General features: G+C 42.8%; 3 protein-coding genes across 4 annotated transcripts in view; 1 reads left to right on the top strand and 2 right to left on the bottom strand.

Annotated features, from left to right (window-relative positions):
- Positions 1 to 6,627, bottom strand: part of LOC139474727 (uncharacterized) — a 10,929-nt gene extending 4,302 nt beyond the window's left edge. The window contains exon 1 of the mRNA XM_071257840.1: positions 6,304 to 6,627. Coding sequence (XP_071113941.1) covers positions 6,304 to 6,382 — 79 coding nt within the window. The 5' untranslated portion in view covers positions 6,383 to 6,627. The remainder of the gene's footprint in view (positions 1 to 6,303) is intronic.
- Positions 6,628 to 22,713: 16,086 nt separating this feature from the next.
- LOC139473649 (uncharacterized) lies at positions 22,714 to 41,114 on the bottom strand. The gene is made up of 7 exons (XM_071256328.1): positions 40,889 to 41,114; positions 28,089 to 28,979; positions 27,389 to 27,778; positions 26,321 to 26,426; positions 25,643 to 25,782; positions 23,416 to 23,500; positions 22,714 to 23,089 (listed from the first exon to the last, which is right to left on the bottom strand). The coding sequence occupies exons 1-7, from the start codon at positions 41,112 to 41,114 to the stop codon at positions 22,714 to 22,716; spliced, it is 2,214 nt and encodes a 737-aa protein (XP_071112429.1).
- Positions 41,115 to 68,948: 27,834 nt separating this feature from the next.
- The window catches only part of LOC139474630 (mucin-2-like), a 23,556-nt gene continuing 20,415 nt past the window's right edge, over positions 68,949 to 72,089 (top strand). The window contains exon 1 of one of the 2 annotated variants that reach the window (XM_071257713.1): positions 68,949 to 69,426. The gene's annotated coding sequence lies outside the window, so the exon portion shown is untranslated. The remainder of the gene's footprint in view (positions 69,427 to 72,089) is intronic. The other variant, XM_071257714.1, reaches the window with a different exon arrangement.

The following is a 72,089-nucleotide window of genomic DNA, read 5'->3' as shown; positions in this document are numbered from 1 at the left end:
AAAACTTTGACTACAATGAAACGGAAATGGTATTTCAGTTAAACATATTATAAAAATTCCTTTAATAGTGTTTCCATGGCAACAGCTCGTGCCCGGAGAGGTCACATTACCAGAAGGCCTGCTGGCCGACCCTTGAAACGTAACACCTGTCGCCGACAGCACGTGCTGCACGCGCCGGTACAGAAACCACATGGCGACTTGAAATATGCTAAAACAATGTATTGGTTTTTTTTTGTTTTGTCGTAAACAGTTATGTTGGGATGTAGACGCCGTTGCCTTGAGATAACGGTAATCGATACATCAATACGTCAAGGTGTCACCTCGGGCAGATCGGGAAATACGATTGTTCTTGTCTATTGTTCAAACCTTGCATTGTTGTGAGGATTAACTTTTCATGACAAGAACATTCGTGAAGGGTGAAGCAAAGTGCAGTCAATTCACAACGTGTGGCCTGTACACTATTATCATGATTGTAGGTTTATATTTGGCGAAGTTAAAGGGGGGGAGCCCAATATGATTGTACGCCAGTCAGACATACCATGAGGCTTTATCACGGCTATTCGATTCCCGACATGGGTACAATGTGTGAAGCCCATTTCTGGTGTCCCCCGCGGTGATATTGCTGGAATATTGCTAAAAGCGGCGTAAAACCATACTCACTCACTCACTCACTGCTAATCAAGTTCGACCCAGACATTTCAGTGGTTGAAAGCATGAGCAACGACCCAAGCCATCAGAATACGACGCCACACGGTAAGCCACACCTCTCAAACCTACGTTTAGTCACTTCTGGCACATATTGGTTGATGGAGATAAGTCTGCCCCGGAATCCCCATGTGGTGGAGTTCCAATCGATATACTTCACTAGACTCGTGAAGATCCGGGGTCGAGTATATCTTCAGCAACCCATGCTTGCCATAAAAGGCGACTATGTTTGTCGTAAGAGGCGACTAACGGGATCGGGTGGTCAGGCTCGCTGACTTGGTTGATACATGTCATTGTATCCCAATTGCGTGGATCGATGCTAACGAAGTCAATCACTGGATTATCTGGTCCAGACTTATTTTTTTACAGACCACTGTTATATAGCTGGAATATTGCTGAGTGCGGCGTTAAACAACAAACAAATATATACTTCACTACCTTAAATACATACATATACTGCTCGGCCCCGTTCCACAAAGTGATCTTACGGTTGAGTTGATCGTAACTCCCATACTTTAACACAGGCTTACGATAACTGTTGGGCTCAGATCGCTTTGTGAAACAGGGTTCTGGGCCCTATTCCACAAAGCGACTTTTCTAAGTGCTAAGATGGCTTTGTGAGACGGGATCCAGCACATCTAAATTCTGAACTTGCACATCAGAACATTCCCTGTGGGTTTTTTCACCCAAATGCTGATAAATCATTAAAGTGAATTTTTCATAGTTTTCGACAAAGCACGTTTCTATGCGAAAACGTGTGACATGGCGGTCAGCACCTTCGTGTGACCCTAGGGGTGAGGAAATTAATGAGAGGGTCGGGTCATGGGGGTGGGAACATAAACAGACGGTAATTGAAAACATGTTAGAAACACCGCCGTGTGTAGAGGGGTGTAGCGTTATAGACCGCATCAGGCTATGAATGGAGACAAGGGCCCTAATCCACCTTCAACTTCCTCGGACTCTCCCCCGGAACCCGAGGGTCAATGGTCTCGCCAGATGGCGTGCCCCACAGCCCGGTATGGGATGCAACAAGCACAACACCTGGTCTCATCGCATTTCCTCAGCGCTGGACTATTGTTTGTACATTTGATCTGGAAACAACATCCATGTTGCCGGCCCGAAGCTGCATGACACATTGGGCAGTAGGCTGAGACCGATTCTCAACTAACCAGGCAGAGGCAAGCATCGGCTTCCTGCAATTAGGGAAGTGTGGCGGCTCGAGGATGATCCAGGGGGAGGACGGGGAGAGGGGGAGGTTATCCTCCGGTGCCTGATAACTGGAGACGCTGGGGCTCGTTGGAAGGGGCGTAGATCATGGGGAGACGAGCTATATTTAGGTTTTATGAAACCATGCAGGAAGTAAAAGGACAGTCATGTATGTTTTGCTCTGAACCATATACCATGTACGCGGTCCAGGTTCTTCAGTTCACACGAGACGTTTTTATCAAGGATATCTAAATTATATATATATATATATATTTTTTTTTTTTTTGGGGGGGGCTTATGTGATCAATGTACATAAGCAAATCCATACATTAGCAGAGTTAAACCACTGTATAGTGTATACTGCATGTATACTAACGTAATGTCTGGTTATAGTGTACAATTGATATCACCTAACAGACAGGAGGTACCCTGGTCACTGTGAATGACACACTGGGTTCGTTCTTGGTACCAGCAGACAGGAGGTACCCTTGTGACTGTGAATGACACACTGGGTTCGTTCTTGGTACCTGCAGACAGGAGGTACCCTTGTGACTGTGAATGACACAATTGGTTCGTTCTTGGTACCAGCAGACACGAGGTACCCCAGTCACTGTGAATGACACAATGGGTTCGTTCTTGGTACCAGCAGACAGGAGGCACCATGGTGACTGTGAATGACACAATGGGTTCGTTCTTGGTACCAGCAGACAGGAGGCACCCTGGTGACTGTGAATGACACATTGTGCCCGTTCTTGGTGCCAGCAGACAGGAGGTACTCTAGTGACTGTGAATGACACATTGTGCCCGTTCTTGGTACCAGCAGACAGGAGGCACCCTGGTGACTGTGAATGACACATTGTGCCCGTTCGTGTTACCAGCAGACAGGAGGTACCCTGGTGACTGTGAATGACACATTGTGCCCGTTCGTGTTACCAGCAGACAGGAGGTACCCTGGTGACTGTGAATGACACATTGTGCCCGTTCTTGGTACCAGCAGACAGGAGGTACCCTGGTGACTGTGAATGACACATTGTGCCCGTTCTTGGTACCAGCAGACAGGAGGCACCCTGGTGACTGTGAATGACACATTGTGCCCGCTCTTGGTACCAGCAGACAGGAGGTACCCTGGTGACTGTGAATGACACATTGTGCCCGTTCTTGGTACCAGCAGACAGGAGGTACCCTGGTGACTGTGAATGACACATTGTGCCCGTTCGTGCTACCAGCAGACAGGAGGCACCCTGGTGACTGTGAATGACACATTGTGCCCGCTCTTGGTACCAGCAGACAGGAGGCACCCTGGTGACTGTGAATGACACATTGTGCCCGTTCTTGGTACCAGCAGACAGGAGGCACCCTGGTGACTGTGAATGACACATTGTGCCCGTTCGTGTTACCAGCAGACAGGAGGCACCCTGGTGACTGTGAATGACACATTGTGCCCGTTCGTGCTACCAGCAGACAGGAGGCACCCTGGAGACTGTGAATGACACATTGTGCCCGCTCTTGGTACCAGCAGACAGGAGGTACCCTGGTGACTGTGAATGACACATTGTGCCCGTTCTTGGTACCAGCAGACAGGAGGCACCCTGGTGACTGTGAATGACACATTGTGCCCGTTCGTGTTACCAGCAGACAGGAGGCACCCTGGTGACTGTGAATGACACATTGTGCCCGTCCTTGGCACCAGCAGATATAAGGCCCTTCTGTGGTACCAATAGACATGTGGTTACCCTGGTCAGTGAATGATGGTCCTTATTATCAGCTGCCATCGAGACAAGTGCTGGCGACATAGGCAGACAATGTAAACACTATCCTAAGGATGTTGCCGACCATGTCCTGTCTCGGTTTGACATTGTATCCATTTGGGGAATGGAACCAGTGCCTTCGGCATGACGAGCGAACACTTTGCCACTCGGCTGTCCCAATGCCCCAAGCAGAGATGACTATGTATGTCGAGTTAACTTGGTAAGTAGAGACGGGCGACACAACAAGCACAATAGGATAATCTCTTGATCCCTAACAGGCGACACGGGTTACATCAGATCATTTGGATGTCCCCGGGGGTGAGAGTCTGACCCCTAGGATGATGGTATGTCAGATACTGGATATCCAGCCCCGAGGATGTGGGCCAGACAAAAGGTCAAGTCATTACCCAGCTTATTAATTATAAATGTCATAGATATACATCTGTACGTTCGATACTCTCCACGCTTGTTCCGTGGCACGCTGTACGGAGCATTTGCAGTGTTCTAAATTCAGCATGTAAATTAAAGGGTTCCTGGCATGGCCTTACGTTAATCAGGGGGTACTTTGATTCAAATAACATAGGAGAAGACCCTAAGTGAGTGAGTGAATATTTATCACATCGACAATATTTCAGCCATATCGTGACTAAATCAAGTTAAACAGTAATAATACATACAGTTTGATTATAAAACCTGTCGACTAAGGACAGTTAACAACTAGATTATCACAGATGTATCGATAAATAACAATACATTATAAAAAACGGACAAGGGATGGCCAGCAACCAAAGGTAGGCCACCATACCGTGGGGACTTACAATACTTCTGCTACCTGCACGGTTCCCGAGCAGGATTTACACCATCCCTTAGCTGCTGGAGATGATCCTCATGTTTAGCCAAAATTAAAACAAACAAGTATACTACGATAAAAAGGTAGTAGGAATAACCTTACTTCGAATAATGTGGTCTTACATACCCTCTCGGGGGACAATAATTTTACAGTTCTTCAACCCCCTTTGAGGATACAGCAACAGAAGACCATAAGAATCGGAGTGCCACTCCCTTTCCTAAGTTTTGAACACTTAGTGACTTTTTTAAATGAAAGTGACTTTAACCATATATTGGATATAGATACCGATATATAACTACGGGAATATTGGATACATAATATAAATGCATGGTTCGAACAACAAAATCACAGTGACGTCAGTATCGAATACCTCAGTTTGTTCATTTTATGTTATGGTTTGATCTATCAGCATTATTTTGGAAAAACTCTGGTTTGAGTTGTTTGTACAGCCGTGCCCCCGTGTGGCCCAACCTCGAGGCTGGTAATATCCTGCCCTGGCCTCCGCAACGCAGTTCTCACAGTCCTCCAACATGGGAACCATTCGCCCTTTACGTCATGCCTGTGTGTGATCTGTCACCACGTGTGGAGTGTCGGTTCGTCCCTGTGATGCAGTAAAGTAGACCCATATCTGTGTATATATCCCAGGCTTGGGCTATGTGTCAACGTACAAGAATGACATATTCTGTAACATCGTGTACGTTATCATGGATATTGCAGGGTACCCGAATGTCGTATCCTCTGGGGATGTACGCTGGAGCAAAGTATACCATTCGTACAATCTATACGTACTCTGTAACACGGGTGTATACGTGCTCCTCTATAAATAGGCGGTACGTACAGTTATGTAATACATTAATACCTATGTACGTGCTTTAATCGGGTGTGATATGCAGCAAGGTACGCGACAATACCTATTCGTTACGGGTGTACGTACTCTGTATGTTCGTAACTGATATTCGCGGTAAGATCGACGGATGACATGCACTGATGTCACGGAACTATGTAAACGAATAATACACGGATATACACTACGTACTCTTTAACGGGCGGAATATATAGAAAACGTACATAAGTCACGCGTACGAATAAACATACAATTCATTATCGGATTTTTTTTTTGTTTAAATGTAGTTGATTAGTATCGGAAGAAAACAATGTGTAAGCATTTATTATGGATACCATTTTCTTACACATATATTTGGGATAGTATTAAGCTGTTTCATTATGCCAAATGGCTAGACACGACCACTGTCACCAAACAAAATGTCACGACAACTAATTCTAACCCGGACATTAGAAATATTAAACCTAAAAATAGTCAAAATACGTTTTGTCTAGTGACGTTTCATGCATGTCCTCTTCTGAACAACACACTGGGGTCCGTGAGGTCATGTTGGGCAGATGGAATCCCCTGCCAGACGCTACTACTACAAAGGATCATAGCGTAGGTGAATTATGATACATACTGGTATTATATGGTGACATATAGGCTTTATATCAGGCAGTCTGTAGGGTTGACCATAAATAAAATAGTTTCGGAAAAGACAGGTTTCTACACACTATGCCAGTGTGCACGTGTGGGGCTAGTTAAATATATTACACGTGCGTTTTATATGCCACTTTCTGTACACGTGTCGCATATTTTCATCAGGCGGAGTGCAATAGTGATGTTGCTTTCAGCAGCATCCTTGTCAGGTTACACGCTAAAGTCCATAAACTGACATTTAACATTTACAAGAGACCATGAATTAATAATGTACATTGTTCACAACTGCTAGATATATTGATATTTACCTTGAGACATCACTGTAGAAATTGACGCAAGCAAAAGCAGCATCCGAACACACGGGGCCATCCTATCTGTTGTAAACATCGTTGACTAGGAGATCTCTCTCTGCATCAGTATCCAATATGCCTCACCGTCAAGTTGAACCGTGTCGTCTGCTTCACCGCCGGATATCGTCTGCTACAACTGATACAGCTCACTTCTTCACGACAACACTTTAGCGCACTCGTAGGATAAAATACTTTTACTGTCGTAGAAAGCTCAAGAAAGACCCCTAAACCTTTCTAACGTCGTATACCTGTGAGTTTTTCAAGAAGGTGTTTTGCTATGAATTCTGCAAGACATCTGCCGTTGTAACCTAATCTCTCCCGCTGCAGGGAAGACGGGTCACGGTTGGCTAGTCTTCAGAGTGATCGACCAATCAGCGCTGAGCAGAGTCGCAGCTGCACAGCGCACGGAGCACAAAGACGAATTTGCCCCGGGCTGACAACAATTGTAGGGTGGAGCGTGCGAGGCTTTCACAACACAACCGCTCGTCAGCGGCGGGTCATCCCCTATTCACGACTTCATTCAGCTGAAAATGTTAGCACCTAAATTTATTGACAAGAAAGGAAATTGTATCTGTGAACTTTAACACAGGAGTTCGTGGATTGGCTGAACTATGAATGGGAATCAACAGAGCATATCGCGAGATGGAAGATAACACAGACATAGTAGTGTAGAATGGGGGAACAGGGAAAGATAGTGCCTGGGGAATAGGGGATGGGGGAGGGTTGGGTCCTGAAGGAGATGGCTTAAGGGATGAATAGCAAAAGAAAGGTACGCTGAAAATGGCGGGGTTTTAGAGCAGGTGTAGAAAGCGCGCTCTCCGATGAAGCGTAAGCTAGCTCTGAGTTTGATATGGTAATAAATCTCTACAGTGACAAAATGAAGCCCATATTAAACTGACTATAATAGCTACATGTTATTACACTGGACTTTGTACTTCATCCATTATACGTTATACATTGTCATTTTACGTTTAACATTTTGAATTTTACATTACACTGAAAAAAATGTACATTGCGCATTACACATTGTACTTAACACATTGCACATTATATAACACTAGATTCTTGCACATTAGTGGTGAGGTGAGGTGAAATGGGGTTTAACGTCGCGTCCAAGATTATTGCACTTATATAGCGACGTGCATGTACGTGTGTGTGTGTTTGTGTGGCTGCTTGTACTAGTCCGGACTGATGCCGATTTATAGTGCTAGCTCACTGAGATACCATGCCGCAGTTTAACATGAATATCCCACTCAGACACAGTATACTGACTCCGAGCCGACCAGTCCTTGTTTTTAGCCCCTTAATGCCGAGCGCCAGACAGGGTAACAACAAGTACCATCTTTTAACGTCTTTCGGTATGACGCGGTCGGGGATGGAACCCCGGGCCTTCCGCTCTCCAGGCGGACGCTCTACCACTAGACCACGGAGGCGGTCTTGCACATTAGAGACTGAGAAGAAGAAACTATACTTCTCAGGTGATTTATTTATGTGGGTTTTTTTAGTTGAAAATATCTTAAGTTAGCAATATTATATCTCCAAATGGACTCTACTGGCGCTTAGTCTGCACTCCAAGAATACTTCTGCATGCCTTTATGTTTTACTCTATTATTTGAAAAATAACTTTGATTAAAAAAAAAAATAATTCGCATATATAGTGTGATTTTAGTTCTATTTTCAACAGTGTTGATCTTTATGGAAGCTGGGGTGGCTCGTTCGTAGCTAGGAGCCGCTATTCCCTGTGCGTCTCTGAGTTGCGTCCCTTGGACTCGCCAAAAACCTATGATGTTTTAAGGTTTGTCAGCACCATACCGTGCTCGTGGGTTTCATCAAAGTGGTAAACGGTTTAAGACCTGCATCTCTTCGGGCTTTTCTCCCACATTAAGCTGACATGCCGTGCCTGAACTGGAACACTGTTAAAAGCTGTGTTAAACCCACCTTGGAAGCTCCGTCGAAAGGAGAGAGGAATGTCTAATTTGTATGGTCATTAGTGAAGTAATTCCGATGTAATTCTTGATTTTATCGGGCCCCTTTCACAAGGCTATGATTATAGGCGCTCTACGATTGTATACATTATCCGTCGTAGCACGGTCACTGCCCTGTCATCCGGGGACTCGGTCCCAGTCCATGCGCACATTGGGTGTGGTGAAGTGAAGATGCGTTCTTCATGTTGTGTTAGATTTGTTTAATTAGAAAGTCAGCAATACGAGGGTTTCTGAAAACGGGGCTTTGTATGATCCCATCTGTGGGACATGGGGGGCTAGGGTGGCCCAGTCGTCTAAGGCGCCGCGATTCGCTGTGCAGAGTTGCGTCCCTTGGCCACGCCAGAAACCTATGGTTATGGGTTCGAATCCCGGTTCGCCCCGATTATGTTTCTAGGTTTGTCAGCACCATACCCTTGCTCGTGGGTTTCACCGAAGTGGTAAACGTCTGAGACCTGCATTATTTCGGGCTTTCCTCCCACATTCAGCTGACACGCCGTGATATAACTGGAATACTGTTAAAATCGGCGTTAAAACAAACTCACTCATTCTGTGGGATATGACGTATTGTCGGCATATCAACGGAAAGGCTTTACCACATCGTCAGAGCATGTAACCGAACTTTACCACATCGTCTGAGCATGTAACTGAACTTTGCCACAACGTCGAAGCAAACTTTGCTACTTGACCACAGTGTCTGGGCATAAACCGAACTTTGCCACAGTGTCTTAGCATTAACTGAACTTCGCCACAACGTCGAAGCAAACTTTGTCACTTGACCACAGTGTCTGAGCATAAACCGAACTTTGTCACTTGACCACAGTGTCTGTGACTAAACCGAGCTTTTGGCACAATATCTGAGAATACACTGAACTGTTTCTTTGAAAGCAGAATTCTAGAATAGAAAAATCCTCCCAGTTGCTCACTTGTCTTGAGGATGTGATGGATACTATAGATGTGGAAAGTGCATAGACAAATTCACCACAGTTACACGATAGACCCGATCCCGTGAAGATCTGGGTTAGAATAGGTCTTCAGCAACCCATGCTTGTCGCAAAAGGCGACTATGCTTGTCGTAAGAGGCGACCAACGGGATCGGGTGCTCAGGCTCGCTGGCATGGTTGATACATGTCATCGTATCCCAATTGTGTGGATCGATGCTCATGATTGTCGCTGGATTGTCTGGTCCAGAATCGATTAATGACAGACTGCCGTCATATAGATGGAATATTGCTGAATGCGGCGTTAAACAACAAACAAACAAACAAACAGATTAGACCCACAAAAGGGACTGTGTGGGTTGTTATTCAGTGCCTCCGCCCGGAGTCACGTGATGCAACATCATCTGTATTGTACTATTCACACATCTTATAACAATAGCCCTCAAACTATTTTTATGTCAGGTTGGTGCATCAGCGCTCTTCCTCTTGAAGTTAATTTAGACTGCTAAATTGAGAGCTGTTTGTTTAATTAACGCCTTGCCCCTTCTTGCCCTGAGGCAAGCGGCAGGCATTGCTTCTAAGAAAAACTAGTCGGCCAATCTGTGATCACACGTATTGCCGGAGATTATCTAATTCACTACGACACATTGCTCCTCATTAAGCTTGTAATGAAGCAAAGGCGCCTGTGAGTCGACCCCGTCCCTCGACTGCCAGTTGGATAGTTCTCCCTCCCACCAGCGTTACCTTACCCCTCCGTACCCCTCTGCCACCTGTAGGCACAAATCCCTCATCTCTCTTCCCCGCCCCACCCCACCCCACCCAACCCCGCCCCATCTCCCCCACACCGTGAAACAATCTGTGCAGAAGGTAAACACAAAAGAACATGTTTAGATCTAAACATGTTTAGGAATTATCTAAATCCTAAACGGAATACACATTTGGTGTGTTCCCATTAATCACGTTTCGAGTCTAAACACACGAAGTGAGCGATCGTCTCGCATCCTAAACACATCCCGTAATCTAATCATGATAATAATTTAAGTTCAGCTACAAAATGCAAATGTTTGTGTATTGTCCTAATAATTTAAACATGTTTAGAATTTAAAAGAAAGGCACAGGTAGTAGGTAGTTCATTGAACCTGAATACATAAAATATCCGGTAATAAATTAGATATATGTTTTTGGAAAATGTTGGTGGCCTGATATTCGTCAAACGGTGCGTCCAAACGCAGCCATTGTCGATTTGCCATGTTTTAAATGGCATTGTTTTCACACTTTAGTTATGGTATTCGTAACTCGTGGTAGTGGCTATGAAAAGGCAAGGATAAGCCAATAATTTGTCATTCAATTGTAAACATTTTTCAAGTTCGAAAATGCCGAGACTCAGCGCTGCCGATCGGAACATCGCCATAGGACGTATCGAAAGAGGGGAATCGCAGTCTTCTGTTGCACGCGTCTTCAAAGTCAACCACAGCACCATTTGCCGCCTATGTGGCCGATACACACAGTTCAATTCCACTGCAGACCGTCCTAGAATCGGCCGACCAAGAGTTACCACCCCTGCACAGGGTCGCTACATTCGACTGTTCCATCTAGCTACAGAGACTGCAGGACGCATCCCTGGTTTGAGTAGGATATCGGACCAGACTGTCAGGAATCATCTTCGCGAGACTCCGACCCAGAAGACCAGTTATCGTCCCTGGAATTTGAGAAACTGGAGACGAGTGTGGTTAGCGATGGTAAGCGATGTGTGTGTGTGTGTGCGTGCGTGCGTGCGTGCGTGTGTGCGTGTGTGTGTATGTGTGGGTGTGGGTGTGGGGGGGGGGGGGGGGGGGGTGTCCTACACCACGAGATCTAACTTGGTTGTGGTTCAGGGAAATTTGACAGCAAATCGCTACATGAATCAAATTCTTCAACCTCACCTTCTTTCAATCATTGACCACCAGAGGGAGCTGTTTCAACAGGACAACGCTCCACCGCACACAGCTCGTGTCACGGTAGACTACCTTCATAATGCCAACATCAACGGCTTGCCCTGACCGTCGAAATCTCCAGATCTCAACCCAATCGAACACCTCTGGGATGAACTTGATCGACGTGTACGTCAACGTCAGAACACGCCGCAGACACTCCCAAAACTGGCCAACGCGTTACAAGCAGAATGGCGCAGAATTCCGCAGGGCAGAATTCGTACACTTATCCAGTCACTGCCGAGGAGATGCAGAGCCGTGATTACTGCCCGGAGTTCAACGCAACCTGGTGGCCTTATGTGACATGACAACGAACAGTTTTCAATGCCTTTGTACAATGACATTATGTGACTATCGAGCTCCAAAATGTTCCTATTTGTATATATGATATGTAATGAAATATATCGACTTTATTAGGTACAATAAATTTACTAAAAATCTACCTGTGCGTTTCTTTTTTTGAAGATTGAAAATTAAAATTGGGGACCGGTCATTAATCATAACGGGGTCGGGTCATATGGAATAAGGGGAGAGTCACGTAAAAATATGACAGTCACAAGGAAAGGCAATAAAACATCATACACATATTGTGGGGGGTCATGAAAAAATGAACATTATATTTAAAAAATATAGTAATGATGCGAATCGAGAGTTCAAGTGAGGAAGGAAGAACACTTTTAATACATGTTTAGAAAAGAAAACAAAAAGATCCTGAAAAGTTGAGATTTGAATTAGCTAAAGAAACAATGGAACATTTGAAGTCCACTTTAAAAAATATGCTTTGATTCTGAACTCAAACCTTAACACATACCCTTTGACATGCGAGATAAGTTCTATTATAAGCACATACTAAAAAAGATAAATTTCGGAGGGGGAATACTATAAACGTTAAGGAACTGTCGTAGTAATCAGATATACTTTAATTATCAGCCTCCTGTATGAGATAAATACCATTAGTCACGCAGCAGCACTATGAACTCAAATATTTTCAAACCTCGACTGAAAACGAACCTGCAACATTTTGATTTGTAGTCCTTCACACTACCACCTGCGCCGAGGAGACTGTTGTCGCCACAAGTGTCAATTTTCCCAGTCACCATTAACCAGCTTGGCTTATTTGTACATTTTTATGTTTTAATATTTTACCCAGTTCGTTTTAAATCCCGGTGCTTTAAGTGTTATACAAATGCCTGTGAATCTAATTTCAATATATATTATACATTTTATCCATATTAGAAATGTTGTCTAATAATATGCACTTTATTTAAGCATGTTTAAATTCTAAACATGTTTAAACGTTTAAACATGTTTAGAATATGGGGATGTGTTAAGGTGGTATTTAGGCTGTGAGACGATAGCGTATTCATGTGTTTAGACCCTAAACGTGTTAAGAAAGTACACGCCAAATGTGTTTTGGATTTGAACATAGTGACAAACATGTTTAGATCTAAACATGTCTTGCATGTGTTTACATTCTAAACACATTTTGCAGTATATTTTTCGCAATTCTCTACCATTCAAGAAAAGTTCTGTAACATCTGCATATTGTCCTGATCTACATTCTTCATTTTTAAGTTCATTTTTAAGTTCTAACCCTTTAATTTCTATATTGCCTTCTTACAATCCCAAGCATTCAGGATGAAAAGATAGGGCGATATTGGGTCACCCCGTCTACAGCCACTTTCGTTATAAAAACACGACAAATGGCAGGATGTAGCATTATTAGTTAATATATGGTTCCGTCTTAGTAAATGTGGGCAAAAGAATATGTTCAAGTACTTTTTTTATAAATACATTTGGAGTCTGTCCAAAGCTTTTTCATATGATACGTTTCAAATATGATATCTTACAGAAGTCTTATGTTATCACTGACCCGTGAAGATCCGGGGTAGAATAGGTCTTCATCAACCCATGCTTGCCGTTAAAGGCGACTACGCTTATCGTAGGACGCGACTGACGGGATCGAGTTGTTAGGATCGCTGACTTGGTTGATGCATGTCATCGCATCCCACTTGTGTGGATCGATGCTCATGATGTCAATCACTGGATTGTCTGGTCCAAACTCGAATATTTACAGACCGCCGTCATATAGCTGGAATATTGCTGAGTGCGGCGTTAAACAACAAACAAAACAGGCACTCAGTTCCAATTAGCTATCTTTATCATGAGGCAAAATCTTATAAACGGCTTTCATTTGAGATAACATCGAGCAGAAGGCCTTGTCATTTCTTTGCTTAAACTACGTCCACACAATGCAGAGCGAGAAGTGCCAGTCATAACCCACAAACGATAATGAAAAAAATGAATAATTTATCGACCCGATTTTAAAGACGACTAATTCCTTTGATAAACGGAACAGAGGCACGAATGATTTTTGTGCGGGTAATAACTCCATCCCAACTCCATCCTCAGCCCCCCAACCCCCCCCCCCCCCCCCCCATCCCCCCCTATTACTTACCCCCTTCTCCTACCTTATTACATGTCCTCGCACAAACCCTCAGCCCACGCCATAACTATCTGCAGTTAATATTCATCTTTGTTTTATTCTAGTTCTGTGAGTAAGAGCAGATGCTTAAAATAGGCAAGATAGGTTGAATCAGCATTAGGGTAAATGCACTCATGGAATGATTTCGTATGTTTAAAACAAGGGAATTCATACCGATACATGACAGTCAAGCGTGCATTTGGTATTACGGACGGGCAAAAGCAGCAGAGAGCATATCGGTGATACACCCAGTCGTGGGGCTTCATAGCCTTGCTCCAAGGCTGTACTGGAAGAAAAGTCAACGGATGGGTAATAATTCTATCCTCCTAATAGGCAAGTCTAGATATGTGAACAGTAGGACTCCAGTCTCTTATAGGGACAACTTGTTATTATTTACATAAACTAGAACTTATGATTTGAACTAATGATTATTGCTTTAGAGGCTTGTGCAAGTCTAGGGGCTTCACTCCTGACCCGGGACCCCAAGAGTCAGCTCAAACCATGCCGCATCATACAGATTTCGCGTGCTCGTCACTCAAAGACAAAAACCACAGCAATCAGTCGATAAATGGATTTTCCCATTGTTCACATTAAAATTTCATGGTGTTGGCTACTAATACAAAGGGGAAGGCAGAACGCCAGCAATCAGGGTGATTAAAGATGGCACGACAGCGAGCTGGCGGTGTGCAGGTGTCGGGCAACACGTCCAACATGCGAGGGAAACACCTTCACAGAGCATATGGTTGTGGTAAGGCTATTTAGCTGACCGTGGCTGAAGACGTCACTTCACAACAAAGGCAGAGGCCCGTGCCTGGAACATATCAAAAGTGTCCCAATATGCAGCCTTACAGGCGTCGGTCTGGAGTAACCACGACTGGGGTTCTAGACCTTGCACATTCTTGTACACATCCTAGACGAAAATAAATAGCGTGACCACATATAAGGTACTATACTTGTACTGTAAACACCTGGGCAATAATAACACATCTTACCATATATTTCCATATAAAATGACAATTACATGTATATATTTTCTGATGAAACACCTTTCTTTTTGTTATGGGATTTTCCCTCGTTAGAGGTTTTACATTTTCAACCAAACCCGAGGTGGAGTGTTTTAAATAACTTATGAACCGTCTAAAATACCAGAAAGAATATTAAGAAAACAGCGGATATCAGCGGACAGTGAAACAACATAATAGTCGCGGTATAAAACGAACGGTCGAGGTGAGGTGAGGTGAGGTGAGGTGAGGTGAGGTGAGGTGAGGTGAAATGGGGTTTAACGTCGCGTCCAAGATTATTGCACTTATATAGTGACGTGCATGTACGTGTGTGTGTTTGTGTGGCTGCTTGTACTAGTCCGTAGTGATGCCGATTTATGGTGCTAGCTCACTGAGATACCATGCCGCAGTTTAACATGAATATCCCACTCAGACACAGTATACTGACTCCGAGCCGACCAGTCCTTGTTTTTAGCCCCTTAATGCCGAGCGCCAGACAGGGTAACAACAAGTACCATCTTTTAACGACTTTTGGTATGACGCGGCCGGGGATCAAACCCCGGACCTTCCGCTCTCCAGGCGGACGCTCTACCACTAGACCACGGAGGCGGTCGAAGAACGGTCGAGAGGAAGACTACGTGCAGCATGCATGCAACTGAAGACATGACATGTAACACTCTGTCATTACCTTCCCCGGTGAATCCGTAGCCTAACAGTTGATTACAATGCTAACATGTGTACGAAAGCTCAATGGTGCCAATTTGGTAACATAAATTTATATCTTAATTCGAAATTTCTTTGAATTTCAATTAATTGTTCATTTTTTTTAAATTTCGATTTTTACTTCGAGCATTTTCTAGTTAAACACTGCAAAACAAAAGAAACGCAAAAGTGATTTTAGATATATATTTAATAGATCATATAGATAATCAACAGATGGTAATCGATTGTTCAAACATGGCACACTTAATTGGCACACTAAGAACACACTATGAACAGTAGGTTTTCAAGATGAAGGGGGGCGGTCGGGTAGTCTAGTAGTTAAAGCGTTTGCTCGTCACGCCGAAGGCCCGGATTCGATTCCCGACATGGGCACAACGTGTGAAGCCCATTGCTGGTGTCCCCCGCCGTGATATTGCTGGAATATTGCTAAAAGCGGCGTAAAACCATACTCACTCACTCACTCATCTGTTCTCAATATCTTTTATAGCCACCATCAGGGTCCAAAACTGACTGGCATCGCCGACCCATGGAAGCAAGGGGATCCCAAATTGTGGCTTTGGGAATGTTCACCCTCTGAAAGTTCTCAACGCCGTTGATCCAGTGCATCCCGTAAATGTACGATGGGGTTTAAATCTGGAGACCTTGAGGCCTATGGCAGGATCTGAATGTTGTCATTCCTAAAAACAACTGTTTTTAGTCTTGGTGTGAGGCCGGGCGTTGTCTTCGTTGGAAAATGACGTTCGCTTGTTGCATAATTGGAAGGACGTGTGGCTGAAGAATCTCATGAGTGAAAGGCTGTACCGTTAAATTCCCCAGAACTTGTACCAAGTCTGTTCTACCAGTGTTGGAGATGGCTGTCCACATCATCACACTACCACCACCAAATCTGTCCACTTCCTGTCTGCAGTTTCGTGCATACCGCTCTCCGAGACCCCTGTAAACACGACGTCTACCACCGGCACGGCGAATCATAAAATGTGTCTCGTCACTGTCTGGGCTGATATCCTACGCAATCATGGTATTGCCGTAGTTGTGGAGGTGGCCGTAGCCGTATGAATCTGTCCTGTGCGTTAATAGCGATACGTGGTCACCCGGATCTGGGAAGAACACGTGTTGTCCCGTGTGTCTGATAAAGGTTCCACAGTTCTTGTAATGGGTCTTGTTGCTACGTGGAAAAAAAATGCTACAGCTGAAGTTGATTCTCCTGTTTGCAGTCGGCCAATGGCGTTGTTGCGTTGGGCATTAGTCAGTCGTGGCATGTTGTCGCTGTTCACTTGATTGTGATGGCATGCAAATGAAAACCCAGCGTTCTAATAGCCCAACAAGTGACGTTGCACATCCATGTCACCTTAGTGTGTTTCGGTGCAAGGATCTCACGTGGTTGTGTTTTTTAGGTGTTTCCATCTTTTCACTGAAACCAATCCCAATCCATGCAGAAATGACCAATTCATTTTGGGTATCAAGTTTGTGTGAACACACTCTGTCAGATACTTAAGATGTACTACTTTTGCGTTTCTTTTTTGCAGAGTATATTGCAAGTTAAACATTCGAAATTTCGATTTAACAAAAAACACATTGAAATAACGAGAGAAAATTCAAAAGTTCGATTTTTGGAAATAAATATGAAGAAAACACGAAAACGCTTGTCCTACCATGTGTGTTTATGTTCTAACATCATTCCTCGTGTCCTACCATGTGTGTTTATGTTCTAACATCAGTCCTCGTGTCCTACCATGTGTGTTTATGTTCTAACATCAGTCCTCGTGTCCTACCATATGTGTTTATGTTCTAACATCAGTCCACCGTGTCCTACCATGTGTGTTTATGTTCTAACATCAGTCCTCGTGTCCTACCATGTGTGTTTATGTTCTAACATCAGTCCCCGTGTCCTACCATATGTGTTTATGTTCTAACATCAGTCCCCGTGTCCTACCATGTGTGTTTATGTTCTAACATCAGTCCTCGTGTCCTCCCATATGTGTTTATGTTCTAACATCAGTCCCCATGTCCTCCCATATGTGTTTATGTTCTAACATCAGTCCCCGTGTCCTACCATGTGTGTTTATGTTCTAACATCAGTCCTCGTGTCCTACCATGTGTGTTTATGTTCAGACATCAGTCCCCATGTCCTACCATATGTGTTTATGTTCTGACATCCTCGTTTATCACCATGTGTGTTTATTCGCCGGCATCAAATCCTTTAGTCAATCCTGTCTTCACTGATACTTCTATATATTGTATAAAGATACGATAAGAAAGAACAAAATAATGTTGGCGTCTGGTTTGAGTATAATTTATTTCATGTAATTAAAATTAAACTTGTATGTTGTATATTCAGGTACACTGTGTGTCAGTTTGATACAGCATTGTCAGAACACTGGACATGCCATCCGGTTAAAATTAGCAACGTTGTTCCTGTCTAGTTAGTTGACGGTTTGTGGGCAGTTCTATCCGTCCTTCAGCCTAGCTACCCACCTGTTCCCACTCACGTTCTAGTGACCTTTCATAATGTCTTATACCCAGGATGACAAGTTAGACAGTGATATTAATAATACATGTCAATAAACATCGGTCATCTGTCATAAAGCAGCTCACAAAAATCAATGAATGTTTTTCCATGGAAATAATAAATACAATATTCTTCTTGTACGAGCTAGTACTATGGTCTTGAATATATAATATATAATATTTCGTGTGATTGTGTTTCGTATAAATGGTTGTTATATGCACCAGAACACGTGACGATTCCACAGAATCTGACAGGATGCACCAGAACATGTGACGATGCAACTGAAGCTGACAGGATGCACCAGAACATGTGACGATGCAACTGAAGCTGACAGGATGCATCAGAACATGTGACGATGCAACTGAAGCTGACAGGATGCATCAGAACATGTGACGATGCAAACGAAGCTGACAGGATGCACAGAACATGTGACAATGCAACTGAAGCTGACAGGATGCACCAGAACATGTGACGATGCAACGGAAGCTGATAGGATGCACCAGAACATGTTACGATGCAACTGAAGCTTACATGATGCACCAGAACATGCAACGATTCCACAGAAGCTGACAGGATGCACAGAACATGTGACGATGCAACTGAAGATGACAGGATGCATCAGAACACGTGACGATGCAACTGAAGCTGACAGGATGCATCAGAACATGTGACGATGCAAACGAAGCTGACAGGATGCACAGAACATGTGACGATGCAACTGAAGCTGACAGGATGCATCAGAACATGTGACGATGCAACTGAAGCTGACAAGATGCATCAGAACATGCAACGATTCCACAGAAGCTGACAGGATGCACAGAACATGTGACGATGCAACTGAAGCTGACAGGATGCATCAGAACATGTGACGATGCAACTGAAGCTTACATGATGCACCAGAACATGTGACGATGCAACTGAAGCTTACATGATGCACCAGAACATGCAACGATTCCACAGAAGCTGACAGGATGCACAGAACATGTGACGATGCAACTGAAGTTGACAGGATGGACCAGAACATGTGACGATGCAAACGAAGCTGACAGGATGCACAGAACATGTGACAATGCAACTGAAGCTGACAGGATGCACAGAACATGTGACGATGCAACTGAAGATGACAAGATGCACAGAGCATGTGACGATGCAAACGAAGCTTACATGATGCACCAGAACATGCATTGATTCCACAGAAGCTGACAGGATGCACAAAACATGAACGATGCAACTGAAGCTGACAGGATGCACCAGAACATGTTACGATGCAACGGAAGCTGACAGGATGCACAGAACATGTGACGATGCAACTGAAGCTGACAGGATGCACCAGAACATGTGTTGATGCAACGGAAGCTGACAGGATGCACAGAGCATGTGACGATGCAACGGAAGCTGAGAGGATGAACGAGAACATGTGTTGATTCCACTGAAACATGCAATCAGCCATTACAGACTGTCGTGTTTTATGTTGTTTTTGCTGTGTCCACCAGGGACAAGGGTGGTTCAACCGGGACGTAGCAAGTTCACCCTCAGTACGTCAGTAATTCTATTCTATATGCATGTCGTCGACTCATACCTTACACCAGCATTAATTGTTAAACGTGTTCTAAAACAAGTCGACAGTGGTAATGAAGTCAAACCAACTGAAGCGTTTCACACAGACAAATAGATCTATTTTCACAGCATGCATAGAACCCATGCATGACTTCATAGAGGACCGCCTCCGTGGTCTGGTGGTAGAGCGTCCGCCCGGAGAGCGGAAGGTCCGGCGTTCGATCTCCGGCCGGCGTTCGGCATTAAGGGGCCAAATTAAGGACTGGTCGGTTCGGAGTCAGTGTACTGTGTCTGAGTGGGATATTCATGTTCAACTGCGGCATGGTATCTCAGTGGGCTAGCATTTTAAATCGGCATTAGTCCGGACTAGTACAAGCAGCCACACACACACACAAGCACACACACACACACAAGCACACACACACACACACACACACACACACACACACACACACACACACACACACACACACACAAGCACGTGCATGCACGTGCATGCACGTCGCTATATAAGTGCAATAATCTTGGACGCGACGTTAAACCCCATTTCACCTCACCTCATAGATTCAATTCATGATGCACATATGTGTGTTGTCTTCACGTAAAGGGTATATGGTCTCATCGTGTCTCATATTTCCGCCATCTGTGGGTTGACTCCTTGTCCCCATCGTGACGACACACGACGAAGAGGTGTGATTTGACAGTCCTTATGGGAGACGATGTCCCCATTCTGTCCACACATGACGAATAGCCGTGTTGATAGGGTGTTCATGACTGGGTGACCTCATCAATACATGACGAATAGCCGTGTTGATAGTGTGTTCATGACTGGGTGACCTCATCAATACATGACGTATAGCCGTGTTGATAGTGTGTTCATGACTGGGTGACCTCATCAATACATGACGTATAGCCGTGTTGATAGTGTGTTCATGACTGGGTGACCTCATCAATACATGACGAATAGCCGTGTTGATAGTGTGTTCATGACTGGGTGACCTCATCAATACATGACGTATAGCCGTGTTAATAGTGTGTTCATGACTTGGTGACCTCATCAATACATGACGTATAGCCGTGTTGATAGTGTGTTCATGACTGGGTGACCTCATCAAAACATGACGAATAGCCGTGTTGATAGTGTGTTCATGACTGGGTGACCTCATCAATACATGACGTATAGCCGTGTTGATAGTGTGTTCATGACTGGGTGACCCCAACAATACATGACGAATAGCCGTGTTGATAGTGTGTTCATGACTGGGTGACCTCATCAATACATGACGTATAGCCGTGTTGATAGTGTGTTCATGACTTGGTGACCTCATCAATACATGACGTATAGCCGTGTTGATAGTGTGTTCATGACTGGGTGACCTCATCAATACATGACGTATAGCCGTGTTGATAGGGTGTTCATGACTTGGTGACCTCATCAATACATGACGTATAGCCGTGTTGATAGTGTGTTCATGACTGGGTGACCTCATCAATACATGACGTATAGCCGTGTTGATAGTGTGTTCATGACTGGGTGACCTCATCAATACATGACGTATAGCCGTGTTGATAGGGTGTTCATGACTTGGTGACCTCATCAATACATGACGTATAGCCGTGTTGATAGTGTGTTCATGACTGGGTGACCTCATCAATACATGACGAATAGCCGTGTTGATAGTGTGTTCATGACTGGGTGACCTCATTGCATCAACACATGACGAATGGTTCTGGTTGACAGTATATGACGGGGTGACCGCATTTCGTCAACACACCACTGAGACTTGACAGTCATCATGGGACATGGGGACTTCATTGGGTCAACATCATATGACGAACAGCTGGATAGTGAGAGTATGTTTATGAAACGGTGACCTCACGCTGAATAGCTGTGTGCCTATATACTGTAACAGTAAACTACGTTTATAACGAACACGCTTATAACGAACTGACGGATATAGCGAACTTACTTTATTGTCCCGACTATTTGCAGAAGTTATGCTGTATATATGCTTATAACGAACTACGGTTATAACGAACTAAAATTAGTGGTCCCTTTGAGTTCGTTATATCCGTAGTTTACTGTAGACGTTTCAGGCTTGCCGTAAAAGGCGACACTGCTCGTCATGAGAGGCGACTAACGGGATCGGGAGGTCAGGCTCGCTGACTTCGTGCTGAAGTATGGCTTAGGGGAAGCAGCACTCGGTATGGAATGAATTGTGGTTTGGAGGTAAGCAGCGCTCGATTTGCTCTGAATAATGGCCCAGTGGTAAGCAGTACTCGTTATGTACTGAATCATAGTCTGGGGACAAGCAGCGCTTGGTATGTACTGACTTATGGTCTTGAGTGAGCATCGTTCGGTATGTTCTGAATTGTGGTCTGGGATAAGCAGCGTTCGGTATGCACTGAATTGTGGTCTGGGATAAGCAGCTTTCGGTATGCACTGAATTGTGGTCTGGCATAAGCAGAGCACGTTATTCACTGAATTGTGGTCTGGCATAAGCAGCGTTCGGAATGCACTGAATTGTGGTCTTGGGGTAAGCAGAGCACGGTATGCACTGAATTGTGGTCTGGCATAAGCAGCGTTTGGAATGCACTGAATTGTGGTCTTGGGGTAAGCAGCTTTCGGTATGCACTGAATTGTGGTCTGGGATAAGCAGCTTTCAGTATACACTGAATTGTGGTCTTGGGGTAAGCAGAGCTCGGTATGCACTGAATTGTGGTCTTGGGGTAAGCAGAGCACGGTATGCACTGAATTGTGGATGGGAAGTCAAGAATTGCTCAGCATGTGTTCATGATTTTATTGAGACAGGTGGAAATATGGAGGCTAAGCGGTTCTCGACGTGTGCAATTATAACAAGGCTAAATATTTCCAAAATGTGTTGGCGCATAGCTCCTTTCCTACTAAGGCACAGTTGGTTGTCAAAAAAATGCGAAAATTCCTAACGTGACCATGGAGTTAAAAAGTTGGTAAATAATTTATGTTGGTGTGAATATTTTAAAAATTTACATTTCACTGTCGCTGGGGCCAGGCAATGAGTATAAGCACAGCTTGGCATGTGACATCAGGGCGAGGATGAAGTTGTCCCACAAAAGGCGCAACACTTCGACACACGGAAGACATACCAATCCTGTTCACAAGGGAAAAGACGCCATGCAAGGGTGGGGTACACCGACCGGAACGATCACGGCGCCATAGTTTACTTCAGATTGGCGTTGTTATAGATGTCCGATATGCTAGCGTAGTCATCTTCCGGGCCAGCGCCAGCATTGTCGTAGACGATGTCGTCTCGTTGTTGGCCTTTCCTGTTCCGCCTCGGAGGGGCAGAAGGAGGGGGTGCTGGAGTCGGTGCCGCTGTTTCGGTGGATGTAGTAGACGCCGGCGTTATTTCTTGTGGCGATGTGTACGTGGCACTGTCAACTGTTGTCTTTTGTACAGGGATCTCGGGCTGACTGACAATGGCGGGTGTGTCGGGCTGGTTGTACGCGGCTTCAGTATAGGTTGGGTCATTGTACCAGGAACCACTGCTTCCAGTAGACTGTCGGTTGAATTCCTTCATCTTCTTCCTCTGGGACCTGTACAAAATGAGTGAGTGAATGAGTATTGTTCCAGCAATATCACGGCGGGGGACACCAGAAATGGGCTTCACACATTGTACCCATGTCGGGAATCGAACCCGGGTCTTCTGCGTGACGAGCGAACGCTTTAACCACTAGACTACCCGACCGCCCTATAAAAAGAAGAGATCGTAGACTTACTGTATGTAACAGTGCAAAAAGTCAATGGTTTATCATCTGTTAAAGTAAGATAAAGCGAGAGTCTTGCGTTGTTCAACTACTGCATTTCCATCTTGACGTTCAAACGACTGTGTTCTAGTACAAACATAATGTAACTTGCTTACCTTCTGTAGAGCAGGTAGACGAAGATGCTGCCCATGATGGCGATGACGGAGACGAGAGACGCCACGACACCCGAGAGAAGTCCCCCTACAAAACCAATACACACATTTACATTCACACTGACCTATCCATCTATATCACCACATGCATTCCATCTACATCCAACCCCTCCATTATTGCATTTACACCACCCCGACCATTCCATCTACACCACCCCTCCATCATTCCATCTACACCACCCGGACTATTCCATCTACACCACCCCGACCATTCCATCTACACCACCCCTCCATCATTCCATCTACACCACCCCGACCATTCCATCTACACCACCCCGACCATTCCATCTACATCACCCCGACCATTCCATCTACACAACCCCGACCATTCTATCTACACCACCCCGACCATTCCATCTACACCACCCCTCCATCATTCCATCTACACCACCGATCCATCATTCCATCTACACCACCCCTCCATCATTCCATCTACACCACCCCGACCATTCCATCTACACCACCCCGACCAATCCATCTACACCACCCCGACCATTCCATCTACACCACCCTGACCATTCCATCTACACCACCCCTCCATCATTCCATCTACACCACCCCGACCATTCCATCTACACCACCCCGACCATTCCATATACACCACCCCGACCAATCCATCTACACCACCCCGACCATTCCATCTACACCACCCCGACCATTCCATCTACACCACCCCTCCATCATTCCATCTACACCACCCCTCCATCATTCCATCTACACCACCCCTCCATCATTCCATCTACACCACCCCTCCATCATTCCATCTACACCACCCGGACTATTCCATCTACACCACCCCGACCATTCCATCTACACCACCCCGACCATTCCATCTATACCACCCCTCCATCATTCCATCTACACCACCCCTCCATCATTCCATCTACACCACCCCGACCATTCCATCTACACCACCCCGACCATTCCATCTACACCACCCCGACCATTCTATCTACACCACCCCGACCATTCCATCTACACCACCCCTCCATCATTCCATCTACACCACCCCTCCATCATTCCATCTACACCACCCCTCTATCATTCCATCTACACCACCCCTCCATCATTCCATCAACCCCGACCATTCCATCTACACCACCCCGACCATCCATCTAAATCATCCATATCTATCCATCTACACCACCCCGACCATTCCATCTAAATCATCCATATCTATCCATCTACACCCACCCCGACCATTCCATCTAAATCATCCATATCTATCCTTCTAAATCATCCATATCTATCCAGCTACACCACCCCGACCATTCCATCTACACCACCCTGACCATTCCATCTAAATCATCCATATCTATCCATCTACACCCCACACCGACCATTCTATCTACACAACCCTGACCATTCCATCTACACCATCCTGACCATTCCATCCACACAACCCTGACCATTCCATCTACACAACCCTGACCATTCCATCTACACCACCCTGACCATTCCATCTACACCACCCTGACCATTCCATCTACACAACCCTGACCATTCCATCTACACAACCCTGACCATTCCATCTACACAACCCTGACCATTCCATCTACACCACCCCGACCATTCCATCTACACCACCCTGACCATTCCATCTACACCACCCTGACCATTCCATCTACACAACCCTGACCATTCCATCTAAACCACCCTGACCATTCCATCTACACCACCCCGACCATTCCATCTACACCACCCTGACCATTCCATCTACACCACCCTGACCATTCCATCTACACAACCCTGACCATTCCATCTACACAACCCTGACCATTCCATCTACACCACCCTGACCATTCCATCTACACAACCCTGACCATTCCATCTACACAACCCTGACCATTCCATCTACACAACCCTGACCATTCCATCTAAATCATCCATATCTATCCATCTTCACCCCACACCGACCATTCCATCTACACCACCCCGACCATTCCATCTACACCACCCCGACCAATCCATCTAAATCATCCATATCTATCCATCTTCACCCCACACCGACCATTCCATCTACACCACCCCGACCATTCCATCTACACAACCCCGACCATTCCATCTAAATCATCCATATCTATCCATCTTCACCCCTACCCGACCATTCCATCTAAATCACCCCGATCGCACCGACGCTTTTGTTTCCCAGGACAAGTATATCACGTACCTGGTATAGCATCAGCAGCCTCATCCTTCACCGGGTCCCTCCCTTCCCCTCCCATGACGGCACCCACTCCACCAGCGGAGGCGATGGATGCTGTCGTCTTTACCACTTTGGGGGCTGATGTTGTTATGGGTTTGCTTGCACTGCACATAAAAAAATGATGCATTGTTTTCAACTATTCAGATCAAATCTTTAGCGTCCTCTTGGTCTTTGCAAGGTCCTTTGTCGCTGGCTTGGTACTATGTAATATTCACGGGAAAGAAGTGAGGTAATAGACTGAATCCAACACTATATCAGGCAAACATTAATCTAGACTTGGAATACGATAACCGTGAGGGATTTAAACAGGGGGTCGGTTAACAGAATTCTGAGTGAGTGAGTGAGTGAGTGAGTGAGTGAGTGGGTGGGTGGGTTAGTGAGTGAGTGAGTGAGTGAGTGAGTGAGTGAGTGAGTGAGTGAGTTTGGAGATTCGAACCCGTAAGCCAGCAGATAATGTTTCTGTCTTGGAATATGTTCATTTTCTACATGCCTGGTGATATCATCAATTGCTGCAATGAGTTTTTCTTTCCCTTAGCAATGGGATCTTGATCTATCTACCATCCCTGCAAATGTCTTTCGCAATTGAGAAGTCATCCTGTAGCTGTGTCCAAATTCAAACTGAATAAATAACAGTTTAACTACCTTTGCGCGTTGCTGGGTTGCGTCCCCTGTTCTGTGATGGCTGGGACGGAGCTGATGTCACGGCAAGTCATCAGCAGGGCAGCTTGGCTGGAGTTGGGACCATGGGCTGGAATAAAGTCAGAATATAGAAAACTAAAGACACTTACGAGCTTTTTTCGCATAATCAGTGGACTTTTCGTGATGATGTACCTATATGTCAGGGCTTTCAGGGACAGGTCGGAGCTGATCCTTGTGTTCAGGGTACGACACTCGCCTCCTAACAGGTTGGAGCTGATCCTTTGTTCAGGGTAGCGAACTCACCTCCTTACTTTTGTTGCAACTGATCCTTGTGTGCAGGCTACGACACTCGCCTCCTGACAGGTTGCAACTGATCCTTGTGTTCAGGCTACGACACTTACCTACTGACAGGTTGCAACTGATCCTTGTGTTCAGGCTACGACACTGACCTACTGACAGGTTGCAACTGATCCTTGTGTTCAGGCTACGACACTTACCAAATGACAGGTTGCAACTGATCCTTGTGTTCAGGCTACGACACTTACCTACTGAGAGGTTGCAACTGATCCTTGTGTTCAGGCTACGACACTGACTTATTGACAGGTTGCAACTGATCCTTGTGTTCAGGCTACGACACTGACCTCCTAACAGGTTGCAACTGATCATTGTGTTCAGGCTACGACACTGACCTACTGACAGGTTGGAGCTGATCCTTGTGTTAAGAATATTGAACTCACCTCCTTACATGTTGGAGCTGATCCTTGTGTTCAGGGCACGACCCTCACCTCCCATCACGTTGGACCTGACCATTGTGTTCAGGTTACCACACTTACCTCCTAAACGGTTGGAGCTGATCTTTGTGCAACACGTGCGTTCAGGGTGCGACACTCACCTCCTAAAAAGGTTGGAGCTGCTCCTTGTGGAATACTTGTGTTCAGGGTAGGGCTCACATCCCATTACAGATTGAAACTAAAAAACTTCTCGAAAATACTTGAGCTGAATGCGTTTTATCAGGGTACAGCATACGCACCTCTGATGAGGATAAAGCTTATCACTGTATACAAAACTCACCTTCGAATATGCCGAGGAAGCCGGTCCTGTCTGGCACGGCAGGTATCTCTGTCAGGTACGTCATCCGGATGACATTGCTACCGAGGGGTTGGGCTCCTCGTCGAGTCTTTCCACACAATTCCCCCACGACCATGAACTTCTTGGCCTCTGGGTGGGTCTTCTTCTCCATGAGAAGCATGTCCTCAGTACACAGGGTCTCGTTGCCCGCCATGTTGGTTGACAGGGCCGTAATGGCGATGGAGGAGTTTGGCTCCGTTCTGAGGACGCACTCACAAGTCATGAAGTCTCCCGCCCTCCCCGACGTGCCTCCTGGATAGCCAGGGGATGTAACTATGACGGGGCCATTCTTACTTGTAATTGCCAAGTCACATATGCCAAATGTGGAGTCATCTGTTAAAAATACATTTACATATATGGTATTACAAAACGTAAAGGTTCACATTTCGATTTAACATTACGAGTGGCTGTTTTGTTAAAACTGCTGCGAACTAAATTCGTTTCAGATGTATTGAAATGCGTTTCATTATTGATAGCTCTATTGCTTATGCAACCCGTATAACAATAACCATGTTGTGGTGTTGCGGAAATTAAAAGAATGAACGAATAAAAAACATGTTTACCCATTTGACCAGAAATATTAACAATTCAGTGGAAAACTGAAAGCTGGGAAAAATGGTGCGATTTTATCTATTTTACACACCTGGCAAACATTCATGTTCAACGGTGACGAAATTGATTGCTCGAGGACATTCTGCAAATGGCGTCTGTTCATAGCTGAGGTCACATGACTCCGCCCCATCACAAAGCGCCACCTGTTGATCTAAAGTAGCATCCCTGCGACACCTTGGCCGCCTGCTGTTACATATGCCGTCGTGAGAGTAGCCCACTGTCACATTGACGATTCTGATCTTATGAAAGGGGTCACATGATACCTTCCCCGAGACAACGGCCACTTGTCTCCGTTTCCGGTCCCACTCTTGACGCCTCCACAAGTTACTTCCGGTCCAGGCACTGGGAGGTCTCCTGGTCAGTCCGGACGCTGGCCTTCCATTCACTCCATTTACTGGACCACCCCAGTTGTTTCTATTTCTTGCCCAAGTATTCGGACGTCCTGAGCGTGGTCCGTCCTCTTCTTCCTCCTCCTCTTCCTCCTCTTCTTCCTCGTCGGGCTCCCTATACCAGCCCCGGTTACCCGTTCCCCTAGGCCTGTTACCTGCACCCATAAGACGGTTACCTAAAATTCCAAGGTTGTTACGACGCTGGTTCGGTTCCCGCTCTTCTGGCTCTTCGTCCCATAACTCCTCGTCTGGTTCTATGTAGCCCCGCCTAGCCACCACCGCCCCTTGGGGTCCCCTATAAACATAGGGCCCGAAGGATTGTGGAGTCTCTCGATCTTTGTACACGCCGTTAACAACCTGATCTGCTGAGACGTCTGTACCGTTTTGCAATGTATCGTTTAACAAAGGGGGTGTTGAGAGAAGGTTGATGCCGAATGTTGGCTGGTTTGTTGTTGTAGAAGCAAAGATGGCAGTTGTTACAGTGGTACGAGTTGGAGGAAGAGGCTTGAAACATGACACCTTCCTCAATATACCTGTGAGAAACATCACTCAGTTAATATTAAGGGTTAAGTAATGGTTATGTCTTCAACATTATGTTTGTCTGTTTGTTCTTTAACGCTGCACTCAGCAATATTGCAGCTATATGACGGCGGTCTGTAAGTAATCGAGTCTGGACCAGACAGTCCAGTGGTTGACATCATGATCCACGCAATTGGGATCGATGACATGTATCAACCAAGTCAGCAAGCCTGGCCACCCGATCCCGTTAGTCGTCTCTTACGACAAGCATTGTCGCCTTTTACGGCTAGCATGGGTTGCTGATGACCAATTCTACCCCGGATCTTCACGTTATTATCTTCAACATTAAGTTTATGGTAAAACATTTACAAGAATACAAACAATACCAAACATTCTGCGAAAAGGGTTTTATGTAGGGCATTGACGGCCGTTACTGTCACACTGATAATTCAACCCGTCAATTCCTAGATGGGAAAAAATTGTAAAATGAGATAATGTTTGTGTGTTGTTTGTTGCTGAACATCACACTTAGAAATATTAAACATTTCAGATACATCACCGTGGCCTGTAAATAATCCAGTCTGGATCAGACATTACAATGATACATATCATGTGCAACGATTTTTGTCATTGGCAAATCTTCAAACGTCCATGGAATCTGACAAGAAACAACTATACCTTTTGTTTTACCCATGTAACTGCCGGGAAAAAGAATGTATACACTTGAAAATTGGATTAGACAAAAAAAAATACTAACTTTATCAAAACATTACTGGGCTGGAAAAGGTCGCCGAGACATTTCAAACGTAATGTCTAAAACACAACTGTGATACCTGTATTAACCACATCTCCATCAAATAGCCATTTCCTTTGCAAATAAGTTGGCCGCTATGAGATATTGTTAACTGCCACAGCCTAATTGTAAGTATCTTTTCGATAACCGTCGTTCGATAACTTGTAACGTGTTTGTCTAACAGCAGAGATTAAGTTGGGAAGAGAGAGCCCCGAAGATCATCCAAGATCAGGACGACCTTCAAATGGCACCACTAAGTAAAGTAAGTGATCTGATTTTGGATGATTGACGACTCACCACACTTGACACAGCCAATACACTTTCAGTGAGTGAGTGAGTGAGTTGGGTTTAACGCCGCTTTTAACAGTATTACAGTTATATCGCGGCGTTCGAACCCACAATCAAAGGTTTCTGGCGTGCCCAAGGGACGCAACTCTGCACAGCGAATCGCGGCGCCATAGACGACTGGGCCCCCAGTGCCCCCCAAAACACTTTGAGAATGTGAACTATGCATGACAAAGGTTTCAGGACGCTGAGTTCCAAGGCTTCTGACTCCTGAACGGAACTGGCGTTCATTGGCTCTCGTAAGACGGTGCTCCGTTTTGGAGCAGACCCAGCTTATTTTGTTGCATGGTTTTTAACCATGGGCGAGACTCTTTGGGTCACCAGTATAAGAAATACACAGAACAAAAGTCAAAGTAGTGAGAAATCTAGCGTATGCTCCCCCAATAAATGCAAAGTCTGTTATATCACCTGACAAGATGATTGCTTCGGATTCCTGGGATTCCAAAGGAATCCTACAGTTTATGGTTATATGTGGTGAGAGCACAATGGTTCACACTGGGTAGGTACATACCCTGGTCTGTTAATTGCTGGCTTCTTGGTTAGGATTTCAATGCTTTCGAAGTTTCCTTTTTCCAATGACTGATGTTGGTATGAAGAATCTTGGTTTCTAACCAGGAAATATGGTAGTAAGAATTCCGAAAGGGCAAATTTCATGACAGAGTTTTCAACAGAGGTCTTGTGTTCTTTTATCCTTGTGGCCAAGGAGGTGAAGTCTCTCCAATGTCAGCCACTAACAGAGACCAAGGTATCTACCTACCCACTGTGCTATGATCACGTCATCAACCACTATTGACACCTTGATTGCCTAAATGCTTGTGTCACAATAGCCTGCGCCTTGACATCATTACACCTCCGGTGTACTTAATTGAACGTCATACCAAAAGACGATAGAGCATTAAAGGCTAAAACAAGGACTGGTCGGACTGGACTGTGTCAGATGGGGTATCCATGGTAAACTGCGGCATGATATCTCAGTGTGCTAGAACTATAAATCGGCATCAGTCCGGACTAGTACAAGCAGCCACACACACACAAACGTGCATGCTCGTCGCTTATATAGCGCAAAAATCTTGGACGCGACGTTAAACCCAATTTCACCTCACCTCACTTAATTTAAACCTCTCTTGTTAATCATATTGGCTTCATGGTCAAATTGTTGTCTCTATACATTCATCCCATCTTGCGTTGTGTAACCTTATCAGACAGACAGACAGACAGACAGACAGACTCAGTGCACTTACTCAGCTATCACCTGAAGGAGCAGGGAGTAGCTGTGAAACGTCGTGACAAAGAATAAAAGAAGTTATTTTAAATAAAAGTGTAATGTAATAATTGTTCTTCGATGTTCATATTTCATTGTTCCCTTCTTTCAACTTGAAAAGAGCAAAACGAAACTTAAAGAAACACACCCAAGATCGTTTCTATTCACCTATATGCCGATTACTATACTGACAGATCTATAAGCAAAGGGTTTGTTTGAGGATTAAATATTGTCATCAGCTTGACATATTGAGTTTTACAGCCACAAGGCCAACCTGTGTTATTTATGGGCTGCAGTTAGTCGGTAATCTGGGTGTTTCATGAGATGTCATTTCAAGGATACGGAGTTTATAAGTTGTCACAAAATATTTGGGATGTATTACATCAAAGAAACTACGTTCCCTCGTAATAATACTGACAGTTGCTTCAAGACAGCACTATACATCACAGTGTCCCGTTAGGGTAAACCGTAGCAGCTCTGTATTCTTTGATTTATGGACTAACCAGATATTTTATTAACACCGATTCTTTAACTGTACATTAGATCTTAACACACAAAAGAACCCTGAAGTGACACGTCCTCGATTGCACCACCCCCCGAGACAAGGGAGTTAACTGGCTATAAAAGTCCAGTAGAAACCGGACTTTTAAAGTCACTTAACTCCCTTGCCTCGGGAAGATGCGATTACGCGTACAGTGGATATACAGTGGAAGGTGTCGAGGATCGGCTAACCTGGTTGAGTCTGGGGCAGTCAAACTGGTGACTGAGCGCATGAACAACAATGACAATATATACTATAGTTTTCTCAGATACGCCTTCATATATAAAAGTGCTATAAAATAATATATTATTTCTCTGACATCCGTTCATTCATCAGAATGCTGTTTATATAATATGCTATGCCTCATCATTCATAACAGTGAGACCCGTGAAGATTCCGGGGTAGAATAGGTCTTCAGCAACCCAGACTTCCGTAAAAGGCGACTATGCTTGTCTTAAAAGGCGACTAACGGGATCGGGTGGTCAGGCTCGCTGACTTGGTTGATACATGTCATCGATCCAAATTGCGTGGATCGATGCTCATGATGTCAATCACTGGATCGTCTGGTCCAGACTCGATTATTTTACAGACCGCCGTCATATAGCTTGAATATTACTGAGTGTTGCGTTAAACAACAAACAAACAAACACAAATCATAACAGTGATGTTATATGAACTGTTTGATTGCCATGTTAGAAGTTGGTAAAGAGGTGTTCATTAATCAGAATGTTTTTAAATTATATACAATTTCTAGGATATGTATTCATTTTTCAGAATTATGTATCAAAAATATCTTTTCTCATATATGTGTTCATTTATAAGAAAAATGTAATATAAACTTTTGTATCATATGCGTGTATGTTCCTTTATCAGAATGAAATGATATATTATTTTATGATGTGCAATCATCATTAGAAAGATTGATCATTTCTTTTTTTCAGTCAACAGTTATTGTTTGAAGTGCCAATTTTACTGATTACTTAATAACTTAAATCTAATCTTCTTCATGCCATGTCAATCTGTAATTTCTTGTATCTCCTGTCATGCTCCTATTTGCTATATACTGAACCGTTAAAGAAACGTCACCCCAAGTAACATTGTATGAAAAGTTGTCATTTAAATATCTGGGTAATTTTTGTCAAAGTTTCTAAAATTTAACATTACCTTGTTTATAAAAACAAAGCAGATGACAATAAAACCGATCGCCCAAACATATCACGGCAATAGCCATGGTAACACGATGCAAGTGAGGTCCGTGGAAATTGAAATGCACATGCGTTCCCCCATTTCGTGCCCTATAAAAATTCACCCAGATTGGATAACATTTATTCGTTATTGAATTGCTGCCACATGCCAAGATTGACAAGAAATCAGCGTCACCAAGCTCTTGGATGTTTGCAAGCTGGACAAACCGCCAGGCAAGTAGCCAATGCATTTCAAGTCCACGTAAGGACCATATACAGGCTCCAGGAACTACAGATGACCCACCAAGCAGTGGAAGACCAAGGATCACTACCCGACGTCAGGATCGTCAGATTGTGCGACAGCATCTTCAAGATAGCTTTGTTACTGCTGCGGGAACTGCCCAACAGACCATGGGGACATACCACACCCATACCCAGGACCCATTCTGACAACACGTCATCGACGGAACCGTCTTCAGTGAGCAACACAGCACCAGCATTGGCGCCACCAACAGTGGAGAAGAGTCCTCTTCTCAGACGGAGCCGTTACTGTATATAAACAGCAGATGGCAGAGAGAGAGAGAGAGAGAGAGAGAGAGAGAGAGAGAGAGAGAGAGAGAGAGAGAGAGAGAGAGAGAGAGAGAGAGAGAGACTCTGGCGACGCCGTGGGGAACGTTATTCGGATACTTGTGTTGTTGAGAGAGACTCATTGGATGGTTCGAGCATCATGGTGTGGGGTGGAATTGGTCTTGCAAAGTGGGTCGGCCCTGTGGTCTTCCAGAACATCGGTCCAGAGAGAGGCAATGGTGTCACATCAGCTCGGTACATTGATCAAGTCTTGAGACCACACGCCATACCTAATTTGGAAGGTCGCCGCAACCACGAGTTTCAGCATGATGAAGCCCGTGTTCACACTGCGAGAGCAAAAAGACTTCATTCAGCAGAATGGCATCAGAACCACGCAGTGGCCTGCCCTCGGTCCCGATTTAAATCCCATTGAGTACCTGTGGGACGAGATTCAAATACGGCTGAATGACGTCCGACCAAGGCCGACAACTGCAGCTGAACTGCGTCAGGCGTTCCTGAGAGTGTGGGCTCAAGTGCCTATAGCCTTCATCAACCGCCTCATCCATTCCATGTATAGACGTTGCACGGCAGTCATCAATGCACATGGCGGACACACGAGATACTTACTTGTGATGCCATTTTCTTAGAGACTAGTGTTGTGTTTCACTTTAAGAACATTTGACACTTTAATGTCAACCTTGATGATCAGTTTTACCAAGTTTCATCTTTTTAATATGTCTCAAAGTATGTTTACAGTGTTTGGACAAATGAGGGTTCTCATATATCTATCCATGGTGACGTTTCTTTTTCGGCTCAGAATATATATCAAATAGGAGCATATGGAAATCTAAGAGAATTAACTGAACTTATTAAGTGATTTCCTTAGACAAGTACAAACACAAGAAAATATAAACAAGCAGAAGCAGTCCAGATTCGCCGTCACAAGCCTTCAATCAACAGAGATCAAAACAAGTCCGTCCCATCCGCACCCTCTGATCAAATTAAGCAATATTGTTTTCCAATCTTTCTACCAACGTATACTTTATCAGGTTTAATTGGCTTCAGGTCTAATTGGCCTCATCGCGTGTTCTCTATCCATCATGTAGTAACAATATTTTCTTCTGTTGTTATTAGTTTACCTTGTTTTCAATCCCATTCTTGGGTGTAAATTGTTGCTCTGTTAATCCTTAATCCTGAATAACATGTTACACCAAGGATCGATACCGAAACGTCACAATACGAGTACTATAATAAACACGTTGTTATTCATAAATTGTGTCCGCGTTGTCATCCATCAACTTCAAAACGTACAAAAATGCCCATGAAACACCACAAGAGATTCCTTTAAATGAATTCAAAAGTAACTTCAAAGCAGTCATATTTCACTAAAGTACAGCTATCGATCAATTACAACCTTCTACATATCACAGCTTTGTTTTAGTGCTGAATCATTTAAAATTTATTCATTGAATATTGTTTTCAAAGTCAATTCTGCGTACGCTGTCAGCTTGGATTGATAGATGTCATCCGCACCTGGGAACTAACGTATTGCCCAAAACAAGATTCAGTACACAAAATGAGGGTGTATCGGTTGTGTCTCAGTTGTTTCTCAACTCACTCGTGCAGTGTACTCGGTACGGTACTCTACCCGAACACCCTGCATCAACATTATTTGATAGTGAATCAGACCGCCTCCGTTGTCTAGTGGTAGAGGGTCCGCCCAGAGATCCCCGGCCGCGTCATACCAAAAGACGATAAAAGATGGTACTTGTTCTTACCTTGTCTGGCGCTCGGCATTAATGGGCTAAAACAAGGACTGGTCGGCTCGGAGTCAGTATGCTGTGTCTGAGTGGGGTAGTCATGTTAAACTGCGGCATGGTATCTCAGTGAGCTAGCACTATAAATAGGCATCACTCCGGACTAGAACAAGCAGCCACACAAACACACACACACATGAACGTCGCTATAAAAGAGCAATAATCTTGGACGCGACGTTAAATCCCGTTTCACCTCGCCTCACCTGATAGTGTATCATAAACACATGATTATGATACAGTCGTAATCGTACTATCGACTCTGCTTTATGCAGAGATGTCTATTGGATGTGGAAAGGGTTTTGTCGCTTTATTTACACAATCTTTTCACACACAACTAATTGGTTCTCATTCTCTTCGTGTCTATGTATAAATACTTCTACTACTAAAGATAGTAATCTTGTCATTCTGAGGGCACTGGTTATATTAACTGAATCAATCAAATTGTTAAGATTGTACCGAGAGTGAAGCCATTCTTGGAGATACCACAACCGAAGAAGAAATAAAACGTTCAATAAAGGCATTTAAGAGTGGCAAATCAACGGTCTCAGACGGCATTCCAGCAGAAGCGTTAAAAGTAATAGATGACATTTTATAACCATAGTAAGTTTTGTTGTTAAAACACATTCTTACAACAGGCCATTTCCCAGATGCATGGAATAAAGAACTTATTATACCATGATTTAAACAGGGATGTAAGGAGAATCTAGATAATTACAGATGGATTACTCTGCTTGATACGTTAGGATAAGTGTTCACCTCGATTATTAATACCAGAGTAAAAGTTTGGTAGAACTACATTCAGCCGTACCTGAGGCACAGGCTGGTTTCAGAGATGGGTATTCCACAGTTGAAAACATTTCTATTTTAAATACGTTACGTCATAAGTACCTAAGGCTAAAAAACAAGGAAGGTCCTATTGTATTTTTATAGACTTTAAAACAGCATTTTACTGCGTGGATAGACGTAAATTACTTTTTCAGAACGGTTACCTCGGTAAATTATTTAAATTGTTTTAAAGTACATAGAATAATGTAAAATCATGTGTCAGATTGCACCATGCCAATTTTGCATTTTCGCTCTCTTCCTCTAGAGGCGTTAAACAAGGATGTATGTTGTCGCCGATTTTATTAGTGATGTACATTCAACAATTGTTAAAAATGACCCGAGTGGTGTTTTTGGATACAGTACTATTGAAGAAACCTGTCTGTTATTATTTGCTGACGATGTTAGGCGATACAGTTGTAAATCTTCAAAGAAAGATATATATATATATATATATATATATATATATATATATATATATAGAGAGAGAGAGAGAGAGAGAGAGAGAGAGAGAGAGAGAGAGAGAGAGAGAGGAATATTTGGTTTGTGAACAGGGTTTCATAGTTTACACATGTTTTTGTTGCACGACTAATTGATTCCCATTGAGTTTATGGTTACATACTAGTACTAATCTGCCTCGAGGAGATCCGGGTTAGAATAGATCTTCAGCAACTCATGCTTGTTGTATGGCGACCTTGCTTAAATCGGGTGGCCAGGCACGGTGCCTTGGTTGATGCATGCCATCGTATCCCATCGTATCTTGGATCGATGCTCATTATATGAATCACCGGATTGTCAATTTACACATCGTCGGGACATATCGAATATTGCTGATTACGGCATATAACAACATTCACTCACTCACCTAATTACAAATGCATACTGTCGATGTGCATACCTACTCACTGTACACAGATATACGTAATGTTATGTTTACAGTACCTGAAGCTATAAGAGAATGACATATGGAATGATTATGGAATAGCAAACAGTTTTCCGCGACGCACCTCGGGAGCTGATACAACAAGCTTGTATACCGCAAATCATGATCACACATTACGTTCATGAAACGTGAACACATGAACAGGCTATAGTGTGACATATCGGTTTCAAATTGCCCATAAATATTTGGAATACAGACAGTTCCATATCTGCCACAGTTACTGTGAGTTATGACCGTTACTGCGTGTTGAGGACTTATTACAGGCTGTAGTGACAATGGCACCGTTGGTGATTACACCTCAGTACACGATTGACGTGTGCTGCACGTGCCCGAGGGCAGCGCCCCGGGAAAGATATGTTCATATCACTCAATGACCCCGACACTCTCGCACGGCCTCATCATACTCCGCCACACCCCAAATACGACGTTTCAGTACAGCGGCCAGTACTGTACAAGAATACTTTACGAATAAATCACCTTGTCGTCACCCAAAACGAGCAACACTTGATTGATAGATTTCTCTTTTTTTCTTGTTCTTGAACACACTGAATTGAATTGTCTCACGGCGATTCATCAATCTGTCCTTTTAATATCATTTATACAGTACTACACACTCTAATAAAATATTCCCAGACGGATCTTTTCCTTATATCTGGGGGAAAAGCATTATTTGTCCCATCTTCAAGTCTAGTGATCCCAACAATTATAGAGTCATATCAATGATAGACTCTATGTGCAAGATATTCACTTTTATTTTAAACGTCTCTGGTGTCATTAAAATAATATAATGACATGGGCTAGACATATCAAACATATTCTACTTCAGTTTTGGTTTGGTTTCGTATGGATTAGCCAGAATGTTGGGGGTATTAACATTTTTACAGAATATTTAAAATAAGACTTCTTGATACTGTAAAACAAAAACTGGTATTCTACTCAACACTCTTCTCATAAATGTGCCACCTATGTGTTAAAATATACACTTTTACACGTGGAAACATATCTGTGCATTGCTATTCCTTTGCATTTGAGAATTTGTTTCATAAGATTTGTGGTGATTGTAGACTTATGACAAAATGTACATAGAAGACGATATTCATGTTTTGCTTCTATGTGATTCATAACCTCTATTAGAAAAATTATATTGATAATTACATCAGAAATGACAGTGTAGTAAACATATTCATAAATATTATGAACACTCAAGATACATAAACAATAAATTATCCTTGTTTATACCTACTTAATGAGCAAATAATAAGCAATATGTTCAATGCCAATTAATATACATAATTTTAAAGAATACCTCATATGGTATGTGTGTCTGTGCTATATATGTGTATATGTCTTTGCATATACTTGTCAACCTCATACAAAAAAAACTACTAATTGCACCCCTGCGTACTTTTTCCTATATATGACCGCCTCCGTGGACTAGTGGTAGAGCGTCCGCCCGGAGAGCGGAAGGTCCGGGGTTTGATGCCCGGCCGCGTCATACCAAAAGACGTTAAAAGATGGTACTTGTTCTTACCGTGTCTGGCGCTCGACATTAAGGGGCTAAAACAAGGACTGGTCGGTTCGGAGTCAGTATACTGTGTCTGAGTGGGGTATTCATGTTAAACTGCGGCATGGTATCTCAGTGAGCTAGCACTATAAAAAATACAAGCAGCCCGACAAACACGTGCCTGCACGTCGCTATATATAAGTGCAATTATCATGGACGCGACGTTAAACCCAATTTCAGCTCACCATCTCCTACATATAAATAGAACACAGTTTGTACACTACTTTAATGAAATAACACAGTTTGTACACTACTTTATAACGAAAGAACACAGTTTGTACACTACTTTAATGAAAGAACACAGTTTGTACACTACTTTAATGAAAGAACACAGTTTGTACACTACTTTAATGAAAGAACACAGTTTGTACACTACTTTAATGAAAGAACACAGTTTGTACACTACTTTAATGAAATAACACAGTTTGTACACTACTTTCACGAAAGAACATAGTTTGTACAATATTTAAATGAAAGAACACAGTTTGTACACTACTTTAATGAAATAACACAGTTTGTACACTATTTTAATGAAAGAACACAGTTTGTACACTACTTTAATGAAAGAACACAGTTTGTACACTACTTTAATGAAAGAACACAGTTTGTACACTACTTTAATGAAATAACACAGTTTGTACACTACTTTAATGAAAGAACACAGTTTGTACACTACTTTAATGAAATAACACAGTTTGTACACTACTTTCACGAAAGAACATAGTTTGTACAATATTTAAATGAAAGAACACAGATTGTACACTATTTTAATGAAAGAACACAGTTTGTACACTACTTTCACGAAAGAACATAGTTTGTACAATATTTAAATGAAAGAACACAGTTTCTACACTACTTTAATGAAAGAACACAGTTTGTACACTATTTTAATGAAAGAACACAGTTTGTACACTACTTTCACGAAAGAACATAGTTTGTACAATATTTAAATGAAAGAACACAGTTTCTACACTACTTTAATGAAAGAACACAGTTTGTACACTATTTTAATGAAAGAACACAGTTTGTACACTACTTTAATGAAAGAACACAGTTTGTACACTACTTTCACGAAAGAACATAGTTTGTACACTATTTAAATGAAAGAACACAGTTTCTACACTACTTTAATGAAAGAACACAGTTTGTACACTATTTTAATGAAGGAACACAGTTTGTACACTACTTTCACGAAAGAACATAGTTTGTACAATATTTAAATGAAAGAACACAGTTTCTACACTACTTTAATGAAAGAACACAGTTTGTACACTATTTTAATGAAAGAACACAGTTTGTACACTACTTTCACGAAAGAACATAGTTTGTACAATATTTAAATGAAAGAACACAGTTTCTACACTACTTTAATGAAAGAACACAGTTTGTACACTATTTTAATGAAAGAACACAGTTTGTACACTACTTTAATGAAAGAACACAGTTTGTACACTACTTTCACGAAAGAACATAGTTTGTACACTATTTAAATGAAAGAACACAGTTTCTACACTACTTTAATGAAAGAACACAGTTTGTACACTATTTTAATGAAGGAACACAGTTTGTACACTACTTTAATGAAATAACACAGTTTGTACACTACTTTCACGAAAGAACACAGTTTGTACACTACTTAAAATGAAAGAACACAGATTGTACACTACTTTAATGAAAGAACACAGTTAGTGCCTCATCTTTATACTAGTAAAGCCGACAAATAGCGTGTGTTACTCAGTCACCTTGTCAGATACACGACACAAGTATAGCCATATATATTTATTCAACTATAGTACTCAATCGAAAAGAACAACGGTACATATTCTAAGTTTACTACATTGTGTGAATGCCAGATTTAGGCGATGTCACTCAATTTCTCAATTTCACCTGCAACATTTAAACATACATGTACCTGTCAAAATATCTACCCCTAGGCGTCTTAAAACTCCTGTCCCCCGCATTGAAGGGAACAACTTCACAGTGTTAATCCCCGAGTGAATAAGTTTTAGAGTAGATTCAAGTATATTGTAATAGTTATAAACTCGATACCGCAACAAGAAATGTAAGTACATTAGGCATAACTCACCTGCAGCGCCCCCAACAGACACAATGGCCGCTACACAAAACCAAAAGGCGGTGGATCGCATGTTGCACCTGGAGATGTGCACTGCTACTGCGACACTGACAAGGCTTGGCGTCACGATAAGGACAAAGACAGCTCTGCATTGCCTGCCTTCCTCGTACGTGACGATACTTTCCCGACAGGCGATTAGCTGTGACTCCAGTGAAGACAATGATGATCTATTCATCATTATCTCATCAGTCACTGTCCTGCTTGAAATGACGGGCAAAGTTGTATATTTTAGAATGTTCAGGTAAGGTGAGCCGTGACCTGATTACAGGTGCGCGGTGTCGCCAGTTGACGCAAGAGGTGAAGTGTGCTGACCAGTAAGTCTAATTTAAGAAGACACAAACCGTCACGTTCTAACAGGTAGACGCAAACCGTTACACACTATTAACCCGGCATAAGCCAATACAGACCCAGAAGGCACCAATAGTTACATAGGAACCATGAAGACACCAACAATATTTCACTGTCCGTAGTCGTGACCAACTGGATAAATACCAACAGTTACACAACACCGGATAGACACTAATAGTTACACACAATAGGAAAGGCACCAACCGTTTCACACTACATGGTAGACATCAAGGGTAGACATCACCAATTACACACAACTCGGAAGATACCAATAGTCACAAAACAACCGGGGATATATCAACATGTACACACACCGGGTAGCTATTAAAAGTTACACACAACCGGGGAGATATCAACAGTTACACACAACCGGGGAGATACCAACAGTTACACACAACCCGGGGAGATACCAACAGTTAGACACAACCGGAAAGATACCAACAGTTACACACAACCTGGGAAATATCAACTGTTACACACAACCGAAGAGATATATACATTGTTACACAGTACATGGTAGTTAACAACAGTTACACACAACCGGGTAAATACCAACAGTTACACACAACCGAGGAGATACCAACAGTTACACACAACCGGGTAAATACCAACAGTTACACACAACCGGGTAAATATCAACAGTCACACACAACCCGGGAAATAACAACAGTTACACACAACCGGGGAGATAACAACAGTTACACACAACCCGGGAAATACCAACAGTTACACACAACCCGGGGAATACCAACAGTTACACACAACCGGGTAAATACCAACAGTTACACACAACCTGGGAAATAACAACAGTTACACACAACCCGGGAAATACCAACAGTTACACACAACCCGGGAAATAACAACAGTTACACACAACCGGGTAAATACCAACAGTTACACACAACCGAGGAGATACCAACAGTTACACACAACCGGGTAAATACCAACAGTTACACACAACCGGGTAAATATCAACAGTTACACACAACCCGGGAAATAACAACAGTTACACACAACCGGGGAGATAACAACAGTTACACACAACCCGGGAAATACCAACAGTTACACACAACCCGGGGAATACCAACAGTTACACACAACCGGGTAAATACCAACAGTTACACACAACCCGGGGAAATAACAACAGTTACATACAACACGGGGAGATAACAACAGTTACACGCAACCCGGGAAATACCAACAGTTACACACAACCTGGGGAATACCAACAGTTACACACAACCGGGGAAATACCAACAGTTACACACAACCGGGGAGATAACAACAGTTACACACAACCGGGTAAATACCAAAAGTTCCACTCAACCGGGGAGATACCAACAGTTACACACAACCGGGTAAATACCAACAGTCACACACAACCTGGGAAATACCAATAGTTACACACAACCGGGTATATACCAACAGTTACACACAACCGGGTAAATATCAACAGTTACACACACCGGGTAGCTATTAAACGTTACACACAACCGGGGAGATATCAACAGTTACACACAACCGGGGAGATACCAACAGTTACACAAAACCCGGGGAGATAACAACAGTTCCACTCAACCGGGCAGATACCAACAGTTACACAAAACCGGGGAGATACCAACAGTTATACACAGCCGGGTACATACTAACAGTTACACACAACCGAGTTTTAACAACAATATACACTGTTAAAAGCGGCGAACACGTCCTATTTTAATTCTGGAAACCCAATGGTCCAGAAACGCTACGTTCTTTGCCCAGTCTCGGTCAAAGGTATTTACAAAAATAAACATGCTGTGCCTTGTGTTCAGGCAAGTTATTTAGTTCAATAATTTTGTATTAAAATCCTTTTCAATTTGTTTTCACCATTTTCCCTATTCCATGCATGTTTATGTTGGTACATCTTCTTGCTCATGTTCCCAAGTATTATGAAACACTTTAATGTTTCTCCTTCCTAATCTAACGTTATAACATTTCAGGTCATTACCATCATCTAATACACAATAGATGATAGCAAGACATATTTTATTCGGTTTTATGGTCTATGCGGTCTTACAATTGATTTTATTAGTCTTTAAATCTTATTTCTTGTACATATTTTCACAAACAGGGCTGTTAGCTGATATAAGGAATATAACATCCAGTTGAATTCCCAGTTGACGTACTTAATTTTTTTTATCAAACAAGAGGACTGTATACGACATACTTTAGTCTCTGAACGAACTTTCTACAATTAATATTTTGAATAATCCGTTAATACGCCAGTTGTGACAGGGATGACGGTATGATAGCTGTAGCAGAAAGATTGACAGTCGTTGTTACGTGTGTCACTAGGTTATTAGTACGGCATTGACCTTGTTGATTGTTACTATACTTGAGGATTTCTGTGGCCAGTGGCGGACGTAATTCAAACTCCTTCCACACTGACACCGCATCAAATATATTTGTGTACCGATTGCATAACTCTTACTGACAGGGTGTGGTGGTAGTTCACCGGATTACACTGTGTATATTAGGCGGCTCCTTTGATATCGCCCCCAAACATACTTTTATTGAATGGCCCATTAAACGGTGATACACATCTCGTTGAATATATCAAGGCACCAATTCATCTTTCATAAACTTTGTTCTGTCTTTCTGCTTAATATATCCACATATCAACGAAAATATGTAATGCATGTATCCACACAAAAATATACATATACAGGTTAGGTATTTGCCCACAGCAACACCTGCATAACTGTTTATTCACGCGTAGTGTGGTAGATTGTAATTGACCGAGAGCAGGTATTGTAGAATCACTTGTAAATAAGGCCGACACTGTAATTAGATACAACGTACTAATGAGAATATGAGAATTATCATAAGAAGGCTGTTTTTTTTCTGAACTGTTACCGTTTTCATACCAAAAGTGGCAATGCATTTAAAAGTTGCTTTAGTGTCATGATATTCACTCAAGTTTTCCTCAATCGCATTGAAACATAATTCCCATTGGTTAGTTCGACACCGCGAATAATTAAAAAAATATTTCGAGATTTCGTTAGAATGTGAGATATCCAGCCAGACGTTATGCAATGAAAGACGAATCGGGTTTTTTTCATTAAAATACATGCACATGTACCTGTATATTGCATACCTAGTGTCACTTAATTTCCCAGTGTGATGTATTAACGAGACATAAACTGGGAAATGAAAAAGAAACTAACAAAACTTTAATGTGTTGGAAAATAATGCTAATGAATTGGAGTACACTCGCATGAATTCGTATGATAAAGTGTCCAAACGTTTTGAGAGGTAAGGCCGGGTTCATTAAAGATCGTTGCAATATGTAAAAAAGGTGAAATTTGTAATCCGTCTGTAAAGGAAACATCCAACCAAAGGCCCTTTGTAAATCGTAATGTAATGATATAATATAAAGTATATTTCACATGATACAATATACTTTGTACACAATTAGTTAATGCTTTAAAGGGACTTACGAAGGCATGGGTGAAATATTTTAATAACGTCTCAAATTAGTTGAATTAAGTTAAAATGAGTTGAATCATGTTTCATGCTTATAACACCTTTATGTATTTGCGAAACTAAAACTGTTGAGCAAAGGAAAATATTATCACCCATGGGCCAAAACTTTTTTCGCCCAGTGGAGAAATATTTCAATAACGCTTTACAATCTTTGAATTAAGTTAAAATGAGTTAAATTTGTGTCATGATACGCGAAAGAAATACATTTATGTATTTGCGAAACAATTGCAAAAACATGTGTGAGGAAAATATTCTCGCCCATGGGCCAAACCTTTTTCACGCCCATGGGCGAAATATATAAATATCGCTATAAAATAGTTGTATTTAGTTAACATGATTACATTATGTTCCATGAAACTTGTAAGAACACCTGCATGTATTTGCGAAACAAAAACATGAGTTTTGAGCAAAGAAAAATATTCTCGCCCATTGACAAAACCTTTTTCTCGCCCATGAGCGAAATATTTCAATATCACTATAAAATCGTTGAATTAAGTTAAAATGGATTAATTTTTTTGTAATGATATTTGAAAGAAATACATTTATGTATTTGCGAAACAAAACCATGAGTTTTAAGTAAAGGAACATATGAACGCCCATGGGCCACTCTTCGAACAAATTTGTTTTCATTTTTTTTTCCTTGGTATGTTCCCATGAAAACAGCATATTTAATTTTGTAACTACCTTTGACCGAGACTGGGCAAAGATCGTAGAGTTTCTGGATTATTGGGTTTCCAGAATTAAAATGGGACGTGTTGGCGTTAAACCCAACTTACTAACTCACTCAGACATACCATGATAACTAATTTCAGGTTGAAATCAGTGTTTACACATCCAGATGGACAATATAACAACCCTTTAGACATTCCTATTGACGATATCAGATAGACACACCCATTAGATACTCTAGGATAGACAATATCGGGAAGACACAACATATTAGACACTATCCCGTAGAAACCGCATCCAGATAGACAATATCAGACTCCTTGTTAGACACATTGATATAAACGATGTCAGGTAAACACAACCCTTTAGACACTATCACGTAGACAACACAAATGAGACACATCCAGATAGACAATATCAGACACCTTGTTAGACACATTAATATAAACGATGTCTGGTAGACACAACCCTTTAGACACTATCACGTAGACATCACAAATTAGACACATCCAGACAGACAATATCAGACACCTTGTTAGACACATTGATGTAAACGATGTCCGGTAGATGCAATCCTTTAGACACTATCACGTAGACATCACAAATTAGACACATCCAGACAGACAATCTCAGACACCTTGTTAGACACATTGATATAAACGATGTCCGGTAGACACAACCCTTTAGACACTATCACGTAGACATCACAAATTAGACACATCCAGACAGACAATATCAGACACCTTGTTCGACACATTGATGTAAACGATGTCCGGTAGACACAACCCTTTAGACACTATCACGTAGACATCACAAATTAGACACATCCAGATAGACAATATCAGACACCTTGTTAAACACATTGATATAAACGATGTCCGGTAGACACAACCCTTTAGACACTATCACGTAGACATCACAAATTAGACACATCCAGACAGACACCCTGTAAGACACATTGATATATGTGATCTCAGATAGACACGTCCTTCAGATACACAAGAAAGAAACCATCCTTTAGACACATCCAGATCGACACTATCAGACACCCATATAGACATATAGACATAAAGATTCAGAGTGAAAAAAACTCTCTTCAAGAACATATGAGAAGAGTGAGAGCAGCTCCAGCCTAGATGTATACAGTTCACAACTTTTGTGAGGTAAAGTCGAGCATGCCCCTTACGAAAATTTCAAAGAGCCTCATGCAGAACTTGCTCAAAATTTGTTTGATCTGGGTAGCAGCATTCACGGCCTCTGTAAAGCTTTTGAAACAGTTTATGATGGACATCTGGAGGACATTAAGACCTACCAACTTTATGTCCGCTGCAATTCCCTATTTTGACTAGTACCAAATGTTCCCGGTTTTTGTTTAGGTCCGCAATTGACTTACCTTTGCGTGTGTTTGTGATAGGTGCCTCCGGTGAGACAGGATACGATCCCCTTTTCACTAGTTTGTGGTTGTCATAAACACATGCGCATGATATTGTCAGAATCGTACAGTGGGCCCTGATTTAAACAGATATTTTTTATGATTGTGAAAAAGTATTTGTCTCTTGTATTTTATTGCACTGGTACTTTTACTATTTGACAAACCAATCTTATTTCCATATCAGAGATCACTCGTATACAAAGACACCCCACTTTCGTTCACCAAGTGTTACAGCCGGTTCACTGGGTTAAATACCAGTGCATTAACACTGAATGTACGAATGTTGTACTGACAAGACTTGATGTATGCGTTAGTTCATCAGGTGTAATTGTCATTTGATCAAGTGTGTTCAGTGTTTGGTGGTTAAGTGGTTTGGTTTCTGCGGTGTTGTATTTCAGCTATATTTTTTACCTGAAATAGTGTGATGTTAATCCCTCTTTCCGTGTGGCATACGGCACTCGACTTATTTACGCGGGTTGTAGAAATAATATTGAAATATTTTTTTTTACAAATTCAAGATATTTATTAAAATTATTTATCGGGTACAAGACAAAAAAAAGTCTTGACAAAAAAATTCTCAAATATTTAATCTTATTCGACAATTGTGTAAATTTGTGCAGTCAGTCTGTACACAAAGTAATTAAGACCCACTGAGGTAGCACTAACAGCGACAAATCAACCCGTTTTGTGAAACACTTTGTTGTTTCAAACGTGTTTGAAGTTTTTGAAAGTACAGTAAACTACGGTTATCACGAACACGCTTATAACGAACTTACGGATATAACGAACTTACTTTTTTGGTACCGACTATTTGCTGTAGCTATGCTTTATATATGCTTATAACGAACTACGGTTATAACGAACTAAAATTAGTAGTCCCTTTGAGTTTGTTATAACCGTAGTTTACTGTAGTACAACAGTACACTGGTTCAACCAACAATAGTTTGTCAATGCTATTCTTTACTGTTACAATCATTAATCCCAAGTGGAGGTTACCGGACAAGAACAGCTCCTCAGCAGCGTACTGTTGTCGTACATGACGACTAAATTGATCGGAGTGACAGGTTCAGTGAATGGCATTTGATTGCGTACCCCGACGGCGTTGATCTTGTTCACCTTATCAATCACTACTTTTTCAGGTCCAGACTCGAGTATTTACAGACAGCCGTCATAAAGCTGGAATAGGCATTTTTATGCAGAGTCATATAACAAACAAACAAAACTACAGTAAACTACGTTTATAACGAACACGCTTATAACGAACTGACGGATATAACGAACTTATTTCTTTTGTCCCGACCATTTGCTGTACATATGCTTTATATGCTTATAACGAACTACGGTTATAACGAACTAAAATTAGTGGTCCCGTAGGACCACACAAGGTCAGGATTGTTGGCCTGGATACGTCTGAGGCTGTAAATGGGCCTATTCCAAAGAATTCTGTATTTATCATTTTCCATGACGCCCTGTACATATTCCGGGTCGTACCATGGATGGACCTCTGGGACAAAACCACAAGCATGGCGAAGACGGTAATATAATGATCGAGCCACCCCATCATGTCGCTTAAGATACCGTGATTGTGCCAAAGCTGGGCATCCATCGTCAATGTGTTGGACAGTCTCATTAAATTCATTACATAATCTACATTTCATATTTACATTTTGATGCAAAATCACGCACTGACGGTTTCGAGTGGGAAGTGACTGGCCCTGAGCAGCCTTCTGTTTCACTTTTCAGGCCAGACGACTTCATCCAAGCAAAGGACACTGCAGGATTGCTGATCTTCTCAACACACTGCACATAACTCGAAGCAGTGGTCGTTCAGATAGCCTCTCCTTTAAAAACTGAGTCTGGGCCGACTTGATATGGCACATCGCTTGGTTGACACTCATTTCTGTACCGTCCAGCAGTGCAGAACCATCAACAAAATCAACACCGACATTGAGATTATGTCCCACATCCTTGGCTCGTTTTAGAAAACTGTGGAATGCCTTGTTTTGTCTTGAAATACTTCAGACAAAGATCAGACAAATAAATGTGTGCCAAAGTTCACAAAACAATTCCATCATGAAGATCCCCAACGTTAATCAAACCATGTCCTCCCATAATGATTGGTAAATATAAGCGATTGAGGGAAGAGCGAGGGTGGTGAAATGATTCTTCGTGTGAGGGTGTCAATACCCTGATTTGTTATTATTATTATTATTATTATTATTATTATTATTATTATTATTTGGGCATTTTGTGAACAACTGTTCGTGGAAACTGGCTGTTCACACTCACTTTCTGTGAGATATAGACCAGTCAAGACTTCCTAGACTTAATAGCCCAGTCTTCCTAATTTACGTGAATCACACGCTTGTTCCTACAAGAACAGTATTTCGAGTGCATTATATGTATCATCAAGGTCTGTCATTCAATCTGCTTCAAGCAAAATATTTAATAATATGTCTTAACGCATTTTTTTTAACTTCACAGCATCGGCGTAATAAATGATGAATTATTTGATGGCAAATATTCGACATTAACTAAGCTCCATGGGACACCTATTAGATTTAATTATAACTGACAAGAGTATAACACGTTTAGTCAGGTTTGGAGATGTAGAGACATCGGGAAAGTAGACATTTCTCTGAACACGAAAAAAACCCACAAGAGCGTGATGCGTCCTCCACGACTGACAATGGGGGCGGATTTCCTGTCAAACCTTGTGATTCACTTCAAGCCTCACATTGTACGATATCATATCAGTTTGTAAAGCGTTGAATCTGCCTTCTTATAGACGACACGTCTAGACTCATGGTCCAATAATGTCCATTGTTGCTGATATTATATGTTCATACATTTCCACATGATGACGCCATGACGTTCGGATCCGCGCGCCCCGACATCCGGTTCAAGATGACCGGGAACCTGTCTGCTTGAATTGGTTAGCGCAGGGCGTGGCTCGAGGCAATCTCACCGACACGTCACGACTGAATTATTGCTTCTATATAAACTCACATATTTCATCTTCTGGTATGACGTGTGGAGCGCTAAATCTGGTAGCGTACAATTATGCATATTTCACATGGCAAAAATATTGTGAGTTTTATGTTTTATATTCAAATGTTCATGACTCACACCAGGAAAAGAGGGATATATTTAATTTTGTCAACTTTTTGGGCAATAAGACATCTTTATTTACCGCATCAACTATATTTAGACAGTTTAGGGTATAAAATAAGGCTTCAATATTAGATACAACAAATACATTAAATGTGTTCAGAGGTTGAATTGTGAGAATAACTCTTCCTGTCAGATCTCCGTCCACTTTAACGAGGTCATTTTTACTTTCACATGTGTAAAATGGTCAGCCATGTTTGTTTGTCATGTTTTTGTAATTACGCTTATTGCAAACTAAAACTCATGGGAAATAAATGCTTAATTTGTTTAATTTATAATTTGAAACCAGGTGGTTGATATGAAACTATGTTCCAGTCTTATAAATCTCGAATAAGTGAGATTGTAGCACGTACAATATGGTGAATGAACTCAATGAGAGAAAAATAGTCCCGTCGTCCAATAAAAATTGACATTTTTTTAACTGACCAAACAGCTTCGAGAATCACTAACTGCACACTGTGCAAATATCAAAAAAGTTATTACACTGCATATTTGAGCCCATATGGGTAATAACCACTATTTGATCATGGTGTGGGTTTGGTTGGCTGTCACAAGCAGTTGGAGATAAAAATGTTTAATTAGAATGTTTAAGATTTTTGTTGGTATATGTTTCATGAAAACTGGACACCTACAAAAAACAGTTGAACTTTTGACCTCAATAGATAATTAGAACCACAAAAATATCTATATACAACATTTTACTTAAAGCCTCCAAACATTTTGACCAGTGACGTTTGAGGGGTAATATTACGGTTGAAAAATAATTATAGCATGTGCTTTTTTGGTGCAATTACAGCTACATATTTACCATTATATTGGTTATATATGTATATAGGTTATATGATTCGGTTGGTTTAAAATATATAAAAATATAGCAAAAAATGTATCTATACAACAACTTCTTTATGGTCTAGTTTTATACTGGTTGATGGGACAATAATCCTCTTATTGTTGTAAACAAACTACAATATTTTTCATGAATGTGTCTGATTGATCATGAACACATGACATAACCTGACAGGTAAGAAATGATGAGAGATGATGCGACCTTAACAAAGCAGGAAGGTCCCAACAGGTGTTGTAGTGTCTAAATATCCCTGTTTAAACACATCTATGGCGGCGATCTATTGTTTAATGGAGAAGCATCACAGATATTTCCCATTTCACGAATGGGGAGTGAGTTGACAATTATTCATGGGTTCATAATCCTGAATAATGAATTATGTACACTCAGCGCGACATTTTGGCCATTTGTCGGATTGTCGCGTTGCTGCATTGGAAAAAGTTTTTTATTTTACTAAATGTCGACAAAGCGACAACACGAAAATGTTCCTTTTAGGATTCCATAGTTTTACGCTACAGTGAGTGAGTTGGGGTCAACGCCGCTTTTAACAGTATTACAGTTATATCGCCTCATGTCAGCCTAATGGAAAGCCCGAAGTGATGCAGGTCTCGGTGAAACCCACGAGCATGGGTATGGTGCTGACAAACCTAGAAACATAATCGGGGCGAACTGGGATTCGAACCGACAATCATAGGTTTCTGGCGTGCCAAAGGGACGCAACTCTGCACAGCGAATCGCGGAGCGTTAGACGACTGGGACACCCGTGCCCCCTTTAGGCAACAGAACATAAGAATGACTGTGACCTGATAAAAATGAATCACCTCTAATCTCCGCGGCTCGGCGGTTCGTGATCACGAGCTGACAGATTATCACACGTTCTCCTCAACAACCTACTCACCACGCTCTATGTAACTAGTAGGACGGGTTTATTCCAATTGCAATTAAAGCACCCTCGAAGGTTGTAATCGAGCAATTCATGCATTGCAGGCTGTAAATTAAAGGGGGCTGTCGAGGATACCCCAAGGCGTTAAGTCCTTAAGTAACACATGTCCTATATACATCACATTGAAACACCTTATGCACAATATAGCTATCATTTCGGTGAAGAAAAAACTTGCACGGTCATATAAGCCTCCTACGGGGATTGGGGCGGTCGGGTCGCCTAGTAGTTAAAGCGTTCGCTCATCACACCGAAGACCCGGATTCGATTCTCGACATGGGTACAATGGGTGAAGCCCATTTCTGGTGTCCCCCGCCGTGGTATTGCTGGAATATTGCTAAAAACGGCGTAAAACCATACTCACTCACTCACTCGTTCGGAGATAAGGCAGAGGTTTGAATGCGTATTTGATGGTTACCTTTAAATGACCCGTGAGTGAATGAATATGGTTTTACGCCGCATTAAGAATATTCCAGCAATATCCCGGCGGTGGATACCAGAAAAGGACTTCACACACTGTACCCATGTGGGAAATCGAACCCGGGTCTTCGGCGTGACGAGCCAACGCTTTAACCACTAGGCTACCTCATCACCCCTTAAATGACCTGTGTGCTACCAGTGCGTACATGTAAACTGATAACTAGCTGTGCTTTAATGAAACATTCATCTACGAGAATCAGGTATAATATTTCTGAACATGGACCTGAGATCGGTTGTTGATCATAGAAATCAAGGAAGGGGTGTGGTAGTCGTGTGGTTAAAGCATTCGCTTGTCACGCCGACGACCCGGATTAGATTCCCCACATGGATACAATATGGGCCCATTTCTCGTGTACCGCGCCGTGATATTGCTAGAATATTGCTAAAACGGCGTAACTGACTATCCCACAGTAAAGTTTCTCTCATGTGGCAGCAGAGATTAAAACTGATTGTTCAGTGGTAGAAAGTTGTTGAAACGCTTATACAATATCGAGTGTTGTGGTGGACAGATTGTGATAGGAAGTAGGAGTTTGAGTGACCTCCCTTCGCTGTTGAGAAACACATGACAGCTTGCTTTTTCGAGAAGGTTCGTGATATAACAGTTTCAAGAAGGCTGTACCTTTTTAGAGCGACACGAGGTAGATCCCAGGCATTTTACGTTCTGATTTTCGACTTATCTATACTCTTCAAAAGAAGAAACGCACAGGTAGATTTTTAGTAAATTTATTGCACCTAACAAAGTCGATATTTTTAATTTAATATCATAGATGCAAATATGATATTTTGGAGCTCGATAGTCACATGTTCTCGTTGTTCAAAAGCATTGAAAACTGTTCATTGTGATGCCACAAGGTTGCGCTGAACTCAGTATCTCGTGTGACCGCCCCGGGCAGCAATCACGGCTCTGCATATCCTCGGCAGTGACTGGATAAGTGTACGAATTCTGTCCTGCGGCGATCCTGTGCAGGGGAGTTAACTCTTGGTCGGCCTGTTCTCGGACGGTCTACAGTGCAATTGAACTGTGTGTATCGGTCACAAAGGAGGCAAATGGTGCTGTGGTGGACGTTGAAGTGGCGTGCAACAGAAGACTGCGATATCTCTCTTTGGATACGTCCTATTTCCTATGTTCCGATCGGCAGCGCTGAGTCTCGGCATTTTCAACTTGAAAAATGTTGACAACTGAATTACAAATTATTGGCTCATGCCTGCCTTTTTATAGCCACAGCCACGAGTTACAAATACCATAACTTGGACGTGCATTTTGCTTTACTGTTTTCCTCCATGACATTTTTGAACAAGTGTGAAAACAATGCCGTTTAAGACATTGCAAATTGACGCACCGTTTGTCGAATGTCAGGCCACCATCATTTTCCAGGGGCGGTCGGGTAGCCCAGTGGTTAAAGCGTTCGCTCGTCACGCCGAAGACCCGGGTTCGATTCCCGACATGGGTACAATGTGTGAAGCCCATTTCTGGTGACCCCCGCCGTGATATTGCTGGAATATTGCTAAAAACGGCGTAAAACCATACTCACTCACTCACTCATTTTCCAATGACATTTATCTATTTTAAATACCAGATTTTTTGCGTAGTCAGGTTCAATGAAGTACATAATACCTGTGCTTTCTTTATTTGAAGAGTTTAATTGCCAAGTGCAGACGGGATACCTTTCTAAAAAAACGAATTCCTGCCAGTTTCCGGATTCGCAATAAACAGTGACAATATTCTTGACATTCGTGAGTGCACTGACGTTTATTATAAGGCCTGTTACGTGTTGCTGCCGCCACTTTCTTGACCCACTATAACGCCTTTTGGAACTGTAAAACTCCGGGTTTCAATATAAACTTGTTAAATATTCATTGACCTTGTTACTTTACTGATTTCTTAATTTACTTCTGTACGGACCTACTTTCTGGGTTAACCTTTGCGTTTGTTTTTGGAAATCACCCCGTATCAGTATACAGAGCTATATAGTGCGCAGGAACATCGCCGGTTAAAGAGAAGATAAATCCAGAGGGTGAAAAATGTGTGTTCCTTCAACTTTGACAGTATTAGTTAAGTATTAGTCGCAAGCTCCGACGTTCATACACTTTGGCCCTCACTCTATGAAGGTTCATACTCCAATGAACGGACACAAAGTGAAAGTCAATTCATATATTTTTTTATTATAATTTCTTAATCAAAGGATGTAGGCCTAGATCTATACACAATTCCATTTTCTATGTGTGACTTCATGTTTACACTGACAGCCATACAACAAACAGCTGTATCGCGGAATAAAATAGTTCCTCGTTAGGAGAGGTGACATGAGCGTATGTATGCACACCTTGCTCTTCAGAAACATCTTACATAACACGTCTGCAAATAATATCACCGTTAGATGAGAAAGGTCTGTTAAGAACTACGTCTGTAAGTCAATCACAATGACAGCGCGTCGTAATACATTTACATGAAGACGTCAAAATGGCCGACACGATAAACGTGACGGGAGATATTTAATAAGTTGTTTTTGAACAGTTACATTTTAGTCATCATTGATCAACTGACCGATCATTATAAAGGTGAATAAAGATGTGTCAAATAGACACTAAGGTAATTCATAGATTACTGTAAACTGTCACTGTCAGCTAAGACACGGATCGAGTCGATACTACGATAGTTTGATTGGGTGTTTCTTCGTTTTGTTCACTAGGATGGGTCGTAGCTATGAACGATCATGTAGTCAAACTCATTGCCATTTCTCTATGCATTATCAGAGACCAAATACCGAGGGTCTCTGGCATACTAAAACGCTGAGTTCAAGTTTAAAGAGTCTAAATGATCAGAAAGAACGCTTCTGTATGTATTCGTGATAGGGAATTCCAGGGATTCCCCCAGGAATGTGGAAGTAGTCCGTCAGTGTTTACGTCATTTCTAGAACACGGTCTCGTGAAAAACGTATGAACGTCAAATTCACACTCCGGCGCAGTGGTGACTCAGTACTATGCTGGCTGACTGCCGGCTGCATGGAACTCTGGGTAGGAGAGTGCGACAAATTATAGTCGTCAATTTCGCGGTCATGTGACCGACCTATCGTCCAATGAAAAAGCCGTATATCGTGTAAACTTCAAATCTAAAAAATATTGATGTGTAAATAAGACATGTAAATATATGTTTTTATGTTTACATCCTGCTGTAACGTCGTTTAGGCTAAAAGATGTAAGCGTAAATAAGGGGTTAGGATAACCGGTAAGGAGAAGTGGGTGTTTCATATTCCTTCTTTGTTTTATAGATAATAATAAAGATATATTTTATTTTAAATGATTGCGTGGGTTTTAGCAATATTCCAGCAATATCACAGCGGGGAACACCAGAAATAAGCTGAACATATTGTTGTCATGTTGAGTATAGAATCCAGGCATTCTACGTGACCAGCGAACGCTTTAACCAAGACCCCAACTGAATGAGTGAGTGAGTGTGGTTTTACACCGCTTTTAGCAATATATCCAGCAATATCACGGCGGGGGACACCAGAAATGGGCTTCACACATTGTACCCACATTGGGAATCGAACCCGGGTCTTCAGCGTGACGACCGAACTGTTTAACCACTAGGCTACCCGACCCAAACTGAAATGAAATGAGTAATCAGTACTGCATTGACAATCAGTACTGGATATGTTCCTGACAATTAATACTCTCGTCATACTGTCTGCTGGTGCGTAGAGTTGCGTACCTTGGGCACGCCAGAAACCTATGATTGTGGGTTCGATTCCCAGTTCGCCCCGATTATGGTTCTAGGTTTGTCAGCACTATACCTGTGCTCGTGGGTTTCACCGAAGTGGTAAACGACTGAGACCTGCATCACTTTGGGCTTTCCTCCCACATTAAGCTGACACGCCGTGATATAGCTGGACTACTGTTAAAAGCGGCGTTAAACCCAACTCACTCACTTATTACTGGTGCGTTTTAATCAATGGCGTCTTAATTATTGAAAAGGAGCGGAAATCGGCACAACGTTTTCAGGGGAGGTAATCCGGACAAAGGGAGATAATATGGCGACCGGAGTAACTACGATTGTCGTGATTACGCTGTAATTAATAGGTTGAAGCAGAGTCCATCTATTATATGGTCTCTGGTTGATGTATCCCTCTAAACATACATCACATCATTAGTCGTCGAATAGTTGGTGCCACCATTGTGCTACATTTAGGCGCACATCGACTAGGTAGTACTGTCATGATGCTGTATGGAGCTGATAACTTCGGTATTTTCACATGTGTATTATCGCGATTCTCACTCTTGATTGGTCAGTCGGAGTGACGTCATATCTCCCTTCACACTCCTACCCAGTGCTCCATGCGACCGGGCATAGTTCCTCCGCCACAGGCCAGCTCCACGTGACGATTCGCAACCCTCACACAGTGGACATATCCAGATGAACATGTCATACAATGTTAACTTTTATTGAGAAAAAGTTTCCATTTGCGTAGTTATCCTATGTTAACATTGGTTGTACGGCTTCACGTGCTGTCATCGAAGCCCAACGGAGAGCTAGCGATACGGTCAATTTGATGTGGAAATATATATTGTCATGCTCCTCTGTAGCAGCATATCTTTTCAATTAAGCAAAACAATATGTAATGACGTCACGAATTGAAACATTACGTCATCTGAACTATAGTTTGGCACGTCAATGAAGAATTAAGAAATAAAGTTTGCTGTATCCCAAAGTGTATTTTTTTAAAAAGGTATAGTTTTGCCCTGAACTAGTATAACAGGCGCCCTCGTGCTTTAACTAATACACAAAGAAAAAGGTTAAGCACACCCTAATATATTTCATTATTGTTTGGTCCCAATATTTGTAACAGTCATGAACGATATAATCACGGATAGAATTATATTTTCTCGAGATGATGTAATCAGTCGAATCAGACGAAAGCTCACGTGCCATGCATGATATGCCCGTGCAGCATACTGGTCGGAATTTGGGGTATCATCACTCTGTCGTAAGCCGTTTAGTCGAGAAACATGCTCAGACCGGTGATGCACAGGGCCTTCCCAGATCCGGAAGACCTCATGTGACGACACATCGCGAAGACAGGGACCTTCTTCGTCTCATACGCCGAAAACCCTTTTTAACAAGTACAGCTGTGGTTGCCCAATGGTCGTTTCAGCATCAGAACTGTCAGGAACCTGCTGAAAGCAGCAGGACTGAGGGCTATACGAGTCATAAAGCGTCCCTTGTTGAGAGATCACCACAAAGCTGCTCGTTTAGCATGGTATATTGCGCGACAGAACTTGGAGATGGATCCATTGGTCAGACGAAAGTCGCTTTCTGCTCATATTCCCGAGGCAAGTGAGTTAACTAACTATAAAAGTCCAGTTTCCACCCTTGCCAAACTAGGCTGGGATTATGGAATTAGATTTTGGCTGGACTAACGAGTCTATGCATAGTCCAATCAAAATCGTGCACCGAAATCGAAATCCGGTTCGTAAACTGTCATGCAGAGTTCGGTCGATTGCAGGATTTGCAAAGCAACTCGTTATCAACAGATATTTTCCAAATCTTTTCATGTTTTTAATCAAGGTGCTCACGTGATTTGATGTACTTCGCGAAGTAAGAACCGTTTTATCACCAAATAGATCTTGATGTTAGATCAGATCGTCTTGACTGGGCGCCACTATTTTGTCTGAAGCAAATGCATGTGATACGAGAGGTGGAATCTGATTGGTCCATAATGGAGAGGCACAGAATGGATATAACTCGTAATAGCCACTGGTGGCGCTACGATCGAGCCCAGGAATTCCAGCCTAGTTCGGCAAGGATGGAAACTGGACTTTTAAAGTCAGTTAACGCTCTTGCCATGGGAAGATGGTTTCTGCTCCACGTCACTGATGGAAGAACGAGCGTTTGGAGGCACCGGGACACAGCCTACACCCCCAGGAACATTAAGCTCGGTAATGGCTTGGGGCTGTATCTCTTATGATTGCAGATTGGATTTGGTCACCATAAAGGACAACTTAACAGGGACTCATTACATCCGGGACGTTTTGAGGCCAGTCCTCGTTCCTCATTTTGACATCCACCCTCTTGCTACTCGATCTCAGTACATGGATGACAATGCCAGGCCTCATCGTTCGCATGCAGTCGTGGATTACATGAGGGCCAATGAAATAACGACTCTACCCTGGCCATCAATGAGCCCAGATTTGAACCCCCTTGAACATGTTTAGGGTATTCTGGGGCGGCGCATACAGGCACGAGGTCCTCCCATACAAGATTTACGCCAATTGGAAGCAGCATTGCATCAGGCGTGGTTGTTGTTGACCCATCAACAGATCCAACGTCTGACTGGAGGCATGAGACGTAGGGTGGAATGCGTCATCCGGGCACGTGGCGGTTATACCCGCTTCTGATTTGTGTCACGTGTCATGTCAAGTGGAGACTTTAAGGAACATTTTCACATGAAACATCAAACGTAACTCGTTTACATAATCCTGCAGCCTAATACTGTTTTTAGGTTTTGTCTAAGGTCAAAAACAGCACCTGTGTTACCATGATGTTTTCGTCACTTAATTTCACAATCCACCAATATCTTTTGTATTTGTTGTCAAATGTTTGTTCTGTCCGGTGACATTGGTATCGCCCAGCTCCTGTACATGTGGTCAGTCATCCCATGCCATGATTTTTGCCGTTTGTCATGGTTCAGAAATAGGGGTGTGCTTAACTTTTTTCTTTGTATATAATAGTTTAGGGCCAAAGGATACATTATTACATTACACAGCAGATTGTATTACCCCGTGTTGAGACCCGTAGAATAGGTCTTCAGCAACCCATGCTTGCCGTTACAGGCGACTATGCATGTCGCAAGAGGCGACTAACGGGATCGGCTGATCAGGCTCGCTGACTTGGTTGATGCATGTCATCGTATCCAAATTGCGTGGAGCGATGCTCGTGATGTCAATCAATGAATTGTCTGGTCCAGACTCGATTATTTACGTACCGCGATCATGTAGCTGGAATGTTCCAATCAAACAAACAAACAAATACTTCTCTAAGATGTCAAATTTATGGCTAACCTTGTGCCTTTTTTAGATTGCGCCGTAAATTCAACTTCATCCTCGAAAAGGGCTAATTGACTGCCTGTTCAACCTACTTGCCTGCATGCTTACGTTAACAGACAAAATGTTTCATTCATGAACATCATAAACCACCACTAAAATGGAATGTTGAGGATCAAATAAGTCACTTTTTATTATCCGTACAATGTTTAATTATACAAAAATACCATTCGGTAGGATTTACAATTATTGCTCTATATAAATTTGTTCAGCTTCATAGGCCTTCAGCAACCCATCCTTGTCGTAAGAGGCGACTAACGGGATCGGGTGGTCAGGCTCGCTGACTTGGTTGATACATGTCATCGATCCCAATTTTGTGGATCGATGCTCATGATGTCAATCACTGGATTGTCTGGTCCAGACACGATTATTTACAGACCGCGGTCATATAGCTGGAATGTTGCTGAGTGCGGCGTTAAACAACAAACAAACGAAGTTTAATCACGTGACACTTAACATTGTGAATTGTGTATTGTGGATCGCTGTTGCACACTACTTATATAGGATAGCTTACCCGTCAACTTCAACTGACGTAAATCGACGGCTTTAGGCGTGGTATCCTGACGTGGAATGGCGCCCAAAGACATACCTACTCAACGGATGATTCACTCGTCGCCATTTGACTGAAATATTGACGATATGACGTGAAATTTCAACTCACTGATGGATTGATTATACATGATGTGGTATAAGATAGGGATATTTTACGACCGCCTCTTTGAGTTTCAGTATCAACCATATTTCGTCGGAGCTCCTTCTGCTAAGATATATTTTTTTTATCCTGCCAATCTGAACAACCCACCCGGCTTAAAAAAATATGTACCAGATTAAACACATGGAATTTAACCATTTTTTAATTAAATCCATGAGTATTGACATGGGCCGTCATGGACAGACCTTTTATTTTTCTCTACCGTATCCCTTTCCTGACTCGATTCTGTCAGATGTTTAAAAAATATTTATGAAAGCATGAAAAAATTTTAAATTAAGTAATAATCCTACCTATCTCAAATGGACTTAGGACTGAACACTGGTGACTGTCGAGTTGTGCACTGAGTATAAGCAATATATTCATACCGCGACCACAATGGAGAATTTGTGATGAACAGAATATACAGGAGACAATTCAGGCATTTATGTGATAAATTCACTTGTAAACATGTCCGAGGCAGCAGTTTCGTGAGATTCTACAAAACCCAATTTGAATCATCACGTGAGTCAACGGTTTAACCTCTCTGTTCCCTCGCCCAGTGAACACAGTGAGATGTCCCGAGGCTCCACTACACATGTGAGAAACAATGACCTGGTTAAATGTGGTACAGGCAGTACAGTATGTGTACCAGGATAGCAACGAAATAGCCGAGGAGTCAGAATATCAGACTAGTTATGGAAAAGAAAGCAGATTCTTTCCAATAAATGGTTGAGTAGGTACCAAGAAGACCTGCTGACCGTTGTCTGACTTCCAGTTTCCCCTGATTACAGGCCTTAGGTTGATCTATGGCCTGTACCACATTTTGCTGACAAGCCGTTACCTCACTGTAGCATCAGTCATCAGTGTGTGATGGTCAGCTGTTCATGTGTAATGTTTTAAATGTGTCTGTCTCTGGTGTGCACCATATGGACACGTGTGTCTGTTTGATGTTCAGTCCACGGTTACGCGTGTCTGTTTTACATTCACCCCACGGACTCGTGTGTCTGACTGTTTGACTTCCGTCCCACGAACTTATGTGTCTGACAACACGTGTGTCTGTTTTACATTCCGCCCACCAACACGTGTGTCTGTTTGACTCCCACCCCTCGGATACGTGTGTCTGTTTGACTCCCACCCCTCGGACACGTGTGTCTGTTTGACTCTCACCACTCGGACACATGTGTCTGTTTGATTCCCACCCCTCTGACACGTGTGTCTGTTTTACATTCAGCCCACCAAAACGTGTGTCTGTTTACATTCACCCCACGGACACGTGTATCTGTTTGACCCCAACCCCGCGCACACGTGTGTCTGCTTAACTCCAATCCCTTGGACACGTGTGTCTGTGTTACTTACATCCCATCAACACGTGTGTCTGTTAACATTCAGACAAATTAACACGTGTGTCACTCTGCCTCCCACCCCACGGACACGTATGTCTGTTTTACATTCACCCAACCAACACGTGTGTATGTCTGACTGCCACCCCACGAACACGTGTGTCTGATTTACATTCAGCCCACCAACACGTGTGTCACTCTGCCTCCCACCTCACGGACACGTATGTCTGTTTTACATTCACCCCACCAACACGTGTGTATGTTTGACTCCAACCCCTCGGACACGTGTGTCTGTTTGACTCCCACCCCTCGGACACTTGTGTCTGTTTTACATTCACCCCACGGACACGTGTGTCTGTTTGACTCCAACCCCGCGTACACGTGTGTCTGTTTGACTCCAACCCCGCGCACACTTGTGTCTGTGTTACTTACATCCCACCAAAACGTGTGTCTGTTAACAATCAGCCCATTAACACGTGTGTTACTCTGCCTCCCACCCCACGGACACGTATGTCTGTTTTACATTCACCCCACCAACACGTGTGTATATCTGACTTCCACCACGCCCCACGAACTTATGTGTCTGTCTGTCTGACCGCTACCCACCAAGTGTCTGTCTGACTGACTGTCCGAGATATCACGACGCTCAGACAGCGTGGACGGATATTCAACTAACTGCGTCTCAGCGTCGTGTCTCATCTGTAGGCCACGGAAGTTGCGATGAGTCAAAGCCACATTTAAAGTCTGACCTTCGGCCCCCGGATACACATCCCTATAAATCGACAACGTGACTGTGCATAGCGTTGTTGCAGAATGTTATGCTGTTAGAGACGCTGTGAAGTATTTCGAGACGCTGTGATATTGATAGAGGCGCTGTGATATTGATAGAGACGCTGTGATGTTGTTACAGACGCTGTGATATTGACAGAGACGCAGTGATGTAGTTTAGACAATGTGGTGTAAAGAAGCTGTGTTGTTAAGACTGTGTGATGTTGTCAAGACGCTGTGTTGTTGTTGAGACGTCGTGATGACGTTAAGGCGTTGTGGTGCAGTAGAGACGTTGTGAGGTAGCTGAGGGCCGGACCATTTGATTTCTGGGGGGTGTATTTTGAAAATAATACAGCTCATAATCTTGTGTAAATAAAGACTCAGCCTCCATATGCTTGAAAGAAAATAACTTAGCCTCAATAAAAAGACTCAACCGCAATATGGCCATCCTCATCAATACAGAGTATTTCGTCAGCATTACCATAATCTTTAACAGAGAGATATCACCGTGAGAGGCAATATGTGATATGACTGAAACAGTTGTTGACTGTGATGTGAAATGACCATTCAGCATAATTTACCCTTACTTGGACAAACCCAATACAATATGAACTTATATATAAATACAAATAGATTACTGCAATGACGTAAACTGACCAGAAAAAGAAAGCATACCAACCAACATCGCTGGTCCTAAAAACAGAAAAGGGCCGATGTCAAGGAAGATTCTTGTATTGTCAAAAGTTTGTTTGTTGTTTAACGCCACACTCAGCAATATTCCAGTTATACCTGGACCTGACAATCCAGTGATTGACATCATGACCATCGATCCACACAATTGGGATGCGATGACACGTATCAACCAAGTCAGCGAGCCTGACCACCCCATCCCGTTAGTCGCCTCTTACGACAAGAATAGTCGCCAGTATTGTCAAAAGACATGAATTAACAACATCATTATAAGTTATGCCATGAGAATCAAGTTGGCCTAAAATGTACCCTATTGCAGTTTGTGAGGATAACGGATTCTGTTGGTCAGGATATGCAAGGATGGGGGCTATTGTAAGGGCTTGCTTTAGCTTTTCGATTGCCTGTTGGCAATTGTTGTACCATTCGAAAGATGCGTCTTTTTTCAGAAAGTTGTATAGAGGAAAGGCGATGCCAGAGCAGTTTGCTACAAATTTGCCATAATACGAGGCCAAACCTAAGAAATGACACATGCCATGGACAATTTTAGGGGATGGCATCTGTGTGACTGAATCTATTTTTGAAGGATCGACATGGATACCATCTTTGCGGAAGATATGCCCTAAGTAGGTGACTTGGTTCTTTGATCTTTTGGAACACTGCCTTGAGGTGACTTTTAGAAAATATTATGATGTCATCTCCATCTATTAATATGTAATGCCATGTAATGGTTTGCTGAAATGCCACAGGAGCATTTTTGAGGCAGAAAGGGAGGCGATTCCATTCAAAAACACCATCGGGTGTAATGAATGCCGACCTGTGTTTTTTTATCTGTGGATGGAGTGGTATTTGCAAAATAGCCACAAGCACAATCAAGGGCATTAAGATGTTGGCATGGCTGTTGCCTATATATGGCGTCGACCCGTGAAGATTCCGGGGTAGAATAGGTCTTCAGCAACCCACGCTTGCCGTAAAAGGCGATTATGTTTGTCGTAAAAGGCGACTAACGGGATCGGGTGGTCAGGCTCGCTGACTTGGTTGATACATGTCATCGATCCCAATTGTGTGGGTCGATGCTCATGATGTCAATCACTGGATTGTCTGGTCCAGACTTGATTATTTTACAGACCGCCGTCATATAGCTGGAATATTGCTGAGTGCGGCGTTAAACAACAAACAAAAAAACAAACAAACTATATATGGCGTCAACGACAGCGTCATGATAAAGGGGAAAATTTAGGCTTGGTAACTGCATTGAGGCGTCTATAATATACGGCAAAGCGGTAAGGGCTCTCCCGTTTTTTAACCATGACAACGGGACAGTTCCAGAACTGGGCTGAATGATATTGACTTCTGATATTTCTTGCACCTGTCTGGAAATTCTTTCCTATTGGCTGCATTTTGCTAATAAAAAGTCGGTGTAATTGGTCTGGCGTCACCTCTTTCTATTTTGTGATGTCTTTCTATTTTGTGATGATGTAAGTGATTATGTCCTAATCCCGACCAATCTTTGATCTCTGTGATTGGAGAAATGCATTTTACTGCACACTTGAACTTTCAATTTTGTCACTATTGTTAAAACGTTTTTGAGGACAAAAGCTCCACGACGTTCAGGTGTAATGTTATAGTGGACACCACTTAAAAGGTTTCTTTGAAACTTTATTTATCCAATATAACTAATTGTTTCAATATGTTTCCAAAGTGCACATCTCCTTTTTCTGTTTAATGTATACGGCAACATTCAGCGTATTCCCTCTAATCACAAGTGAGATAGTGAGATACCCTGCCGCAGTTTAACATGAATACCCCACTCAGACACAGTATACTGACTCCGAGCCAACCAGTCCTTGTTTTAGCCCCTTACTGCCGAGCGCCAGACAGGGTAACAACATGTACAATCTTTTAACGTCTTTTGGTATGACGCGGCCGGGGATCGAACCCCGGCCCTTCATCTCTCCTGGCGGACGCTCTAGCACTAGACCACGGAGGCGGTCGAATAATACAAGAAGAATAATAGCCTAAGGTTAATACTAGTAGTGAAGAGGAGCAATTTTACATGGATTGAGAGTCACTTTGGAAGTTGCGCATATCGTACATCCTGGTTATCGCAGCTATTTGGAACAGTTCCTGGTCCTCACTGGACAAGAAAACGTCTTTTGGTATGACGCACCTGGGAATCGAACCCCGCTCAACGGGAAAATTCTGTATCCACCAGGTCGTCCCGAACTGATGTAGATAGAAGCAAACGGATCACCGTATGTCGTACTTGTAAAATGACTGTAGACACTACATTATAAAAATAATTATATAGACAAGACGAAAGCGAATTTGACATGAGGCTAAGAACGAAGAATCTGTTTTCTGGAACTGAACTGTCTGGCCACAGAAAGGATACACTTGAAAATTGGATTTGACCAAAACTTATCAAACGTGATTAGGCTGAAAACAGTGGCCGAAACACTGCGTACGTAAGGTTCAAAATACAACACAAAATACAACACCAAATACAACATTCACACACGTATCAAATACATCACGATCCAATAACCTTTTTCTTGTTTGTTTTATTTTTTGCCATCATCAAATATGGTAAATTATTTGTGTTTAACGCCGCACTCAGAAATATGCCAGCTATATGACGGCGGCCTGTGTGACAGACAATCCAATGACTGACAGCATGAGCATCAATCTAGGCAATAGATGCGATGGCATGCATAATCCAAGTCAGCGAGTCTGATCAGTCGATCCCGTTAGTCGCCTCTTAAACGAGCATGGGTTGTTGACGATCAATGCTAACCCGGATCTTCACGGGTCAGATGAAATTTATAACGCTATAAATAACCTTAAGAAGAACACAGCTGTTGGTGTTGATAGAACAGAACATGAACAAATCGCAACAAAAGGCATTCTTGACATTTCATAACGACTTACTCAATGATGGAGACCGACATACCCATGAATTTTGGTTAATTAAACCTGTACATAAGACGAAAGGCGACGCTACAAAACCACAAAAAGTACCGTCAAATTGTTTTTCTGTCCTGTCTTGGGATGTTATACTAAGTATGTGATAAGTCGGCTTCATACAGTGTACCCATGTGGGGATCGAACCCGGGCTTCCATACGACGGGCGAATGTAATAGGCTACCCAACCTCCCCTAAACAGTCTGGCAGTCATTGAAAGCTTATGCCATTACGCAAGACGAGGAGCGGCATTGTTGCAGTGTCATGTAAGGCTACAAGAATACATGCTGGGTTTCCAGACTGCCGGTGTAGTAGGCTCAAACGATTCCCCCTAAATTTGACTCTAAAGTCATATAGGCCTAGGCTCACATGGCTCCCATAGCCAGGCTCAAACCACTCCCTCTAGATCCGGCTAACTCCCCCACTTGGCCCAAATGACTCCTCGTGTTTTGAATCAAAATGATTACAGAAAAGATCAAACATATCTTGCCTTATAAAGGTTTTCAAATCCTCTTCCCCATTTTCCATTCTGAAATTTCGGGTTAAGAACAATACCCAATATTGTGTGTCAGATGTTTTAGTACCAGTTAGTTTAATACAATTTTATATTTTACTATATTTGGAAAAACTCCAGGTGCCTCTCTTAAATCAATATACTTTTCTTAAACTATAATTTATTTCCAGAATACTCCCTGTGCCCCACATCCAATTCGTTAATATCAGGCTCAAACTACTCCCCCGATTGTATATCCGATTCTTTGATATCAGGCTCAAACTACTCCCCCGATTGTATATCCGATTCTTTGATATCAGGCTCAAACTACTCCCCCGATTGTATATCCGATTCTTTGATATCAGGCTCAAACTACTCCTCCTATTGTATATCCGATTCTTTAGTATCAGGCTCAAACTACTCCCCGTGTTCTAATATCGGATTCGTTAATATCAGGCTCAAACTACTCCCTCTTTGATCTATATCCAATTCTTTAATATCAGGCTCAAACTACTCCCCCTGTTCTATATCCGATTCTTTAATATTAGGCTCAAACTACTCCCCCTGTTCTATATCCGATTCTTTAATATTAGGCTCAAACTACTCCCCCTGTTCTATATCCGATTCTTTAATATTAGGCTCAAACTACTCCCCCTGTTCTATATCCGATTCTTTAATATCAGGCTCAAACTACTCCCTCTTTGATCTATATCCGATTCTTTAATATCAGGCTCAAACTATTCCCCCTGTTCTATATCCGATTCTTTAATATCAGGCTCAAACTATTCCCCCTGTTCTATAAAATCTTATTATGCACAAATTCTGGGAATTTCACAACATGTAAAACAAATGGGGTGCAATCATCAGACGACTCTAGAGTTACTTGAGCCTCGGCTCTGATGCCCGACCCCCCCCCCCCCCCCCCCCCCCCCCCCCAGGCCCAAATGACTCGCCCGTCGTAGGCGCAAATACATGTGTGGATGAAGTGGCCGGCACGGGATGGGGCTGCAGAGTACTTCAAAGTGTGTTGTCATTCAGTATCCAGTCACTGACCTCCTTGTAAGGAAACTCGACAGAATACAAGAGTGTGTGGTCACGTTCCAGACCCTGTGACCACGTATGCAAATGTTTACGCATCAATGTCATCTCTTGTTTGTACGAATATATGCCAAAGGAGTACACTCGGTCACGTGATCAAACTGAAGCATATATATTTTTATATATAGAATACTAACCGGGCTCTCGTGTAATACCAATTTTATGAAACTCGTGAATAGTTGTGGTATCTGACTCGCTTTCGCTCGTCAGATACCACTACTATTCACGTGTTTCATAAATTTGGTTTTACACGGGAGCGAGTTTAGTATTTTATTTATTACTTGCCATTTACAACGTTTTTAGAATTATGCTGTTGAGTATGAATAGGCTAGCTGACACCTAAACGATCCACGGCATAGTCCAATTGAGTTTAACAGAATAATACTTCAAACACGTCAAAAGTTGAAAGGTATGAATTTAATACCATACAACGGTCCACCTTTAGAATGCACAAAATTATCGTATAGGGCTAAGACTATCGCAACTCACATACTTTAACTTAGACTAACGACTGTCGTTGCGCTACAATACGATCGCCTTGTGGAACGGGCCTTGCACCTCAAACTTTACAATAACGTCACAATACCCAATGACGTAATTTGTGGAATTTTGTTGCAAGACCCAATCGACGAAACAATGTCATGTGACGTCACCCTAGCAACAAGGTTGCTGGGGTCATCGTGTGTGCATAAGCTCCTCTCAGTAATCTATCAACTCCACACGCAATGTCTTTGAATAACCCAAGGGATGTCGAGAGCTTTCAATATTTGTTCGTGAAACGTGTTCCGAGAGTACATAAGCACGCGTTTTAGTACTACACAATGTGTAATACATCTGTATGTTTATTAAACGGGTGATCTCTTCACGGGCAAGTAATAAGTAAATTTATTTGTCTGTTGTCACATTATACAAGCTACATAACGTCGGTCTGTAAATCTGTCATATTTTGTTTTGTTGTTCAGCTCCGCACTCACCACTGTTCCAGCAACAAATGACGGCGGCCTGTAAATATCGCGTCTGCACCCGACAATCCAGTGACTCATATTCCTAGCTAGGTCGGGGTACGACAAATCGACCAAGTCACCGACACATTTAGTCGCCGCTAACGGCCAGCCTGGGTCATTCTGACCCGGAATTCTTATGGGGTTACTTGATATATATGGAACGGGTGTATGAATCAGCCATGAGAACCAGACATCTATACTCCGTCGGATATGATGGTCTAGGTAATGAGGAGAGTCATAAAAGTTTATAAACTCCCGAAATAGTTACACCATGTTTTATGATGATAATGATATCAAACGTGTGACAAGTCACGTAGTCCTCAAGTTATCAACTGTTATTATGTAATATCGTTCGTGACGCGTATATCCTATATATATATATATATATATATATATATATATATATATATATATATATATATATATCAGGATACCATATATCATATACAGAGTGACACAATGTTTTGTCAATGTTGAACAATCGGCGACTAAACAGACGACGGATATATTTGGACTCCTACCCTTATCTGTCCGGAAGTCGCTGTAGGTTCTCGCATTATTCGTGTACAGTACCAACTGACGAACCAGTGAGTAGTGGGCGACCCGCCCCGCCCAGCGACACTCTACTTGTGCATACATTCTACTTCCCGGTCCACGGACACTCACTGACACGACCATGGAAGCCGGGTTTGTGAGACGAGACGCGTCATGAGTATGGGGGAGAGTTGTGTGTTAGCTGGTTCCCCACTTTACTAGTGTGTGACACACTTCAAACATGTAGATAACTGTTGACATCGGTCATACACGAGTATAGCAACCCCCTACCAGGTACAGGAGACAGGTGGTATCCAGACAGATCGTATCAAGAGGGAAGATCAATTGATGTAGGAGGTTTGTACCTTCATCCTGGGACAGTGGATACCAAACTCTAACAGGTGAGGACATCTTCCTGACACGAACGTGTATGAACGTGTACTTGTTTAAGGTTGTATGTTACTGTAGTTCATGTTGTACACTGTGACCTAGTTATCCAATGAGCCACACACCCGCTTCCTCCATTATCCGATTGAATGCCCCTCACCGACCCTGGCCATGGCTGATCTCGACCCACACCGACCCTGGCCATGGCTGATCACGACCCTCACCGACCCTGGTCATGGCTGATCTCGACCCTCACCAAACCCTGCCCATGGCCGATCTCGACCCTCACCGACCCTGGCCATGGCTGATGTCGACCCTCACCGACCCTAGTCATGGATGATCACGACCCACACCGACCCTGGTCATGGCTGATCATAACCCACACCGACCCTGGTCATGGCTGATCATAACCCACACCGACCCTAGTCATGGATGATCACGACCCACACCGACCCTGGTCATGGCTGATCACGATCCTCACCGACCCTGGTCATGGCTGATCTCGACCCTCACCGACCCTGGTCATGGCTGATCACGACCTACACTGACCCTGGTTATGGATGATCACGACCCACACCGACCCTGGTCATGGCTGATCACGACCCTCACCGACCCTGGTCATGGCTGATCACGACCCACACTGATCCTGGTCATGGCTGATCACGACCTACACCGACCCTGGTCATGGCTGATCACGACCTACACCGACCCTGGTCATGGCTGATCTCGACCCGAACCGACCCTGGTCATGGCTGATCACGACCCACACCAACCCTGATCATGGCTGATTACGACCCTCACCGACCCTGGTCATGGCTGATTACGACCCTCACCGACCCTGGTCATGGCTGATCACGACCCACACTGATCCTGGTCATGGCTGATCTCGACCCACACTGATCCTGGTCATGGCTGATCACGACCGACACTGATCCTGGTCATGGCTGATCACGACCCTCACCGACCCTGGTCATGGCTGATCACGACCTACACCGACCCTGGTCATGGCTGATCACGACCCGAACCGACCCTGGTCATGGCTGATCACGACCTACACTGATCCTGGTCATGGCTGATCGCGACCCACACCGACCCTGGTCATGGCTGATCACGACCTACACTGATCCTGGTCATGGCTGATCACGACCCACACTGATCCTGGTCATGGCTGATCACGACCCGAACCGACCTTGATCATGGCTGATCACGACCCACACCGACCCTGGTCATGGCTGATCGCGACCCACACCGACCCTGGTTATGGTTGATCACGACCCACACCGACCCTGGTTATGGTTGATCACGACCCACACCGACCCTGATCACGACCCTTACCGACCCTGGTCATGGCTGAACTCGACCCACACCACACGGCGCTGTCTAGTTGTCTACACAATTAATTCTACAAGAATAACATTAAGATTGATTTCCATCACTGATTTTACTTAACTGAGTTGAAGTACAGATAAACACCGATAAGCAGCAAGTGTGGACCTATATATAGACCCTAGCTATGTTCTTCACCTCTTTCGTGTGACATAATGGGAACATTATGTATGTATCGTAAAGTAGTATGACACACCGCCATGTCAATAAACCTTTCAAATGATACAGTCCTATTTACATGGCTGGAATAAACACATCAGCTGCACAATTCAGATTAAAATACACTATTTGCTGATACAGTATGCGTTTAGAAACACACACAGGAAAATGGGTGTCGAAATTCTGTCGTACAGTGTTTATTACAACATACAATGTTACAGAATATATGTTTTTCAACAAGAAACAAGATACGATGTGTATATTACAAAACAATATGTAATGATGTTCTTTTCTTTCAAAACACGAGGGACAAAATATATCAGGAAAATACACTGATGCAGGAATATTGCACAGTAGCACACACTGATTCAGGAAAAACTGCACAGTAACACACGTTGTTTCAGGAAATACTGCACAGTAGCCCACATTGATTCAGGAAATATTGCACAGTAACACACATTGTTTCAGGAAATACTGCACAGTGACACACATTGAGTCAGGGAATACTGCACAGTAGCCCACATTGATTCAGGAAATACTGCACAGTAACACACATTGTTTCAGGAAATACTGCACAGTGACACACATTGAGTCAGGGAATACTGCACAGTAACACACATTGAGTCAGGGAATACTGCACAGTAACACACATTGAGTCTGGGAATACTGCACAGTGACACACATTGATGCAGGAAATACTGCACAGTGACACACATTGATGCAGGAAATATTGCACAGTAACACACATTGAGTCAGGGAATACTGCAGAGTAACATACATTGATTCAGGACATACTGCACAGTAGCACACATTGATTAAGGAAATACTGCACAGTAACATACATTGAGTCAGGGAATATTGCAGAGTAACATACACTGAGTCAGGAAATACTGCACAGTAGCACACATTGATTCAGGAAATACTGCACAGTAACACACATTGAGTCAGGGAATACTGCAGAGTAACATACATTGATTCAGGAAATACTGCACAGTAACACACATTGAGTCAGGGAATACTGCAGAGTAACATACATTGATTCAGGAAATACTGCACAGTAGCACACATTGATTCAGGAAATACTGCACAGTAACACACATTGAGTCAGGGAATACTGCACAGTAGCACACAT

Source organism: Haliotis cracherodii, unplaced genomic scaffold (genome assembly GCF_022045235.1).
Source record: "Haliotis cracherodii isolate W230 unplaced genomic scaffold, xgHalCrac1.p SCAF_3, whole genome shotgun sequence".
Lineage (NCBI taxonomy): Eukaryota > Metazoa > Mollusca > Gastropoda > Lepetellida > Haliotidae > Haliotis > Haliotis cracherodii.
Note: the sequence above shows the minus strand (reverse complement) of the source record. Positions and strands in the feature narration are given on the sequence as shown.

Coding starts and splice junctions, on each gene's coding strand:
- LOC139473649 (XM_071256328.1), bottom strand. CDS start 41,114: ATGATGAATAGATCATCATTGTCTTCACTGGAGTCACAGCTAATCGCC. Junction 28,980..40,888: donor GTCTGTTGGGGGCGCTGCAG/GTGAGTTATGCC, acceptor TGTTTCTCACAG/GTATATTGAGGAAGGTGTCA. Junction 23,090..23,415: donor GTCTACCTGCTCTACAGAAG/GTAAGCAAGTTA, acceptor CATTTTGTACAG/GTCCCAGAGGAAGAAGATGA.